This window comes from Pseudophryne corroboree, unplaced genomic scaffold (genome assembly GCF_028390025.1).
Source record: "Pseudophryne corroboree isolate aPseCor3 unplaced genomic scaffold, aPseCor3.hap2 scaffold_722, whole genome shotgun sequence".
Taxonomy (NCBI): domain Eukaryota; kingdom Metazoa; phylum Chordata; class Amphibia; order Anura; family Myobatrachidae; genus Pseudophryne; species Pseudophryne corroboree.
This window is the reverse complement of record NW_026970303.1, coordinates 112985-185073: the sequence shown is the minus strand read 5'-3', so window position 1 is coordinate 185073 and position 72089 is coordinate 112985. Positions and strand designations below refer to the sequence as shown.

At 48.1% G+C, this 72089-nt stretch overlaps 1 non-coding gene and 1 pseudogene across 1 annotated transcript; both read left to right on the top strand.

Annotated features, from left to right (window-relative positions):
• Nucleotides 1–44329: 44329 nt before the first annotated feature.
• On the top strand, nucleotides 44330–44493 carry LOC135040008 (U1 spliceosomal RNA). The gene has a single exon (XR_010233973.1). It is a non-coding gene; the product is annotated as a U1 spliceosomal RNA (small nuclear RNA).
• A 151-nt stretch (nucleotides 44494–44644) lies between these two features.
• LOC135040009 (U1 spliceosomal RNA) lies at nucleotides 44645–44799 on the top strand (annotated as a pseudogene).
• Nucleotides 44800–72089: the final 27290 nt, after the last annotated feature.

Sequence of the window (72089 nt, the reverse complement as noted above, 5' to 3'; positions counted from 1 at the left end):
AAACTCCTTGGATGAGAGTTGGTCGTAATAAACTAGGATAGAAAAGAATAAAGTAGAAAATAAGATTTTAAACCTACCGGTAAATCTTTTTCTCGTAGTCCGTAGAGGATGCTGGGGACTCCGTAAGGACCATGGGGATAGACGGGCTCCACAGGAGACATGGGCACTTTAAGAAAGACTTTAGTTCTGGGTGTGCACTGGCTCCTCCCTCTATGCCACAGTTAGAGAAACTGTGCCCAGAGGAGACGGACAGTATGAGGAAAGGAATTTGTTAATCCAGGGCAAGATTCATACCAGCCACACCAATCACACCGTATAACTTGTGATAAACTACCCAGTTATCAGTATGAAAAAACAACATAGCATCAGTGCAGGACCGATGCAACTATAACATAACCCTTATTGAAGCAATAACTATATACAAGTATTGCAGAAGTAGTCCGCACTTGGGACGGGCGCCCAGCATCATCTACGGACTACGAGAAAAAGATTTACCAGTAGGTTTAAAATCTTATTTTCTCTAACGTCCTAGAGGATGCTGGGGACTCCGTAAGGACCATGGGGATTATACCAATGCTCCAAAACGGGCGGGAGAGTGCGGATGACTCTGCAGCACCGATTGAGCAAACATGAGTTCCTCCTCAGCCAGGGTATCAAACTTATAGTATTTTGCAAAGGTGTGTGACTGTGAACCCGACCAAGTAGCAGCTTGACACAGCTGTAGTGCCAAGACCCCTCGGGCAGCCGCCCAAGAAGAGCCCACTTTCCTCGTGGAATAGGCCTTGACCGATTTCAGTAACTGCAATCCAGCCATAGAATGCGCTTGCTGAATCGTGTTACAAATCCGGCGAGCAATAGCCTGCTTTGAAGCAGGGGCACCAATCTTGTTGGTTGCATACAGGACAAACAGCGCTTCAGTTTTCCTGACTCTAGCCGTCCTGGCCACGTAAATTTTCAAAGCCCTAACCACATCAAGTAACTCGGAATCCTCCAAGTCACGCGTAGCCACAGGCACCACAATAGGTTGGTTCATATGAAAAGATGAGACCACTTTTGGTAGGAATTGAGGACGGGTCTGCAATTCCGCTCTATCCACATGGAATACCAAATATGGGCTTTTATGTGACAAAGCCGCTAATTCCGACACTCGCCTAGCCGAAGCCAAGGCTAATAACATGACCACCTTCCATGTGAGATATTTTAACTCCACTGTTTTAAGTGGTTCAAACCAGTGTAATTTTAGAAAACTTAACACCACGTTAAGGTCCCAAGGTGCCACCGGAGGCACAAAAGGAGGCTGAATATGCAGCACTCCTTTTACAAAAGTCTGAACTTCTGGAAGAGAAGCCAATTCTTTTTGAAAGAAAATGGATAAGGCTGAAATCTGGACCTTAATAGAGCCTAATTTTAGGCCCAAATTCACTCCAGTTTGTAGGAAGTGAAGGAAACGGCCCAGATGGAATTCTTCCGTAGGAGCATTCCTGGCCTCACACCAAGAAACATAATTTCGCCATATACGGTGTAATGTTTTAACGTTACATCCTTCCTAGCCTTTATCAGCGTAGGGATGACCTCAACCGGAATGCTAGGATCCGGCATTCAACCGCCATGCCGTCAAATGCAGCCGCGGTAAGTCTTGGAACAGACAGGGCCCCTGATGCAACAGGTCCTGTCTTAGAGGGAGAGGCCACAGATCTTCTGTGAGCATTTCCTGCAGATCCGGATACCAGGTCCTCCGTGGCCAATCTGGAACAATGAGGATTGTTCTCACTCCTCTTTGTCTTATTATCCTCAACACCTTGGGTATGAGAGGAAGAGGAGGAAATACATAGACCGACCGGAACACCCACGGTGTCACTAGGGCGTCTACAGCTACTGCCTGAGGGTCTCTTGACCTTGCGCAAAACCTCTGTAGCTTTTTGTTGAGCCAGGACGGCATCATGTCTATCTGTGGCAGTTCCCACCGACTTGTAATCTGTGCAAAGGCTTCCTGATGAAGTCCCCACTCTCCCGGATGTAGGTCGTGTCTGCTGAGGATGTCTGCTTCCCAGTTGTCCACTCCCGGAATGAACACTGCTGACAGTGCGCTTGCGTGATTCTCCACCCAGCGAAGAATTCTGGTGGCTTGTGCCATCGCCACTCTGCTTCTTGTGCCGCCTTGGCGGTTTACATGAGCCACTGCGGTGACGTTGTCTGACTGGATCAGAACCGGTTGGTCGCAAAGTAAGGTCTCCGCTTGACGTAGGGCATTGTATATGGCCCTTAGTTCCAGGATGTTGATGTGAAGACAAGTCTCTTGACTTGACCAAAGACCTTGGAAATTTCTTCCCTGTGTGACTGCTCCCCAACCTTGGAGGCTTGCGTCTGTGGTCACCAGGATCCAGCCCTGAATGCTGAATCTGCGTCCCTCGAGAAGGTGAGCACTCTGCAGCCACCACAAGAGTGATACCCTGACCCTGGGGGACAGGGTGATCAACCAATGCATCTGTAAATGTGACCCGGACCACTTGTCCAGTAGGTCCCATTGGAAAGTCCTCGCATGGAACCTGCCGAATGGAATGGCCTCGTATGATGCCACCATCTTTCCCAGGACTCGAGTGCAGTGATGCACTGACACCTGTTTTGGTTTCAATAGGTTCCTGACAAGAGTCATGAGTTCCTGGGCCTTTTCTATCAGGAGATAAACCCTCTTCTGGTCTGTGTCCAGAATCATGCCCAAGAAAGACAGACGAGTAGTAGGAATCAACTGCGACTTCGGGATATTGAGAATCCAGCCGTGTTGCTGTAACACTTTCAGTGAAAGTGATACGCTGTTCAGCAACTGCTCTCTTGATCTCGCTTTTATGAGATCGCCCAAGTACGGGATAATTGTGACACCTTGCTTGCACAGGAGCACCATCATTTCCGCCATTACGTTGGTGAAAATTCTCAGGGCCATGGAGAGACCAAACAGCAACGTCTGAAATTGGCAATGACAGTCCTGTACCGCAAATCTGAGTTACGCCTGATGAGGTGGATAAATGGGGACATGAAGGTATGCATCCTGTACACAAATGCGGACAACAGGTGTCAAGCCGTGTGTTGCCTTTGTCAAGCTGTAATAAGTAGGGATAAGGACGTTAACCACCTCGGAACATCCTCCCTTATACGTCACCTGCAGCGCATTCATCATAAGTCAGTGACAAGTTCAAAAACTTTTGATGACAGCGGAAGCAGTCCACTAACCACTAAATCCCTTCCTCTTGTAACCAAGCTCCTGCAAACCACACCACCAACTCCCTCAGTGTCAATTTCCTCCTTAGACAGGAGAGCCAATAGTCCTGCAGGCCATGTCACTGGCAAGTCTGACGAGTCCTCTCCTGCCTGGGATTCCTCCGATGCATCCTTGAGTGTAACGCCTACTGCTGCTGGCGCTGCTGTTGTTGCTGCTGGGAGTCGATCGTCATCCCAGAGGGGAAGTCGGAAGACCACTTGTACTTCTTCCAGTAAGCAATTGACTGTCCAACAGTCCTTTGCGAGGAAGATGAAATATCACAGCAGTCATCCTGCTGCAAAGCGGATAACTCAGGTCTGGGTGGTGAGAAACGTGGTTCCGGTATCCATCGTTAATTTAGAGGCAACTAGAGACTTGATTGAGGTACTGTGTCCCCGGTACCAAATACCCTCTAGGTTCCATTTCTCTAGGCAGGCGATACCGAAAATGTACACAGACCTCAGAAAAAGAGTCACCAGTGTCCTAAAAAATGCAGTTGTACCCAATGTCCACTTGTCTGTGGTTAAGTGGAACAGGGCAGACTCAGGACTATATGACTGTGACAGCCCACTGGGTAGATGTATTGCCTCCCGCAGCAAGAACAGCAGCGGCGGCACCAGTAGCAGCATCTCGCAATTGCCAACTCGTTCCTAGGCAGGCTACGCTTTGTATCACCGCTTTCCATAAGAGGCACACAGCTGACAACCACTTACGGAAACTGAGGAACATCATCGCAGAATGGCTTACCCCAATTGAACTCTCCTGGGGATTTGTGACATCGGACAACGCCACCAATATTGTGCGTGCATTACATCTGGGCAAATTCCAGCACGTCCCATGTTTTGCACATACATTGAACTTGGTGGTGCAGAATTATTTAAAAAACGACAGGGGCGTGCAAGAGATGCTGTCGGTGGCACGAAGAATTGCGGGCCACTTTATGCCTTCAGCCACCGCATGCCGAAGACTGGAGCACCACCAAACATTCCTGAACCTGCCCTGCCATCATCTGAAGCAAGAGGTGGTAACGAGGTGGAATTCAACCCTCTATATGCTTCAGAGGATGGAGGAGCAGCAAAAGGCCATTCAAGCCTATACATCTGCCCACGATATAGGCAAAGGAGGGGGAATGCACCTGACTCAAGCGCAGTGGAGAATGATTTCAACGTTGTGCAAGGTTCTGCAACCCTTTGAACTTTCCACACGTGAAGTCAGTTCAGACACTGCCAGCCTGAGTCAGGTCATTCCCCTCATCAGGCTTTTGCAGAAGAAGCTGGAGACATTGAAGGAGGAGCTAAAACAGAGCGATTCAACTAGGCATGTGGGACTTGTGGATGGAGCCCTTAATTTGCTTAACCAGGATTCAATCTGTTGAAATCAGAGCACTACATTTTGGCCGCCGTGCTCGATCCTAGATTTAAAACCTACATTGTATCTCTCTTTCCGGCAGACACAAGTCTGCAGAGGTTCAAAGACCTGCTGGTGAGAAAATTGTCAAGTCAAGCGGAACGTGACCCGTCAACAGCTCCTCCTTCACATTCTCCCGCAACTGGGGGTGCGAGGAAAAGGCTAAGAATTCCGAGCCCACCCGTTGGCGGTGATGCAGGACAGTCTGGAGTGAGTGCTGACATCTGGTCCAGACTGAAGGACCTGGCAACGATTACTGACATGTCGTCTACTGTCACTGCATATGATTCTGTCACCTTTGAAAGAATGGTGGAGAAAAAGAGGCAATTTGGAGGCCCTTGCACAAACTGGCTTTATTCTACCTAAGTTGCCCTCCCTCCAGTGTGTACTCCGAAAGAGTGTTTAGTGCGGCCGCTCACCTTGTCAGCAATCGGCGTACAAGGTTACTTCCAGAAAATGTGGAGAAGATGATGATCATCAAAATTAATTATAATCAATTCCTCCGTGGAGACATTCACCAGCAATTGCCTCCAGAAAGTACACAGGGATCTGAGATGGTGGATTCCAGTGGGGACGAATTAATAATCTGTGAGGAGGGGGATGTACACAGTGAAAGGGGTGAGGAATCGGAGGATGATGAGGTGGACATCTTGCCTCTGTAGAGCCAGTTTGTGCAAGGAGAGATTGATTGATTCTTTTTTGGTGGGGGCCCAAACCAACCAGTCATTTCAGTCAGTCGTGTGGCAGACCCTGTCGCTGAAATGATGGGTTCGTCAATGTTTTTCTTTTCAATCTAAACCCCTGCAGTTTTCTGTAAGCATCTGCTTCGCAATGATGATCAACAAGTCACAAGGGAAAACACTCAGGGCTGGAGGCGTAGATCTTAGGACCAGCTGCTACAAGCATGGCAGAGGTGTCACTATCACTGGTGACACCCAGAGAGGCGGCGAGGGAGATTGTAATGCAGTGCGCGCAGATAAGCAGCGCAATGGTAAAAAGGAGGCATGGTCTCATAGGTAGGGGCGTGACCTGAATCACCATTTTGTTGCTGCGGGTATCCCGGGGGTTGGGGGCTGTACCCGGGGACTAGTGTGTGGGTGGTGCTGGCTCCTGCACAGTGACAGAAACTGGGTGTTGCACGTAATGTCACAGTAAAACACCCATATTCTGTCACTGAAGAAGAGCCGGCACTTTGGTGTCACCCCACTTGGCGGGTGACACTCGGGTGTGTGCCGCAACCCCGTTGTGATGCCACTGACCGATGGGAAGCTTTACGTGGCTTACCCATGTGTTAGTAGCCCCAAGCATCTTTTGTGTTAGTCCCTGAAGAAAAACTTCAAATATTGTTTACAATTTTGTAATCAATGGCCTAATTCAGTAAGGATTGCAAATTCTGCTAAGTAACAGAATTTGCAATCCTTTGGTTCGCATGCTGGGGCCACCCATCACAGGGCATGGCCACCCAGCATGCCGCCTCCCTTCTTGACCACGCTGAAATTGCAGTCTCAGTGCAGTTCAGCGTGATCATAAAAAATGGGTTAGCCTCCTGTTGGTGCAGACTGTACGTGTGCGCAGGAAGCCGCCACCATTTTTGTGATCGCAACGGCTGCATGTGATGTCATGCAGCCGCTCAGACCACGCCTCCTGTTTCTCCGTTGAAGCCCTGCCCCCGCACCGCTCCATCTCCGACTTTGAAATGGAGTGTTGCTGACCCCCCCCCCCCCCCCGCACCGATTGACAGTCACAGAAAATGCAGGCGCATGCGTATGCTCTTAGCAATTTTTGCAGTTGGATTGCTTATTGTGATTGCAATCCAACCTGAATCAGGCTCTATTACCTATCACAATGCACTGCAGGTAGTACAAAATGGGGTTAATATAGGAGAAAACCCCCCAGAGCTGTGCTCCTTAACTGTCCCTGGTGGCTAGTGGAGCGGCTGCCCAGTAATCAGTGTCCACGCCAGTGCGCACACGGCCCGCCCCCTACAGCCATGCTGGATCACGGTATAGTGTGGGCACAGAAGCCCCTTACCTCCCTTTCATCAGCGGCCTCGTGATCCCGGAGGGCGGTGTGTGTGTGACTGACCTTAGGAAGAAACCGGAGCCTCCGCTGCAGTGACCCAGCAACCAGGGCACGGGAGTATACTGCGCCGCTGGGAGTGATGGAGCTGCAGTAAAGATGTCTATTAGACCTAGCCTGCTGCAGCCCTTGTACATTCTTATAAAAAAAGTTCTTCTTTTCTTGTCAAAATTAATAGCTAAGTATAGGCTGCCTGAGGCAGCCCCCTGTTAAGTGTCCTGCTACTGAAGGCACCAACTACAAACTGAGCTCCCTGTTCATGGAAGCGAGGTTATAGAGCAGGGGGCGCTGAGCATCTTGGGAACAGTCAAAAGCTTTGAGCCTGTTGGTGCCTCAGATCAAGATCCTACTCTACACCACAATGTGAATCCTTGTGGAGTCCAGTGTACCCCACAGAAGAAATGAATGTGTCACACCCATTGGCAGCAACATTAGAATAGCTGCTGATGGGCACAATTGAGAAAGGAAGGGGGGAAACATTTGAATCCAGCACATATATGTAATTTGAATATGTAATTTGTACCTTCCTACTTTAAAATGTAATGGATGAACCTCACCCTGTGAGAACTATCTTCATGATCAAGAGATCTCATATGCAAGATAAGTATGTGTTGGCAGAGGCGCTCACTGGGCAGAGATGCTGATCGCATCTCTGGCATGTGCCGGTGCACTGCGGCACCAGCACACACACACACACACTTCAGACCTGATCTCCTGTTGTGTGAATATGCACAGCAGAGATCAGGTCTGAATACAGCTGTCAGTAAGGCAGGGATCTGCTGCTGCCAGTGAGGCAGGGATGTGCTGCTGTCAGTGAAGCAGTGATCTGCTGCTGCCAGTGAAGCAGTGATCTGCTGCTGCCAGTGAGGCAGGGATCTGCTGCTGCCAGTGAGGCAGGGATGTGCTGCTATAAGTGAGGCAGGTATGTGCTGCTGTCAATGAGGCAGGGATGTGCTGCTGTCAGTGAAGCAGGGATGTGCTGCTGTCAGCGAGGCAGTGATCTGCTGCCCACTATCTCCCTATCACCCCTGCCTGAGTCACACACTTTCCCTGTCACCCCTGCCCCAGTTACCCACTATCTCCCAGTCACCGCTGCCTCAGTTAACCACTATACCTGCGACCCCTGCCTCAGTCACCCACTATACCAGTCACCCCTGCTTTAGTCACCCACTATCTCTGTCACCCCTGCCTCAGTCAACCACTATCTCCATATCACCCCTACCTCAGTCACCCACTATCCCTGTCACCTCTGCCTCAGTCACCCACTGTCACCCTATCACCCCTGCCTCAGTCACCCACTATCCCTGTCACCCCTGCCTCAGTCTCCTACTGTCCCTGTCACCCCTGCCACAGTCATCCACTATATCCCTATCACCCCTGCCTTAGTCACTGACTATCTCCCAGTCACCCCGGCCTCAGTCACCCACTATCTCCCAGTCATACATGCTTCAGTCACCCACTATCTCCCAGTCATCCCTGCCTCAGTCACCTACTGACACCAGTGCAGACATTTCTGCTGCGGCCTCTCCACTCTCCAGCGTTAACGTACTGACGACTGAGGAAATCCGCTTCCCAGTTGAGGACTCCGGGAATGAACACTGCCGATATTGCTGGCAGATGACGTTCTACCCAACTGAGGATTTTTGATACTTCCAGCTTTGCCATGCAATTTCGAGTGCCGCCTTGATGATTTGTGTACACTACCGTGGTGTCGTTGTCCGATTGTACTTGAACAGGCCTGTTCTGTACTAGAGGCAGGGCCAGTGTCAATGAATTGAACACTGCCCGCAATTCCAGAATGTTTATCGGGAGGAGAGATTCCTCCCTGGTCCACCGATGGTGAAGGGTCGTCATCACGGCCATGACCTTGGTGAATTTCCGAGGTGCCGTGGCCAAACCAGAAGGCAGGACCTGAGATCCAAAAACTAACCAGGCACAACACTGCTTAGCTTCCAACATCAGATGAGATTGGACATATCCAGTGTGATGCGGCTGTAGATGATTTTTGCTGTTTCTAACTTCTACTTCTAACTACTGGTACATCAATGAATAAGTTTCAAAATATAATGCATCAAGAGAACGGTGTTGGTAGTATAAAACTACCTACAGCACCTGGTATTCCCAGGTGGTCTCACATCCAAGAACAAACCAGGCCTAAAATCAGGTGATATTGGGCATATACAGTGTGGTGTGGCTGTAGATGAGCTTAGTGGTTTCTGTTAGAGTTCTTCTACTTCTAACTACTCGTACATAAATGAGTAAGCAGCCGATTTATTAAACCTGGTGAAATGATAATTTGCATGGTGATAAAGTACCAGCCAATCAGCTCCTAATTGCCATGTCACAGGCTGGGTTTGAAAAATGACAGTTAGGAGCTGACTGGCTGGTACTTTATCACCTTGCACTTTATCAGTTCACCAGGCTTAATAGATCTGCCCCAATGTTTCAAAATGGAATGCATCAAGAGAACGGTGTTAGTATTGTAAAAATACACACAGCTCCTGGTATTTCCTTGTGGTCTCCCATCCAAGTACTAAAACCAGGACCAACACTGCTCAGCTTCCATGATCAGGAGAGATTGGGCAAATCCAGTGTGCTGTGGCTGTAGATGAGCTGGTGGTTTCTGTTACAGCTCTTCTACTTCTAACTTCTGGTACATAAAAGAATACATGTAAAAATTAAATGTACCAAGAAAATGGTGTTGGTAGTTTAAAAACACCTAAAGAATCTGATACTACCAAGCAGTCTCCCATCCATGTATTAACAAAGTCCAATACTGCTTTGCTTCAAAAATCAAATGAGATTGGGCATATCCAGTGTGGTGTGGCTTTAGATAAGCTTTGTGGTTTCTGTTAGAGCTCTTCTACTTCTAACTACTGGTACATTAATGAATATGTATAAGGTTGTAGTTTATCCAATAGGCCTTTACTACCTTACCTTTCAACCCCCCCTCCCTCCCCTCTTCTCCTTATAGCTTCCTTAGTTCTCTCCTCCTCGTGTGTGCGTTATTTGTTTTCTCATACGTCCTAGAGGATGCTGGGGTCACATTAAGAACCATGGGGTATAGACGGGATCTGCAGGAGACATGGGCACTTTAAGACTTTCAAAGGGTGTGAACTGTCTCCTCCCTCTATGCCCCTCCTCCAGACTCCAGTTTTAGTATTGTGCGCAGTGATACTGGATGCACTACAGGGGAGCTCTACTGAGTTTCTCTGAAAAGACTTGTTAGTTTTTTTTATTTTCAGGGAGGCTGCTGGCAACAGTCTCCCTGCTTCGTGGGACTTAGGGGAGAGAAGTATGACCAACTTCTAGTGAGTTCAATGGCTCTGCTTCAGGCTGACAGGACACCATTAGCTCCTGAGGGTGCTGATCGCTGGGTACGCCTAGATGCACACTCCCGCAGCCTGCCGTCACCCCCTTACAGAGCCAGAAGACAGGTGAGTAGCAGAAGAACAGAAGACTTCTTCTTCAGTGACGGCATTCTGAGGTACCGAGCAGCGAGCGGAACGCTGCGCGCCATGCTTACACACAAACACAGGCACTGCAGGGTGCAGGGCACGGGGGGGGGGGGGGGCACCCTGGGCAGCATAAATTCCTCACAAAAGGCTGGAAAAAGTGGACATTAGTGCCTGGGCACTGTCCTTACCCCACTAGCGTAATTAATTATTTCTGAGCGGGACAGATACGCGCCATTACAGCGGCGGGGCTTCTTCCTCACCTCACCAGAACATCTTTAGAGCATTACAAGTCTATCACTATAGAGTTTATTATTTCCCAGACTGTGTACTTTTGGCGCTGGATTGTGAGCTGAAAAATCCTCTGTGTCCCTCTGACAGATTTACTGACGGTCTGTCCCCCATAAGCCGGTGTGTCTGTGGGTACTTGGTATATGTGTGTCAACATGTCGGTGGCTGAATGTTTTTCCCAAGAGGAAACTATATTAGGAATGCAGACATATGATGGTGGCCCTGTTGGCACCACCAATAACTGACTGGGTAAATGTTTCAGTAATATCAGAGTAAGGTTGGATAAATCTGTGTCCCAGACACAGACGTAGAGAATAGATGTGATATTCATGGCTATGTTTCTTTTCCCTCAGGCCCCGCTGGGTCGCAAAAATGTTATTTTGCCCAGTTACTACACACTGATACTGACACGGATACTGATACTTATGTCGACCATAATGTTTCCTGATTAGATCCAATATTGGCAAGGAGCATTCAGTACATGATTGTGGATATTAAGGACATATTAAAATCACTGAAGACCCTGCTGTTCCTGACAAAGGGGTCTATATGTATGTATATATAGATATATAATGAAAGCTGATGTAACGTTCCTCCATCTCTGTTTGAGAAAGTCTGGGCCAGCTCGACAAGATGGTTTCAAATCCCCAAAAGGATTCTGGTTGTTTATTCATTTCCCGCCGCGGACAGAATAAAGTGGGAGTCGCCCCCTGTTCTGCACGGGGCCCTGTCACAAATCCAGCGAATTGTATGCAGGAAGCTACATTATTTCTAGTTATGTAACCACGGGTACATTACTTAGACCTGCCATTACATGTGCATGGGTGAGTAGTAGTATTCAAGAATTGGTCGAATACCTTGTCATCCGATATAGATATCCTGGAGAGATGGGATACTCCTTACGTTGTATCATATCAAGGACACTGCAGCATACTTACGTGAGTCTGCAAGGGATATAGGACTCTTGAGTTCACGGGCCAATTTCATGGCAGTGTCGGATAGGAGGGCATTGTGGATTCACCAAGAGAATGCTGATGCTGACTCCAAGAAGAAAGGGAGTCTCTTCCCTATGAAGGTGAAGCCTTGTTTGGTGACTGCCTAGTTAATTTGATCTCGGCAGCTCCCGCAGGTAAGTCAACCTTCTTGCCCTATGTTCCCTCCCAACGGATGAAGACGCATCATTATCTGATGCAGTCATTTCGGCCCAATAGATATGCAAGAAGTTAAGATTCCCCTTTCTTTGCAGGTAGAGGAAGGAGAAGAGAGAAGAGGTCTGCATCCTCTTCAAGATCGCAGGAGCAGAGATCATCCTCTGCTTCTGCCAAATCCACTGCATGACGCTGGGGCTCTCTTGCAGGAGCCCGCACCAGTGGGGGCACGTCTAAAACTCTTCAGTCAGTTCTGGATTCATTCGGACATGGACTCGTGTGTTTTACAAATAGTGTCCCAAGGGTACAAACTGGGGTTTCAAGATGTTCCCCCTCACCGATTGTTCAAACATTAAGTTACTGTGCTATTCCTGGGTTATATAGCGCTGGGGTATGTGCTGGCATACTCTCTCTCTGTCTCTCCAAAGGGCCTTGTGGGGGAAATGTCTTCAGTAAAAGTATTCCCTGTGTGTGTGGTGTGTCAGTACGCGTGTGTCGACATGTCTGAGGAAGAAGGCTATATTAGAGAGGAGCGGGAGCAAATGAACGTGGTGTCTCCGCCGACACCTGATTGGATGGATATGTGGAATGTTTTAAATGCTAGTGTAAACTCATTGCACAAAAGATTAGACAAGGCAGAAGCTTTGGGACAGTCAGGGTCTCAACCAATGCCTAATCCTATGTCGCAGGGACTGTCAGGGTCTCATAAGCGCCCACTATCCAGATTGTTGACACAGATACCGACACGGATTCTGACTCCAGTGTCGATTACGATGATGCAAAGTTACAGCCAAAATTGGCAAAATACATTTGATATATGATTATGGCAATAAAAGATGTTTTGCACATCACAGAGGAGCCCCCTGTCCCTGACAAGAGGGTACATATGTACAAGGGAAAGAAGCCTGAGGTAACCTTTCCCCCCTCACACGAGCTGAACGAGTTATGTGAAAAAGCTTGGGAATCTCCTGCAGATTTCCAAAAGGATTCCCCTTTCCCATCAACGGATAGGTTACGATGGGAATCCTCCCCTTGGGTGGACAAAGCATTAACACGCTTATCCAAGAAGGTAGCCCTCCCGTCCCAGGATACGGCTACCCTCAAAGAGTCTGCTGACCGCAAACAGGAGATTACCCTGAAGTCCATTTATACACATTCAGGTACCTTACTCAGACCGGCAATTGCGTCGGCCTTGGTGTGTAGTGCTGTAGCGGCATGGACGGATACCCTAGATAAGGCTACTATTTTATTGCCCCTGGGGCATATAAGAGATGCTGTCCTATATATGTGTGTATGCAAACTACAGGTGGTGCTGCAGGGCTCACACCCTTTTACTTGTCTTGTAGAGCAACTCTGGAGCTGTTACTGGGTCCAGCTGCTGCAAGAAATCAGCTTGAATGCTTCAGGGGCTTGGGCATGGCCAACATGAGCCCCACACTGATGGGGGTGTATAAAGCGATCTAGGGGTCATCCAAGCGCAACCCCACAAAGGCCGCCATGCCCTGCGTGACCATTTTCTCTTTTCATATGCAGACGAGGGTTGCAGCCAACTATGCCCATTGCTTGGATGACATCACTGTATGCAAATCCGTCTGCTGCAGACCTTTCCCCAGGAATGCTTGTACTAGTTGTTGCATATGGTTTGATGTTTGAGGGTGCTTCAGTATTAGGCAGCCTTCCGCCCTCTCATGTTCATCTGAAAATATGTGGTCTTCCTGCAGTTCCCTTGTGCTTCCTCAGTTGAATCTCCTTAACTTGACGGGTGTGTGCCCGAGCAGCCGCCCTCCACAGCCCTATCCCAGCACATGCTTTTCTTGCGTATGAGATCTCTTGATCATGAAGATAGTTCTCACAGGGTGAGGTTCATCCATTACATTTTAAAGTAGGAAGGTACAAATTACATATTCAAATTACATATATGTGCTGGATTCAAATGTTTTCCCCCCTTCCTTTCTCAATTGTGCCCATCAGCAGCTATTCTAATGTTGCTGCCAATGGGTGTGACACATTCATTTCTTCTGTGGGGTACACTGGACTCCACAAGGATTCACATTGGGGTGTAGAGTAGGATCTTGATCTGAGGCACCAACAGGCTCAAAGCTTTTGACTGTTCCCAAGATGCTCAGCGCCCCCTCCTCTATAACCTCGCTTCCATGAACAGGGAGCTCAGTTTGTAGTTGGTGCCTTCAGTAGCAGGCCACTTAAGAGGGGGCTGCCTCAGGCAGCCTATTCTTAGCTATTAATTTTGACAAGAAAAGAAGAACTTTTTTTTATAAGAATCTACAAGGGCTGCAGCAGGCTAGGTCTAATAGACATCTTTACTGCAGCTCCATCACTCCCAGCGGCGCAGTATACTCCCGCGCCCTGGTTGCTGGGTCACTGCAGCGGAGGCTCCGGTTTCTTCCTAAGGTCAGTCACACACACACCGCCCTCCGGGATCACGAGGCCGCTGATGAAAGGGAGGTAAGGGACTTCTGTGCCCACACTATACCGTGATCCAGCGTGGCTGTAGGGGGCGGGCCATGTGCGCACTGGCGTGGACACTGATTACTGGGCAGCCGCTCCACTAGCCACCAGGGACAGTTAAGGAGCACAGCTCTGGGGGGTTTTCTCTTATATTAACCCCATTTTGTACTACCCGCAGTGCATTGTGATAGGTAATAGAGCCTGATTCAGGTTGGATTGCAATCGCAATAAGCAGTCCAACTGCAAAAATTGCTAAGAGCATACGCATGCGCCTGCATTTTCTGCGGCACCCCGCAGTTAATGCGATCGCCTCTGACTGTCAATCGGTGCTGGGGGGGGGGGTCAGCAACACTCCATTTCCAAGTCGGAGATGGAGCGGTGCGTGGGCAGGGCTTCAAAATGGGGTCGGCAACGGAGAAACAGGAGGCGTGGTCAGAGCGGTTGCATGACATCACATGCAGCAGCTGCGATCACAAAAATGGTGGCGGCTTCCTGCGCACACATACAGTCTGCACCAACAGGAGGCTAACCCATTTTTTATGATCACGCTGAACTGCACTGCGACTGCAATTTCAGCGTGGTCAAGAAGGGAGGCGGCATGCTGGGTGGCCCCAGCATGCGAACCAAAGGATTGCAAATTCTGTTACTTAGCAGAATTTGCAATCCTTACTGAGTTAGGCCCATTGATTACAAAATTTATTTGTAAATATTTGAAGTTTTTCTTCAGGGACTAACACAAAAGATGCTTGGGGCTACTAACACATGGGTAAGCCACGTAAAGCTTCCCATGGGTCAGTGGCATCACAACGGGGTTGCGGCCCACACCCGAGTGTCACCCGCCAAGGGGGGTGACACCAAAGTGCCGGCTCCTCTTCAGTGACAGAATATGGGTGTTTCACTGTGACATTACGTGCAACACCCAGTTTCTGTCACTGTGCAGGAGCCAGCACCACTCACACACTAGTCCCCGGGTGCAGCACTCAACCCCCGGGATACCCGGAGCAACAAAATGGAGATTCAGGCCAACAGGCCACACCCCTACCTATGAGACCATTCCTCCATTTTACCATTGCGCTGCTTATCTGCGCGCACTGCATTACAATCTCCCTCGCTGCCTTTCTGGGTGTCACCAATGATAGTGACACCTTTGCCATGCTTGTAGCAGCTGGTCCTAAGATCTACGCCTCCAGCCCTGAGTGTTTGCCCTTGTGACTTGTTGATCATCATAGCGAAGCAGATTCTTACAAAAAACTGCAGGGGCTTAGATTGAAAAGAAAAACATTGACGAACCCATCATTTCAGCAACAGGGTCTGCCACACGGCTGACTGAAATGACTGGTTGGTTTGGACCCCCACCAAAAAAGAAGCAATCAATCTCTCCTTGCACAAACTGGCTCTACAGAGGCAAGATGTTCACCTCATCATCCTCCGATTCCTCACCCCTTTCACTGTGTACATCGCCCTCCTCACAGATTATTAATTCGTCCCCACTGGAATCCACCATCTCAGATCCCTGTGTACTTTCTGGAGGCAATTGCTGGTGAATGTCTCCACGGAGGAATTGATTATAATTCATTTTGATGATCATCATCTTCTCCACATTTTCTGGAAGTAACCTCGTACGCCGATTGCTGACAAGGTGAGCGGCTGCACTAAACACTCTTTTGGAGTACACACTGGAGGGAGGGCAACTTAGGTAGAATAAAGCCAGTTTGTGCAAGGGCCTCCAAATTGCCTCTTTTTCCTGCCAGTATACATACGGACTGTCTGACGTGCCTACCTGGATGCGGTCACTCATATAATCCTCCACCATTCTTTCAAAGGTGACAGAATCATATGCAGTGACAGTAGACGACATGTCAGTAATCGTTGCCAGGTCCTTCAGTCCGGACCAGATGTCAGCACTCACTCCAGACTGCCCTGCATCACCGCCAGCGGGTGGGCTCGGAATTCTTAGCCTTTTCCTCGCACCCCCAGTTGCGGGAGAATGTGAAGGAGGAGCTGTTGACGGGTCACGTTCCGCTTGACTTGACAATTTTCTCACCAGCAGGTCTTTGAACCTCTGCAGACTTGTGTCTGCAGGAAAGAGAGATACAATGTAGGTTTTAAATCTAGGATCGAGCACGGTGGCCAAAATTTATTGCTCTGATTTCAACAGATTGAATCCTGGTTAAGCGAATTAAGGGCTCCATCCACAAGTCCCACATGCCTAGCGGAATCGCTCTGTTTTAGCTCCTCCTTCAATGTCTCCAGCTTCTTCTGCAAAAGCCTGATGAGGGGAATGACCTGACTCAGGCTGGCAGTGTCTGAACTGACTTCACGTGTGGCAAGTTCAAAGGATTGCAGAACCTTGCACAACGTTGAAATCATTCTCCACTGCGCTTGAGTCAGGTGCATTCCCCCTCCTTTGCCTATATCGTGGGTAGATGTATAGGCTTGAATGGCCTTTTGCTGCTCCTCCATCCTCTGAAGCATATAGAGGGTTGAATTCCACCTCGTTACCACCTCTTGCTTCAGAGGATGGCAGGGCAGGTTCAGGAATGTTTGGTGGTGCTCCAGTCTTCGGCACGCGGTGGCTGAATGCAGAAAGTGGCCCGCAATTCTTCGGGCCACCGACAGCATCTCTTGCACGCCCCTGTCGTTTTTTAAATAATTCTGCACCACCAAATTCAATGTATGTGCAAAACATGGGACGTGCTGGAATTTGCCCAGATGTAATGCACGCACAATATTGGTGGCGTTGTCCGATGTCACAAATCCCCAGGAGAGTCAAATTGGGGTAAGCCATTCTGCGATGATGTTCCTCAGTTTCCGTAAGAGGTTGTCAGCTGTGTGCCTCTTATGGAAAGCGGTGATACAAAGCGTAGCCTGCCTAGGAACGAGTTGGCATTTGCGAGATGCTGCTACTGGTGCCGCCGCTGCTGTTCTTGCTGCGGGAGGCAATACATCTACCCAGTGGGCTGTCACAGTCATATAGTCCTGAGTCTGCCCTGCTCCACTTAACCACGGACATGTGGACTAGTGGACATTGGGTACAACTGCATTTTTTAGGACACTGGTGACTCTTTTTCTGAGGTCTGTGTACATTTTCGGTATCGCCTGCCTAGAGAAATGGAACCTAGATGGCATTTGGTACCGGGGACACAGTACCTCAATCAAGTCTCTAGTTGCCTCTGAATTAACGATGGATACCGGAACCACGTTTCTCACCACCCAGGCTGACAAGACCTGAGTTATCCGCTTTGCAGCAGGATGACTGCTGTGATATTTCATCTTCCTCGCAAAGGACTGTTGGACAGTCAATTGCCTACTGGAAGTAGTACAAGTGGTCTTCCGACTTCCGCTCTGGGATGACGATCGACTCCCAGCAGCAACAACAGCAGCGCCAGCAGCAGTAGGCGTTACACTCAAGGATGCATCGGAGGAATCCCAGGCAGGAGAGGACTCGTCAGACTTGCCAGTGACATGGCCTGCAGGACTATTGGCTCTCCTGTCTAAGGAGGAAATTGACACTGAGGGAGTTGGTGGTGTGGTTTGCAGGAGATTGGTTACAAGAGGAAGGGATTTAGTGGTCAGTGGACTGCTTCCGCTGTCATCCAAAGTTTTTGAACTTGTCACTGACTTATGATTAATGCGCTGCAGGTGACGTATAAGGGAGGATGTTCTGAGGTGGTTAACGTCCTTACCCCTACTTATTACAGCTTGACAAAGGCAACACACGGCTTGACACCTGTTGTCCGCATTTGTGTACAGGATGCATACCTTCATGTCCAAATTTATCCATCTCATCAGTCGTACCTCAGATTTGCGGTACAGGACTGTCATTGCCAATTTCAGACGTTGCTGTTTGGTCTCTCCACGGCCCAGAGAATTTTCACCAAGGTAATGGTGGAAATGATGGTTTTCCTGCGCAAGCAAGGTGTCACAATTATCCCGTACTTGAGCGATCTCATAAAAGCGAGATCAAGAGAGCAGTTGCTGAACAGCGTATCACTTTCACTGAAAGTGTTACAGCAACACGGCTGGATTTTCAATATCCCAAAGTCGCAGTTGGTTCCTACGACTCGTCTGTCTTTCTTGGGCATGATTCTGGACACAGACCAGAAGAGGGTTTATCTCCCGATAGAAAAGGCCCAGGAACTCATGACTCTGGTCAGGAACCTATTGAAACCAAAACTTGTGTCAGTGCATCACTGCACTCGAGTCCTGGGAAAGATGGTGGCATCATACAAAGCCATTCCATTCGGCAGGTTCCATGCGAATACTTTCCAATGGGACCTACTGGACAAGTGGTCTGGGTCACATTTACAGATGCATTGGTTGATAACCCTGTCCCCCAGGGTCAGGGTATCACTCCTGTGGTGGCTGCAGAGTGCTCACCTCCTCGAGTGACGCAGATTCGGCATTCAGTACTGGATCCTGGTGACCACAGATGCAAGCCTCCAAGGTTGGGGAGCAGTCACACAGGGAAGAAATTTCCAAGGGCTTTGGTCAAGTCAAGAGACTTGTCTTCACATCAACATCCTGAAACTAGGGGCCATATACAATGCCCTACGTCAAGCGGAGACCTTACTTTGCGACCAACCGGTTCTGATCCAGTCAGACAACGTCACCGCAGTGGCTCATGTAAACCGTCAAGGCGGCACAAGGAGCAGAGTGGCGATGGCACAAGCTACCTTTGCATTTTTCTCCCAAACGAAGGACACTAGAATGAAAATTTTAAAGCCTCCTGTTAGTGCTTCATCTACACGGTATAGCCCTGAATTTTCCAATGCGTAGCTCTTTGCAAAAGAGAGATATTGGCAAGGAAAAGCTGTCTTGTACCTTTGCATTTTTCTCCCAAACGAAGGACACTAGAAAGAAAATTTTAAAGCCTCCTGTTAGGCCATCATCTACACGGCATAGCCCTGAATTTTCCAATGCGTAGCTCTTTGCAAAAGAGAGATATTGGCAAGGAAAAGCTGTCTTGTACCTTTGCATTTTTCTCCCAAACGAAGGACACTAGAAAGAAAATTTTAAAGCCTCCTGTTAGGCCATCATCTACATGGCATAGCCCTGAATTTTCCAATGTGCAGCTCTTTGCAAAAGAGAGATATTGGCAAGGAAAAGCTGTCTTGTACCTTTGCATTTTTCTCCCAAACGAAGGACACTAGAAAGAAAATTTTAAAGCCTCCTGTTAGGCCATCATCTACATGGCATAGCCCTGAATTTTCCAATGTGCAGCTCTTTGCAAAAGAGAGATATTGGCAAGGAAAAGCTGTCTTGTACCTTTGCATTTTTCTCCCAAACGAAGGAAACTAGAATGAAAATTTTAAAGCCCCCTGTTAGTGCTTCATCTACACGGTATAGCCCTGAATTTTCCAATGCGTAGCTCTTTGCAAAAGAGAGATATTGGCAAGTAAAAGCTGTCTTTCAACTCTTCCACAACTGAAAAACAGATAGTGTTCCCAAGCCTTCCATCCTGTAATATCTTCAGTCTCTCGTCAATGAAGAAAACAATCCCTCCAGCAGACTCTTCAACCACGATACAAGATCACAGCCAAAAGGGCGAGAAGCAACTACACTTGCGTTTAACCAAAATGGCTAAAACTTAGCGGAGGAAAGTGCAGTGCACCAAAACATAAGCTGACACAATCATGGAGAATGAGCCAGCATATATGCTCTTCTATCTTTATTTTGCAAACCTGCTCTTGTCCCCTCCAGCTGCTCCATGTAGATTTGACGCCTGGCAAGGTGCATAACCCACTGACAAGCAGGCACACTCCTGCATGAGTTTTCACTCTCACTAGCAGGATGATACACATTCATTTGCATGTGCTCCACCTCTGACACACCGCCCACCCAACCACCCAGTCACCAGAGCCACCCACAAGCCAACTGGCTCCGTGATTTAATTTGCACAGTGCAGTCATCCAGGCAGCATGTCCTTCTCAATGGAATAATCTCTGGTTCCATGGAATCTTCCGCATTGGAATTCTGCGGAACAAAAAGGATTTAAACATTCAGCTTGCTAGCATTCAATGTACCTGCGGCTTGGCTCTAGCACATGGGTCTTCATCCTGTGGCCCTCCAGCTGCTGTGAAACTACACATCCCAGCATGCCCTGCCACAGTTTTGCTATTAAGGTATGCTAAAACTGAGGCAGGGCATGCTGGTATATGTAGTTCCACAGCAGCTGGAGGGTCGCAGGTTGAAGACCCATATTCTAGCATGCCTGTTCTATGATGCATGTTCCGTGATGTCACAATCAGCTTGGAATGGGGTGTCTAGCATGCATTTGCTGACAGCCACTTGAGGGAGACACACATCAGGAGATGCAGCATATCGGAGGTCTTCGATGCCTTTCCAGCAAATGCACACCACCAGCTGCTGGTCTGGACACAAAACAATACCCACAATTGAAGGCTCAAAATGCCCAACTACAGGATTAATGTAAGTAGTGAATTTAGGAATGAATTTAGAAGTAGGAAATTAAGTTAGTTCACAAGTACATTCAAATTCCGATCTAAAGTCTAGGTAGGCCTCACGTCCTGGCAGCCCCCAGCATTTAAAAATGCCTTGATTAGAGGTAGGGAATTAAATGTAGATAAGAAGTAGACACAAAATAACACTCCACAGAGCAATTATCAGGTGTCTTTATCAATTGTTGCATTTAAAAAATCAAGCAATTAGGGAACACAATGTTGCGACAATGTAACCCTATTTGCAAAATAGTACTAAATAAGTTTGTCGATGTAAGACATTTGCAAAGGCGCAAACAAAACACGCTGGAAAATGCAACTGAATCTGTTTTTGGAGGTTAGAATAGATGCAGGATCAAGTAGCTCAATGGGTAGGGTGTTTGATTAGAATTCAACAGGTTATAGATTTGAATCCTGGGTATGATAGTTTGAGGTGTTATTTAATAAAGTATGTTTATATATTAGTCACACATGGCTTACTTGTACAAATGGCATGTCACCAGTTAGTGCTGACTGCTGATATGCCATTTGCACAAACACGCCATGTGTGACTGTATATGCATTTAAGGAGGGCACCCCGGCAATACCACAAACCATTGAGTGTCAAGTATACTAGATATATCTTCATATCTCATGTGCTTTCTCTGAGACCAATCTTGTTATGCCCCTTCCCCACAAGGCATGCGCCTTTTGTCCATATTGCAAAAATGGGGAGGGGAGGGGGGGGCATATAATTCTCTGTCACAGGGCACCAAAAAGTCTAGTTATGGCTCTGGTATGCATTATGTAATCTGGCAGACCATATCTCCAACACTGGCTGGTTGGAATAGAAATCCGGTTATCTATGTGAGCAAATGACAATCAACGATTTACTCTCAAACACTAGAAAATGGACAAACATGGTCCCCTAAACAAATTGGTTAAATTTTGGGTTTAACCAATTTGTGTAATGACCATTTTTGACCACTTTTCTAGTGTTTGGGAGCAAATGGTTAATTGACATTTGCTACTATACATTACCAGATTTTCATTCCATCCATCCAGACTGGATAGATAGCCTGACAGATAATTGTGTAGTGTACGCCCAGGATAACTGTCAGTTGTGCTTTCTTTTATGACGGCACATAAATGGGTGGGCAGATCCAGAGCAAGCACTGCCCACTCATGCATAGTTGTCAACTGATGTGAAGTTCCAGGGGGCAATCTCAGTTATAAAGAAAAGTATCTGGAAATTGTCCCTAGTTTAAAAAAAAAATAAAAAAAAAATTGATCAACTCGATTTATTTAGTATGATATCCCAGCAGTCAGAACAACATACTTTATTAAATAACACATCTCAAACTACCATACCCAGGATTCAAACCTATAACCTGCTGAATTCTAATCAAACACCCTACCTATTGAGCTATTTGATCCTGCATAAAAATTGTGAACATTATATGAAGCTATTGGTACTTTGCAAAAAAAAAGTATCAGCATTACAACGCAGCAGATCCATGCAGTTTGCAGCCACACACTACATGTATCTGCTCAGCCACAATGCTGATTATTTCTTCACAAAGTACAAGGTGAGCTCCAAACAGAATTCTCTAGCTTAGAATTATACCTTTCTATGCCAAACCTAAAAGTCGGGCCCCCCACCCTGGGATCCCCCAGAGGGAGGCCTGCACCGTCATGCGGCAGGCTTGTCCGTTTTGGAAGCAGGCTGATGGGCAGCCCAGGCTTGCTTCAGTCTGGGCTTGGCAGGTCTGGAAGCATGAGCTTGCTTTGGGTATGCCTGACCTTGGGTACGCTTTACCTGAGGGATGAAAGGGCCAAGGGAAAGTACTTTTAGCCTTCTGCGTGGTAGGAGTCATACGAGGTAGGCAAGCTGTTTTAGCAGTAGCCAGATCAGCTACAATCTTATTGAGGTCTTCTCCAAAGAGAGTGTCTCCCTTGAAAGGAAGCACCTCCAGGGTTTTCTTGGAATCCATATCCACCGACCAGGATCTCAACCAGCTGTATAAAGTATTACCTTGGAACTGGCTCTCCACTCCCCATTATCTGGTTATCATGGCTTCCTCCGCCAGTGTCCAGACTCGCTTGCTGAAGCTCGGCCACTTCTTCCTAGCAGCAGGCTACTGGATCACTGGGCAGCAGAGGTGCTTGGGAGCCGGAAGGGGGCGGAGCAATCAGGCAGGCAGTTGCAGTGCTGCCCAGCTATCTGTGGTGTGAGAAGAAGCAGGGGCACCCCACCGCTGGCAGTGCTGCAGCTAGCGGTGGTGGCAGCGGCGAGGCTGCTGGGCTGGGTCTTGAAAAAGGTGGAAAGAAGGGTGTTACGGCATGGAATGTACAAACTGCGAGACCCTGCTGGTAGCGCCTTTGTCTATTTAGTAGGAAGGGCACGTAACAGCCGGGGGGCAATGGAGGAAGCTCCTTTAGGGCTGGAGCCCCTTCAGGGCTGGAGCCCGGCGGCAACTGACTCCGTTGTCTCTGGCAGTTCTGCCCCTGGACTAGAGGAATGGTCAAGAACATGGCAACATTTAATGCCAAAAAATGCAAAATCATACACGTCTCAAAAATGCAAAGGCTAACTATAATATTAAGGGCATTATAATGGCAAGAGGAAAGCTATCTAAGTATTACTATTTCAGGTGAGCAATGTAACAAAGCAATAGGAAAGGCAAGTCAGATGCTTGTTTGCATAGGTTAAAGAACCAGTAGCAGAAAAAAGTAATACAGGTTGAGTATCCCATATGCAAATATTCCGAAATACGGAATATTCCGAAATACGGACTTTTTTGAGTGAGACTGAGATAGTGAAACCTTTGTTTTTTGATGGCTCAGTGTACACAAACTTTGTTTAATACTCAAAGTTATTAAAAATATTGTATTAAATGAACTTCAGACTGTGTGTATAAGGTGTATATGACACATGAATGAATTCTGTGAATGTACACACACTTTATTTAATGCACAAAGTTATAAAAAATATTGGCTAAAATGACCTTCAGGCTGTGTGTATAAGGTGTATATGAAACATAAATGCATTCTGTGCTTAGATTTAGGTCCCATCACCATAATATCTCGTTATGGTATGCAATTATTCCAAAATACAGAAAAATCCGATATCCAAAATGCTTGGGACCAGAGGAATTTTGGATAAGGGATACTCAACCTGTAATGCCACTGTATAGGTCCTTGGTACAGCCACATTTAGAATCCTGTGTTCAGTTCCAGAAGCCATATCTCCAGAAGGCTGTAAATACATTAGGGCAACTAAAATTGTGCATGGCCTACATCACAAAACTTACCTGGAAATACTAAAAGATTATGTGTATAGTTTGGAGAAGGGAAGAGGGAACATACAGTAATAGAAACATTTAAATATATAGGGAGGAATGTAATAGGGTGTGAGAATCAGAAAGTGAGAGATTTTGTGTTTTTTCCTGTTGTTGTTTTTTTTTTTTTATTGTTTGTTTTTTAAAGTGGCAATCCTTTACATGGCAAAACCAGGTTGATATTTGCCATGTAAAGGATTGCCACCGTGGGCATGTGTAGAAGGGGCACTGCTACTGTTGGCATTATGTGTGTAAGCTGCACTGATATGGTGGTTATGTGTATAAAGGGCACTGCGACTGTGGGTATTATTATTATTATTATTATTATTATTATTATTACATGCGGTGTAATGACAATAAGATAGTGCTACTGTGTGGCGTATTTTGATTTGGGGTGCTATTGTGTGGCCATGCCCCTTCCTTGTGATACCACACCTTCTTTTTTTAAGGAGCGCACTGTCCCTTTATTAAGTATTGGAGAGAGGGCCCAAATTAATAGTTTGCAGGGAGGCGCCAAACACCCTAGCACTGGCCCTTTGGTAGGGGACAGGATTTGCTTCTGCTTGTGCACATCTGTTATGATTGCCAGCCAACAGCACTGGTTTTGCCTATAACACTAACTATAAATATTTTGAATTGGTCCTGGACCACCAATCCAAGGCACCCCTGCAAGTGTCCTGAGGCACCCCAGGGTGCAGTTTGAGAACCACTGGTCTAGTGAGTACCCAGGATAATTATTGTAGCTGGTCTGCGGGTAACAGCTCTCAGATCCACTTCTAGAAAAAATGCAGCAATGTAATTTGAGTGACAAACTGCAGAGATGAACCCTTTCTGTGACTGCTGCACAGGGATCACACAAACTCTATTCATAGGGCTGACTTCACTTAGGGGAGATGTTCTCACCCCGCAAAGAAGTGCGAGTATATACCGCACTTACGGTACCATTGGATTTACAGATATTTTCTTGCAATACACTATGGGGGTCATTCTGAGTTGATTGCTCGCTAGCAGTTTTTAGCAGCCATGCAAACGCATTGTCGCTGCCCACTGGAGAGTGTATATTCACTTTGGAGAAGTGCGAACACTTGAGCAGCAGAGCGCCTGCAAAATCGTTTCAAAATAAGACCAGCACTGTAGTTACACTTCGTGTGCGTTGATTCTAACAACCGAGGGACGGCTTTTGATGTCACACACCCATCCAGCGAATGCCCAGCCACGTCTGCATTTCTTCTGCCACTCCTGCATTTTTCCAAGCACTCCCTGAAAACGGTCAGTTGACACCCAGAAACGCCCTCTTTCTGTCAATCTCCTTGTGGCCTGTTCTGTGATTGGAATAATCGCTAGAACTAGTGCAAAACCACAATGGACTTTGTACCCGTACGATGCGCATGCACATTACGGAGCATGCGCATGCACAGATTAGCCATTTTTTTTCAACTGATTGCTACGCAGCGAACAACGGCAGCAAGCGATCAACTCGGAATGACCCCCTATATACATAGAAACATGGATTTTTACTGCAGGAATTATGGTTAGTTTAGGGGTATCGGTTAGGGTCAACAGAGGTGTAGCTAGGGGTCCAAGCGCCCCTGGCAAAGTAAGGGACTGGCGCCCCCCCTTTCGATAAAGCATTGCAGTCCATTGGCGGTTACCATGTTGGAGCCACAGCAACTGACCCCCTCCCCCACACGCTGCCCTACATCATCGGCTGGGATTCACTGTTGGTGTGAAGCCACTGGGAACATTCTGGTAGCATTAGCAGCAGTCTGTGTCATAGATAGGGAAGGCAGAAGGTTAACTAGCTAATAGCAGTCTGTTGGTAGCAGAGGCTGGGTGGGGGGCTGAGAATGAGCCAACGCTGATCAGTGTCCAGTCTGCTCAGACAAAAATATTTTGTGATCAGGGCTGGTTCTAGACCAAAGGAGCCAATAGCAAAAATTTCCTTTGGCACCCCCCCCACACACACACACACACACACACACACACACACACACACATACACACACACACACACACACACACACACACACACACACACACACACACACACACACACACACCAAAAAAGAACATATCCCAGTTTAACATAACGCTATGTGGTGCAAGGTGTGGAGCTGGTCACTGGTATCAGACCTCTGACATTTGCCTTTTCACCCATATTGCATACTTTTTCTTGCAGGTTGTGTCTTAATTCAAGAAGTGTTCTAAGTACTTCAGCTTAGTATCTTTACTGACCCCTCTTTACCCCACACTACATAACTGACCCCTCTATACCCTACACTACATCACTGACCTTTCTATAACCATCACTGCATTACTGACCCCTCTATACAGTACACTGACCTCTATATACCTGCTAGTACATCCCTGATGCCTATATTCTCTAAGCTAAATCCCTGATGCCTCTATTCCCTACGCTACATCCCTGACGCCTCTATTCCCTATGCTACATCCCTGACGCCTCTATACCCTACGCTACATCCCTGATGCCTCTATTCCCTACGCTACATTCCTGATGCCTCTATAACCTACGCTACATCCCTGACGCCTCTATACCCTACGCTACATCCCTGACGCCTCTATACAGTACAATGCATTACTGATCCCTCTAGACCATACATCCTCATTACATCAGAGAGATAGTGAAACACTGGAAAAAATAAGGATAAAGTGGACTACAGAAACTGATGCTCTAAACAAAGGAGAGAGAGAGAAAAGCACAAGGGAAAGTGGGCAATCGGAACACCATAGAGAGAGGAGAGATAGAAATGCCTGAAAAAGTAAAGGGGGTTGGGTATGGCATCCGGCGCTCGGGATTCCAGCAGTCACATGATACCTAATCCTAATCCTAACCCTCTGGGGGGGTGGCGGATAGGGCTAACCCTCAGGGGGTGGCAGCTAGGACTAACCCCCCCCCCCCTCCTAGTGCCTTCCCTAACACCCCCTCCCCCGGTCCTAACCCTCCCTCCAATACTCGCCTTCGGGATGTTGGCTGTCTGTGTGCCGGCACCAGTCTCCCAAGTGGTGTCAGGATTCCAACATCGGTCAAATGACCGCCGGTATACCGTCTGCCGGGATGGTAAATGTATCCTGAGGACAGGTAGTGAGTGTGGAGGGATAGGTGGTTCAGTAAAATGTAACAGCTCAAACTGCGATCATTCACTGATAAATTGATTTATAGCTCTCCCTTTTTAACCATTGCAGTCATAAAAGCAATGTTTTTTAAACTTTTAAATAAAGCTTGTTAGCATCCCCAGCACACTGTATATGCTGGGAGATGTAGTTCTCAATATGAAAACATTTAATTACTGTATGAACTCTAATTCCCCAACTGAAACCTCTCACAAACACACACTCCTAAATCTAGTACACACACACACACACACACACACACACACACACACACACACACACACACACATTTCCCCAGTACTGACAACTCTCATCACTTCCACACACTGACAACTCCCTCCTGCTCCTCTCCCCACTGACACTGACAGCTCCCTCACAGTCACACACATCCTCCACCCCCCCACCCCCCCCACACACACACTGATAGCACACATGCACAAATCCCCCCCTCCTCGACACTAACTGTCACGGACTGCTTGGGCAGCAGGGGGCAGGCTCTGACTTGAAGTGCTGAAATTCAACAGCTCTCTCGAACTTGCAAGGCATGGCTGTGCAGCTGTCTCCAGCCATCTCCTTGCCCACTGTGTAATTTGTGGCGTTCTCTGATGTTCCCCGCTCTGCCTCTACAACCGGCACATAATGTACAGCAGTGGTGACTCCTGAGTATGGGCCTGGAGAACTCCGCCTACCGGGGGGTAGGGATTAATAATTTCAAAGGGGCAGAGCTAGGAGTGAAGCAGTGGACAGCAGTTGAGGGGCGTTTCAAACTGTAACAGGGTTGGGACAATTTCAGTATCCTTCCCTCACCGTCTAATTGGTCAGTCCCACGCTGATTGCCATAGCGCCCTTTTCGAGACTGCAGAACTCTATCCCTTAGCCACGGTTGGCACAGCTGGATGGTGCCCCTGGCAAGTGCCATCCTGGCCAAGGGGTAGATACGCCCCTGAGGGTCAGGGCCAGCAACAGAAATCTTGGGGCCAAGTACACTGATATCTCTGGGGCCCCCTCAACCCCCCCTTAACTTGGCAGAGGGATCTTTAAAAAAAAATGGAGCCTTTGACTCGGACCGTCAGTGAGGCCGGCAGGTGGTTTTCATACTGGGCTATCCAGCTCTTCGGTGGCGGTGGCATGGACATTCAGAAAAGGGCCAGCACAGCAACATGCATAATAATGGCAATACAGTATGGACCACAGGGACTGGACAAAGTGATGGGGTAAAAGGAGGGGGGAGGGTTTAGTTGGCCTGTTAATTGTTTTCCTGCTTAAATTGAGCAGTTGGTGGATACACTTTAAAAAGCAATATTGGCACTGTGGCCCCATTATTTCTGTTCTTAATACTTGGAGCCCTGAACAAGTGTCCCCTTTGTCCCCCCTGTCACCGGGCCTGTTCAGGCGTTACCTATGGAGAAGCTGCGACATGACATCCTAGGACACGATACTGCACCATGCATCACCATTATATTTCAGTGTGCCTTGTCAATATTTAAATCTTGTTCTGTGTGACGTGAGTTGTAAATGGTTGAAAATCTCTGTGCTACAGTATCGTCACCATGTAGTTATAACAACACCGCAAAACCACCAAAAGACGTGTTTTGGTAGAGGGACTGCTGGAGGGGCCCATTGGGGCCCCCAGTTTGCTACCCCACCCCAGTATACCTGTGCTGTAGCCAGTGGAAGGGGCACTATCTTCCCGGTGATCTCTTCGGGAAGATGGTGCCGCACATAGAAAGCAAAGACTCTGGCTGCACTCTCCTGCCCTCGCTCTAAGCAAGGTGATCGGGCCACAAAAGGACCCCTGTCGGACCCCTGCCGGACCCCGGCCTGTGGGCCACAAAAGGATGCATTGGGGGCGGCATGCGGCCCATGGGTTTGACACCCCTGCCCTAGAGTATCAAAATTTGTTTCACGGCACCCCTAGGCCAAAGTTTTTTTTATTGATAAATTCAGAAAAAAATATAAAATTAAGTAAATTGTGTTTATAGCATGTCATCCTCAGGTTCAGTTATGTTGTGAGGGAATGGTTTTGCCAATTTAATAAAGTATAAATAATTTTAATTGGTCCTGGACCACCAAACTATGCTACCAGTGCAAGAACCCCAGTTTGGAAACTACTGCCATAAAATAAACCTTTTTTGTTTTTTTTAAACTACATGTAATACACCTTAGAGCTCAGTTCCTAAAAGGTTTTAAACCCTTGCATACAGTAAACTACACATATTTAAAAATCCTACACCGGGCACAAGTGCTCACGGGCCAATTTCATGGCAGTCTCGGATAGGAGGGCATTGTGGATTCACCAAGGGAATGCTGATGCTGACTCCAAGAAGAAAGGGAGTCTCTTCCCTATGAAGGTGAAGCCTTGTTTGGCGACGGCCTAGTTAATTTGATCTCGGCAGCTCCCGCAGGTAAGTCATCCTTCTTGCCCTATGTTCCCTCTCAACGGATGAAGACGCATCATTATCTGACGCAGTCATTTCGGCCCAATAGATATGCAAGAAGTTAAGATTCCCCTTTCTTTGCAGGTAGAGAAAGGAAAAGAGGGAAGAGGTCTGTAGCCTCTTCAAGATCGCAGGAGCAGAGATCGTCCTCTGCTTCTGCCAAATCCACTGCATGACGCTGGGGCTCTCTTGCAGGAGCCCGCACCAGTGGGGGGCACGTCTAAAACTCTTCAGTCAGTTCTGGATTCATTCGGACCTGGACTCGTGGGTTTTACAAATAGTGTCCCAAGGGTACAAACTGGGGTTTCAAGACGTTCCCCCTCACCGATTGTTCAAATCAGCCTTAGTCAGCAGGGAGAAGGTTTTTATTCAAGCCTCTTCGTGGTCCCGAAGCCGGACGGCTCAGTCAGACCAATCTTAAATCTGAAATCCCTTAATTTCTACCTAAAGAAATTCAATTTCAAGATGGAATCTCTCAGGGTAGTGATCTCCAGTCCGGGGGATAAAGGAGATTTCATGGTTTTGGTAGACATAAAGGATGCCTACTTATATGTTCCCATTTAGCCACTGCATCAAGCTACCTGAGGTTTGCAATTCAGGATTGTCATTACCAATTTCAGACGTTGCCGTTTGGTCTGTCCACGGCTCCGAGGATTTTCACCAGCGTGATGGCGGAAATGATGGTTCTCCTTCGCAAGCAAGGAGTCACAATTATCCCGTACTTGGATGATCTCCTGATTAAGGCGAGATCCAGGGACCAGTTGGTGCAAAACATCTACTCTCCCTGACAGTTCTTCAACAACATGGTTGGCTCCTAAACTTGCCAAAATCGCAGTTGGTCCCAATGACGCGGTTGTTGTTTTTGGGAGTGATACTGGACACAGAAGAGGTTTTCTTCTAGTGGAAAGGCTCTGGAGATCCAGAGTCTGGTCAAACAAATTCTGAAACCAGCAAGAGTGTTAATCCATCAATGCATTCAGTTGCTGGGGAAGATGGTTGCGGCCTACGAGGCCATTCAGTTTGGCAGGTTCCATGCCAGAGTGTTCCAGTGGGACCTGTTGGACAAGTGGTCCGGATCCCACCTACACATGCACCGGAGGATAATCCTGTCTTCCAAGACCAGAATCTCACTCCATTGGTGGCTGCACAGTTCTCACCACCTAGAGGGGCGATGGTTCGGGATCCAGGACGGGATCCTAGGGACCACGGATGCAACCCTCCGAGGCTGGAGAGCAGTCACACAGGGGGAAAACATCCAAGGAAGATGGTCAAGTCTTCCTTGGATGTTTTCATCTCCACATAAATGTTCTGGAGTTAAGGGCCATTTAATAACTGCAGACACAGTACGCACTGGGACGGGTGCCCATCATCCTCTACGGACTAAGAGAAAAGGATTTACCGGTAGGTATTAAAATCCTATTTTCTCTAACGTCCTAGAGAATGCTGTGGACTCCGTAAGGACCATGGGGATAGACGGGCTCCGCAGGAGACATGGGCACTTTAAGAAAGACTTTAGTTCTGGGTGTGCACTGGCTCCTCCCTCTATGCCCCTCCTCCAGAACTCAGTTTGATACTGTACCCAGTGGAGACTGGGTGCTTTTCAGGAGCTCTCCTGAGCTTTCTGACAGAAAGTATTTTGTTAGGTTTTTAATTTTCAGGGAGCACTGCTGGCAACAGACTCCCTCATCGAGGGACTGAGGGGAGAGAAGCAGCCCTACTCTCTGAGTTGCAAGGTCCTGCTTCTTAGGCTACTGGACACCATTAGCTCCAGTGGGATTGGTACGCAGGATCTCACCCTCGCCATCCGTCCCAGAGCCGCGCCGCCGTCCCCCTCGCAGAGCCGGAAGATAGAAGCCGGGTGAGTATGAGAAGAAAAGAAGACTTCAGAGGCGGCAGAAGACTTCATGATCTTCACTGAGGTAACGCATAGCACTGTGCGCCTTTGCTCCCATACACCTCACATACTCCGGTCACTGTAAGGGTGCAGGGCGCAGGGGGGGCGCCCTGGGCAGCAATATAAACCTCTTTCGCAAAAATATAACATATATACAGCTGGGCACTTTATATATGTATAAGCCCCCACCAATTTTACAGTTTAAGCGGGACAGAAGCCCGCCTCCGAGGGGGCAGGGCTTCTCCCTCAGCACTCACCAGCGCCATTTTTTCTCCACAGCACAGCTGAGAGGAAGCTCCCCGGACTCTACCCTGCTTATACCACGTTAGACAAGAGGGTTGAAAAGAGGGGTGGGGGGGGCACATAATTCGCAAATTACATACAGCAGCACTACTGGGCAAACATTAAGTTACTGTTTTATTCCTGGGTTATATAGCGCTGGGGGGGGTGCTGGCATACTCTCTCTCTGTCTCTCCAAAGGGCCTTGTGGGGAAACTGTCTTCAGAAAAAGCATTCCCTGTGTGTAGTGTGTCGGTACACGTGTGTCGACATGTCTGAGGAAGAAGGCTATATTAGAGAGGAGCGGGAGCAAATGAATGTGGTGTCTCCGCCGACAGCTGATTGGATGGATATGTGGAATGTTTTAAATGCTAGTGTAAACTCATTGCACAAAAGATTAGACAAGGCAGAAGCTTTGGGACAGTCAGGGTTTCAACCCATGCCTGATCCTATGTTGCAGGGACTGTCAGGGTCTCATAAGCGCCCACTATCCCAGATTGTTGACACAGATACCGACACGGATTCTGACTCCAGTGTCGATTACGATGATGCAAAGTTACAGCCAAAATTGGCAAAATCCATTCGATTTATGATTATGGCAATAAAAGATGTTTTGCACATCACAGAGGAACCCCCTGTCGCTGACAAGAGGGTACATATGTACAAGGGAAAGAAGCCTGAGGTAACCTTTCCCCCCTCACACGAGCTGAACGAGTTATGTGAAAAAGCTTGGGAGTCTCCAGATAAAAGACTGCAGATTTCCAAAAGGATTCTTATGGCGTATCCTTTCCCATCAACGGATAGGTTACGATGGGAATGCTCCCCTAGGGTGGACAAAGCATTAACACGCTTATCCAAGAAGGTAGCCCTCCCGTCCCAGGATACGGCTACCTTCAAAGAGTGTGCTGACCGCAAACAGGAGATTACCCTGAAGTCCATTTATACACATTCAGGTACCTTACTCAGACCGGCAATTGCGTCGGCCTGGGTGTGTAGTGCTGTAGCGGCATGGACAAATACCTTATCTGAGGGGATGGATAGCCTAGACAAGGATACTATTTTATTGACCCTGGGGCATATAAGAGATGCTGTCCTATATATGTGTGTATGCAAACTACAGGTGGTGCTGCAGGGCCCACACCCTTTTACTTGTCTTGTAGAGCAGCTCTGAAGCTGTTACAGTGCCCAGCTGCTGCAAGAAATCAGCTTGAATGCTTCAGGGGCTTGGGCATGGCCAACATGAGCCCCACACCGAAAGAGGGTGGGGGTGTTTAATGCAAACTTGGGGTTATACAAGCGCCGCAAAAGGCCGCCATGCCCTGCATGCCCCTTTTCTCTTTTCATATACAGATGAGGGTTCCAGCCAACTTTGGCCCACTGCTTGGATGACATCACCGTATGCAAATCCGTCTGCTGCAGACCTTCCCCCAGGAATGCTTGCAATAGTTGTTGCATATGGTTTAATGTCTGAGGGTGCTTCAGTATTAGGCAGCCTTCCGCCCTCCCATGTTCATCTGAAAAGATGTGGTCTCCCTGCAGTTGTTGTCCCCAGACGAGAGTTCCCTTGTGCTTCCTCAGTTAAATCTCCTTAACTTGACGGGGGTGTGCCCGAGCAGCCGCCCTCCCCAGCCCTATCCCAACACATACTTATCTTGCATATGAGATCTCTTGATCATGAAGATAGTTCTCACAGGTTGAGGTTCATCCTGGCCCCGCTCCCCGCTGGAGAGCGCTGATGGGGACAGCAGCGGGGCTTCAGCAGAAGGGTGAGTATGTGTGGCCAGAGACCTCCCTTCCCATGTGCAGGCCTGCAGAGTCTGCCACGCAGGATTGGGCATGTGGCACTCTCCCTCCCAGGGGCTCTTCCAGATGTAGCTCCTCAGCAGTATTTTTCCCGGGCTGCGCGGCGCTCTCCCCGACTGGCATCCGCCCTGGAACACTGCCTTCCTCAACGCAACATCAGCAGGGGGCCCTGGCCTCATCAACATCCCAGGTCTTTCTCATGTATGTATCATGTATGTGTGTGTGATATATGTATGAATCATATATGTTTGTGATAGATATATATATATATATATCTGTATGTATCTATCTATCTATCGTATGTGTGTGTATATATATATGTATCTATCATGTATGTATGTATGTATCTATCTTGTATGTATGTGTTCTATCTATCTATCTATCTATCTATCGTGTGTGTGATATATGTATGTATCTATCATGTATGTGTTATATGTATGTATCACACCTTCCTCTATACATATACATACATACATACATACATACATACACACACCTATATCTGTACGTACACTGACATACACACACCAACATCTATAGATTAACACGCTGACCCCTAAACGTACACCAACGTACCCACACCTGCATCTATACCTACACATGCTGACACGTGGACGTACACCGGCTTACCCACATGTGAATCTATACATACATGTGCTGACACCTGGACATACACTGATGTACCCACACCTAACATCTATACATATACATGCTAACACCTGGACGTATACAGACGTACCCACATTTGCATCCATGCATATATAGATGTAGGTGTGTGTACGTCAGTGTACGTCCAGGTGTCAACGCGTGTATGTATAGATGCAGGTGTGGGTACGTCTGTGTATGTCCAGGTGTCAGAATGTGTATGTATAGATGCAGGTGTGGGAACGTCAGTGTAGGTTCAGGTGTCAGCGCGTGTATGTATAGATGCAGGTGCTTGTATGTCCAGATGTCAGTGCATGTATGTATAGATGCAAGTGTGGGTACGTCGGTGTATGTCCATTTGTCAGCGCGTGTATATATAGATGCAGGTGCTTGTATGTTGGTGTATGTCCAGGTGTCAGCATGTGTATGTATAGATGCAGGTGTGGGAATGTTGGTGTATGTCCAGGTGTCAGGGCGTGTATGTATGGATATTAGGTGTGGGTACATCAGTGTATGTCCAGGTGTTAGCGCATGTATGTATAGATGCAGGATAATAATCACACAGCGTGCCCCCCACCAACCACAAACCTCCCCCACCCCCCTGTATGACATAAACACTGCTAATTCCACTTACACACAATAATTTCAGTTTGCGACCAGGAGCCGGCAATGTATGTGCACCCAAATGAAGCCACTGTACATGCCCTGCAGGCTGCTATGTACTGCAACAGGTGCAACAAATGTAAATGCCCTATCTTTAAAATGGGGCATATTTTACTAAATTAAAAAAACCTGTAACTTTCTGTAAAACCTTAACCCCAAAAGGCACTACACTAACATCGGGGTGTAGAGTTGGATCTTGATCCAAGGCACCAACAGGCTAAAGCTTTGACTGTTCCCAGGATGCCTTGCACCGCCTCCTCTACAACCCTGCCCAGTGGCGTAACTAGACCTTTGTGGGCCCCATAGCAAAATTCTGAATGGGCCCACCAGCACTCAACAAGAATGAGTGGCGTTTGGGGTCAGAAAAGTAGAGGGGAAGGGGTCTGACAGAGTAGGGGGCAGGACATGAATGAATAGAAATAGAATACTGAGAAACTGAGGTGTCCATTATATAAAGAAATACAGTATGTGTGTCTGTGTGTATATCACACACACACACACATATAAGGGAAATTCAAATGCCCTCAATTATTGCGCCCATTACACTCTGGTTTAGGTGCACAAAGCACCTAAACCTGAATAAAGTAATGGGCGCGATCATGAAAAGACACCGTTTGGTTGCCCAAATGGGTCTCTTTGCACACATTTCAGCTTGTTTCCCCTGGGGGTAGCGAGCTGAAATAAACATGTCGCACCCGTTGGCAGCAACATTAGAATAGCTGCTGACGGGCAGTAAGATTAGCGACCCTAGTGGCCGACACAAACACCGGGCCCATCTAGGAGTGGCACTGCAGTGTCACGCAGGATGTCCCTTCCAAAAAACCCTCCCCAATCAGCACATGATGCAAAGAAAAAGAAAAGAAAAAAGAGGTGCAAGATGGAATTATCCTTGGGCCCTCCCACCCACCCTTATGTTGTATAAACAAAACAGGACATGCACACTTTAACCAACCCATCATTTCAGTGACAGGGTCTGCCACACGACTGTGACTGATATGACGGGTTGGTTTGGACCCCCCCCAAAAAAGAAGCAATTAATCTCTCCTTGCACAAACTGGCTCTACAGAGGCAAGATGTCCACCTCATCTTCACCCTCCGATATATCACCGTGTACATCCCCCTCCTCACAGATTATCAATTCGTCCCCACTGGAATCCACCATCTCAGCTCCCTGTGTACTTTGTGGAGGCAATTGCTGCTGGTCAATGTCTCCGCGGAGGAATTGATTATAATTCATTTTAATGAACATCATCTTCTCCACATTTACTGGATGTAACCTCGTACGCCGATTGCTGACAAGGTGAGCGGCGGCACTAAACACTCTTTCGGAGTACACACTTGTGGGAGGGCAACTTAGGTAGAATAAAGCCAGTTTGTGCAAGGGCCTCCAAATTGCCTCTTTTTCCTGCCAGTATAAGTACGGACTGTGTGACGTGCCTACTTGGATGCGGTCACTCATATAATCCTCCACCATTCTATCAATGTTGAGAGAATCATATGCAGTGACAGTAGACGACATGTCCGTAATCGTTGTCAGGTCCTTCAGTCCGGACCAGATGTCAGCATCAGCAGTCGCTCCAGACTGCCCTGCATCACCGCCAGCGGGTGGGCTCGGAATTCTGAGCCTTTTCCTCGCACCCCCAGTTGCGGGAGAATGTGAAGGAGGAGATGTTGACAGGTCGCGTTCCGCTTGACTTGACAATTTTGTCACCAGCAGGTCTTTCAACCCCAGCAGACCTGTGTCTGCCGGAAAGAGAGATCCAAGGTAGGCTTTAAATCTAGGATCGAGCACGGTGGCCAAAATGTAGTGCTCTGATTTCAACAGATTGACCACCCGTGAATCCTTGTTAAGCGAATTAAGGGCTGCATCCACAAGTCCCACATGCCTAGCGGAATCGCTCCGTGTTAGCTCCTTCTTCAATGCCTCCAGCTTCTTCTGCAAAAGCCTGATGAGGGGAATGACCTGACTCAGGCTGGCAGTGTCTGAACTGACTTCACGTGTGGCAAGTTCAAAGGGCATCAGAACCTTGCACAACGTTGAAATCATTCTCCACTGCACTTGAGACAGGTGCATTCCATCTCCTATATCGTGCTCAATTGTATAGGCTTGAATGGCCTTTTGCTGCTCCTCCAACCTCTGAAGCATATAGAGGGTTGAATACCACCTCGTTACCACTTCTTGCTTCAGATGATGGCAGGGCAGGTTCAGTAGTTTTTGGTGGTGCTCCAGTCTTCTGTACGTGGTGCCTGTACGCCGAAAGTGTCCCGCAATTTTTCTGGCCACCGACAGCATCTCTTGCACGCCCCTGTCGTTTTTTAAAAAATTCTGCACCACCAAATTCAAGGTATGTGCAAAACATGGGACGTGCTGGAATTTGCCCATATTTAATGCACACACAATATTGCTGGCGTTGTCCGATGCCACAAATCCACAGGAGAGTCCAATTGGGGTAAGCCATTCCGCGATGATCTTCCTCAGTTGCCGTAAGAGGTTTTCAGCTGTGTGCGTATTCTGGAAAGCGGTGATACAAAGCGTAGCCTGCCTAGGAAAGAGTTGGCGTTTGCGAGATGCTGCTACTGGTGCCGCCGCTGCTGTTCTTGCAGCGGGAGTCCATACATCTACCCAGTGGGCTGTCACAGTCATATAGTCCTGACCCTGCCCTGCTCCACTTGTCCACATGTCCGTGGTTAAGTGGACATTGGGTACAACTGCATTTTTTAGGACACTGGTGAGTCTTTTTCTGACGTCCGTGTACATTCTCGGTATCGCCTGCCTAGAGAAGTGGAACCTAGATGGTATTTGGTAACGGGGGCACACTGCCTCAATAAATTGTCTAGTTCCCTGTGAACTAACGGCGGATACCGGACGCACGTCTAACACCAACATAGTTGTCAAGGACTCAGTTATCCGCTTTGCAGTAGGATGACTGCTGTGATATTTCATCTTCCTCGCAAAGGACTGTTGAACAGTCAATTGCTTACTGGAAGTAGTACAAGTGGGCTTACGACTTCCCCTCTGGGATGACCATCGACTCCCAGCGGCAACAACAGCAGCGCCTGCAGCAGTAGGCGTTACACGCAAGGATGCATCGGAGGAATCCCAGGCAGGAGAGGACTCGTCAGACTTGCCAGTGACATGGCCTGCAGGACTATTGGCATTCCTGGGGAAGGAGGAAATTGACACTGAGGGAGTTGGTGGGGTGGTTTGCGTGAGCTTGGTTACAAGAGGAAGGGATTTACTGGTCAGTGGACTGCTTCCGCTGTCACCCAAAGTTTTTGAACTTGTCACTGACTTATTATGAATGCGCTGCAGGTGACGTATAAGGGAGGATGTTCCGAGGTGGTTAACGTCCTTACCCCTACTTATTACAGCTTGACAAAGGGAACACACGGCTTGACACCTGTTGTCCGCATTTCTGGTGAAATACCTCCACACCGAAGAGCTGATTTTTTTGGTATTTTCACCTGGCATGTCAACGGCCATATTCCTCCCACGGACAACAGGTGTCTCCCCGGGTGCCTGACTTAAACAAACCACCTCACCATCAGAATCCTTCTGGTCAATTTCCTCCCCAGCGCCAGCAACACCCATATCCTCCTCATCCTGGTGTACTTCAACACTGACATCTTCAATCTGACTATCAGGAACTAGAGATGAGCGCCTGAAATTTTTCGGGTTTTGTGTTTTGGTTTTGGGTTCGGTTCCGCGGCCGTGTTTTGGGTTCGACCGCGTTTTGGCAAAACCTCACCGAATTTTATTTGTCGGATTCGGGTGTGTTTTGGATTCGGGTGGTTTTTTCAAAAAACCCTAAAAAACATCTTAAAACATTGAATTTGGGGGTCATTTTGATCCCATAGTATTATTAACCTCAATAACCATAATTAACACTCATTTTCAGTCTATTCTGAACACCTTACACCTCACAATATTATTTTTAGTCCTAAAATTTGCACCGAGGTCGCTGGATGACTAAGCTCAGCGACCCTAGTGGCCGACACAAACACCGGGCCCATCTAGGAGTGGCACTGCAGTGTCACGCAGGATGTCCCTTCCAAAAAACCCTCCCCAAACAGCACATGACGCAAAGAAAAAAAGAGGCGCAATGAGGTAGCTGTGTGAGTAAGATTAGCGATCCTAGTGGCCGACACAAACACCGGGCCCATCTAGGAGTGGCACTGCAGTGTCACGCAGGATGTCCCTTCCAAAAAACCCTCCCCAAACAGCACATGACGCAAAGAAAAAAAGAGGCGCAATGAGGTAGCTGTGTGAGTAAGATTAGCGACCCTAGTGGCCGACACAAACACCTGGCCCATCTAGGAGTGGCACTGCAGTGTCACGCAGGATGTCCCTTCCAAAAAACCCTCCCCAAACAGCACATGACGCAAAGAAAAAAAGAGGCGCAATGAGGTAGCTGACTGTGTGAGAAAGATAAGCGACCCTAGTGGCCGACACAAACACCGGGCCCATCTAGGAGTGGCACTGCAGTGTCACGCAGGATGTCCCTTCCAAAAAACCCTCCCCAAACAGCACATGACGCAAAGAAAAATAAAAGAAAAAAGAGGTGCAAGATGGAATTGTCCTTGGGCCCTTCCCACCCACCCTTATGTTGTATAAACAAAACAGGACATGCACACTTTAACCAACCCATCATTTCAGTGACAGGGTCTGCCACACGACTGTGACTGAAATGACGGGTTGGTTTGGACCCCCACCAAAAAAGAAGCAATTAATCTCTCCTTGCACAAACTGGCTCTACAGAGGCAAGATGTCCACCTCATCATCATCCTCCGATATATCACCGTGTACATCCCCCTCCTCACAGATTATCAATTCGTCCCCACTGGAATCCACCATGTCAGCTCCCTGTGTACTTTGTGGAGGCAATTGCTGCTGGTCAATGTCTCCGCGGAGGAATTGATTATAATTCATTTTAATGAACATCATCTTCTCCACATTTTCTGGATGTAACCTCGTACGCCGATTGCTGACAAGGTGAGCGGCGGCACTAAACACTCTTTCGGAGTACACACTTGTGGGAGGGCAACTTAGGTAGAATAAAGCCAGTTTGTGCAAGGGCCTCCAAATTGCCTCTTTTTCCTGCCAGTATAAGTACGGACTGTGTGACGTGCCTACTTGGATGCGGTCACTCATATAATCCTCCACCATTCTATCAATGGTGAGAGAATCATATGCAGTGACAGTAGACGACATGTCCGTAATGGTTGTCAGGTCCTTCAGTCCGGACCAGATGTCAGCATCAGCAGTCGCTCCAGACTGCCCTGCATCACCGCCAGCGGGTGGGCTCGGAATTCGGATTTGGGATTTCGAAGAATGCACAGTTCTTTGCTGTGCTGCTTTTGCCAGCTTGAGTCTTTTCATTTTTCTAGCGAGAGGCTGAGTGCTTCCATCCTCATGTGAAGCTGAACCACTAGCCATGAACATAGGCCAGGGCCTCAGCCGTTCCTTGCCACTCCGTGTGGTAAATGGCATATTGGCAAGTTTACGCTTCTCCTCCGACAATTTTATTTTAGGTTTTGGAGTCCTTTTTTTTCTGATATTTGGTGTTTTGGATTTGACATGCTCTGTACTATGACATTGGGCATCGGCCTTGGCAGACGACGTTGCTGGCATTTCATCGTCTCGGCCATGACTAGTGGCAGCAGCTTCAGCACGAGGTGGAAGTGGATCTTGATCTTTCCCTAATTTTGGAACCTCAACTTTTTTGTTCTCCATATTTTATAGGCAGAACTAAAAGGCACCTCAGGTAAACAATGGAGATGGATGGATTGGATACTAGTATACAATTATGGACGGACTGCCACGGTTAGGTGGTATAAAAAAACCACGGTTAGGTGGTATATAATACAATTATGGATGGACGGACTGCCTGCCGAGTTCCGACACAGAGGTAGCCACAGCCGTGAACTACCGCACTGTACACTGGTTGATAAAGAGATAGTAGTATACTCGTAACAACTAGTATGACACTATGACGACGGTATAAAGAATGAAAAAAAAACCACGGTTAGGTGGTATATATTATAATAATAATACAATTATGGATGGACGGACTGCCTGCCGACTGCCGACACAGAGGTAGCCACAGCCGTGAACTACCGCACTGTACACTGGTTGATAAAGAGATAGTAGTATACTCGTAACAACTTGTATGACACTATGACGACGGTATAAAGAAAGAAAAAAAAATACCACGGTTAGGTGGTATATATTGTAATACAATTATGGATGGACGGACTGCCTGCCGAGTTCCGACTGCCGACACAGAGGTAGCCACAGCCGTGAACTACCGCACTGTACTGTGTCTGCTGCTAATATAGACTGGTTGATAAAGAGATAGTATACAATACATACAACAATATACTACTATACTGGTGGTCAGGCACTGGTCACCACTAGTCACACTGGCAGTGGCACTCCTGCAGCAAAAGTGTGCACTGTTTAATTTTAAATTAATATAATATTATGTACTCCTGGGGGCTCCTGCTATAACAACCTGCAGTGCTCCCCAGTCTCCCCCACAATTATTATAAGCTTTGCCTTTTATACATTGATGTGCAGCACACTGGGCTGAGCTGAGTGCACACAGACTGAGTCACACTGTGTGACTGGCTGCTGCTGTGTATCGTTTTTTTTCAGGCAGAGAACGGATATAGCAGAGAACGGATATATTATATTAAAATAAATAAAAGTTAACTAACAACAACTGCACTGGTCACTGTGGTAAACTCTGTCTGACTCTGCACAATCTCTCTCTCTCTTCTAATCTAATTTCTAATGGAGAGGACGCCAGCCACGTCCTCTCCCTATCAATCTCAATGCACGTGTGAAAATGGCGGCGACGCGCGGCTCCTTATATAGAATCCGAGTCTCGCGAGAATCCGACAGCGTCATGATGACGTTCGGGCGCGCTCGGGTTAACCGAGCAAGGCGGGAGGATCCGAGTCTGCTCGGACCCGTGAAAAAAACATGAAGTTCGTGCGGGTTCGGTTTCAGAGAAACCGAACCCGCTCATCTCTATCAGGAACTGGACTGCGGGTGCTCCTTCCAGCACTTGCAGGGGGCGTGCAAATGGTGGAAGGCGCATGCTCTTCACGTCCAGTGTTGGGAAGGTCAGGCATCGCAACCGACACAATTGGACTCTCCTTGTGGATTTGGGATTTCAAAGAACGCACAGTTCTTTGCGGTGCTTTTGCCAGCTTGAGTCTTTTCAGTTTTCTAGCGAGAGGCTGAGTGCTTCCATCCTCATGTGAAGCTGAACCACTAGCCATGAACATAGGCCAGGGCCTCAGCCGTTCCTTGCCACTCCGTGTGGTAAATGGCATATTGGCAAGTTTACGCTTCTCCTCCGACAATTTTATTTTAGGTTTTGGAGTCCTTTTTTTTCTGATATTTGGTGTTTTGGATTTGACATGCTCTGTACTATGACATTGGGCATCGGCCTTGGCAGACGACGTTGCTGGCATTTCATCGTCTCGGCCATGACTAGTGGCAGCAGCTTCAGCACGAGGTGGAAGTGGATCTTGATCTTTCCCTAATTTTGGAACCTCAACTTTTTTGTTCTCCATATTTTATAGGCAGAACTAAAAGGCACCTCAGGTAAACAATGGAGATGGATGGATTGGATACTAGTATACAATTATGGACGGACTGCCACGGTTAGGTGGTATAAAAAAACCACGGTTAGGTGGTATATATTGTAATACAATTATGGATGGACGGACTGCCTGCCGAGTGCCGACACAGAGGTAGCCACAGCCGTGAACTACCGCACTGTACACTGGTTGATAAAGAGATAGTAGTATACTCGTAACAACTAGTATGACTGACTATGACGGTATAAAGAATGAAAAAAAAACCACGGTTAGGTGGTATATATTGTAATACAATTATGGATGGACGGACTGCCTGCCGAGTTCCGACACAGAGGTAGCCACAGCCGTGAACTACCGCACTGTACACTGGTTGATAAAGAGATAGTAGTATACTCGTAACAACTAGTATGACTGACTATGACGGTATAAAGAATGAAAAAAAAACCACGGTTAGGTGGTATATATTATAATACAATTATGGATGGACGGACTGCCTGCCGACTGCCGACACAGAGGTAGCCACAGCCGTGAACTACCGCACTGTACACTGGTTGATAAAGAGATAGTAGTATACTCGTAACAACTAGTATGACACTATGACGGTATAAAGAATGAAAAAAAAACCACGGTTAGGTGGTATATATTATAATAATACAATTATGGATGGACGGACTGCCTGCCGAGTTCCGACACAGAGGTAGCCACAGCCGTGAACTACCGCACTGTACACTGGTTGATAAAGAAATAGTAGTATACTCGTAACAACTAGTATGACTGACTATGACGGTATAAAGAATGAAAAAAAAACCACGGTTAGGTGGTATATATTGTAATACAATTATGGATGGACGGACTGCCTGCCGAGTTCCGACACAGAGGTAGCCACAGCCGTGAACTACCGCACTGTACACTGGTTGATAAAGAGATAGTAGTATACTCGTAACAACTAGTATGACTGACTATGACGGTATAAAGAATGAAAAAAAACCACGGTTAGGTGGTATATATTATAATACAATTATGGATGGACGGACTGCCTGCCGACTGCCGACACAGAGGTAGCCACAGCCGTGAACTACCGCACTGTACACTGGTTGATAAAGAGATAGTAGTATACTCGTAACAACTAGTATGACACTATGACGGTATAAAGAATGAAAAAAAAACCACGGTTAGGTGGTATATATTATAATAATACAATTATGGATGGACGGACTGCCTGCCGAGTTCCGACACAGAGGTAGCCACAGCCGTGAACTACCGCACTGTACACTGGTTGATAAAGAGATAGTAGTATACTCGTAACAACTAGTATGACTGACTATGACGGTATAAAGAATGAAAAAAAAACCACGGTTAGGTGGTATATATTGTAATACAATTATGGATGGACGGACTGCCTGCCGAGTTCCGACACAGAGGTAGCCACAGCCGTGAACTACCGCACTGTACACTGGTTGATAAAGAGATAGTAGTATACTCGTAACAACTAGTATGACTGACTATGACGGTATAAAGAATGAAAAAAAAACCACGGTTAGGTGGTATATATTGTAATACAATTATGGATGGACGGACTGCCTGCCGAGTTCCGACACAGAGGTAGCCACAGCCGTGAACTACCGCACTGTACACTGGTTGATAAAGAGATAGTAGTATACTCGTAACAACTAGTATGACTGACTATGACGGTATAAAGAATGAAAAAAAAACCACGGTTAGGTGGTATATATTATAATACAATTATGGATGGACGGACTGCCTGCCGACTGCCGACACAGAGGTAGCCACAGCCGTGAACTACCGCACTGTACACTGGTTGATAAAGAGATAGTAGTATACTCGTAACAACTAGTATGACACTATGACGGTATAAAGAATGAAAAAAAAACCACGGTTAGGTTGTGCTGCCTCAGTTGAATCTCCTTTACTTGACAGAGATGTGCCTGAGCAGCGGCCCTCCCCAGCCCTATCCCAAATCATACTTATTTTGCATAGGAGATACCATGGTCATGAAGATTGTTCTCCCAGGGTGAGGTTCATTTATTGCATTCTGGGTATGCTGACCCCTGTGATTTCCCCAAATGTGGGAAACTCGACTGCATTATTTGTGGTAGTGGGGGACTGTGTTTGTGCTTTCCTCTGGTCAGCTCTGGTAAAAGCCAGATTTCTGTGTCTCAGATCTTCCTCTACCTTGTTCTTCTTTCGAGAGTTCTCTTGTGCTGCCTCAGTTGGATCTCCTTCACTTGACAGGGGGGTGCCCGAGCAGCGACCCTCCTCAGCTCTTGCCCAACTCCTACTTACCTGCCAGGTATGATCAGGAAGGTGCTTCTCCCAGGGCAAGGCTCACCCATTGCACTCTGGGTGTGCTGCATCTGCGATTTCCCCAAATGTGGGACACTTGACTGCATAATTTGTGTTTCCTCTGGTCGGCTCTCATATAATTCAGATCTCTTTGTCTCAGGTCTCTAATGCTAATGGCTGATTAGAATAAATGCCGTGCAGCTGCCTTGCTGCACGGCCAGAGAGCAGGTGAATATCTTAATTTCCTAAAGCCTAGCAACGGGGAATGCGGTCCGCCAGTGGCGTCCCCGTTGCTAGGGTCCGTGCGGCTCAGCGCGCCCGGCGTCTAGCGTTGCTAGGGAGCCGGCGGCTGTACGTGCACGGCATCTCTAGTTGCTAGGCGCCGGGCCGCGCAGACCATCAAGCGGACCCCGGCGCCAAACAGTACCCCCCCCTTGAGGAGGGGTCAAGGAACCCCTAAAGCCAGGTTTCTGAGGAAATTCCCGAAAAAATGCCCTCTTGAGCCTCGGGGCATGAAGATCCTTATCCAGGACCCAAGACCTTTCCTCCGGACCATAGCCTTTCCAGTGAACCAGAAAATACAGCCGATCCCGGGACAATTTGGAATCGAGAACCTTCTCTACCAAGAACTCCTGTTGTCCCTGTACATCTACTGGAGATCTACCCTGAGAGATCTTCCGAGGAAATCTACTGGAAGAAACGTATTGTTTCAACAGGGAACAATGAAACGTATTTCCAATCCGGAGAGATCTTGGTAAACGTAACCGAAAGGCAACTGGGTTGACTCTTTTAATAATAAGAAATGGCCCAATAAATTTGGGTCCCAGTCTAGCTGAGGATTGTCGAAGCCTGATGTTGCGAGTCGACAACCACACCCTATCTCCCACCTTAAAAGTGCAAGGACGTCGGAGCCTGTCAGAAAATTTCTTCTCTCGAAAGGCCGCTTTTCTGAGAGCAAGGTGCACCTTTTTCCAAATGGCTCTGAGATGGGAGGTTAAGGTAAGCGAGGAGACTGAGGAATGATGAAAAAAAGAATTAGCTCTGGGGTGAAAACCAAAAACTGAAAAGAATGGAGACTCTTTAGTGGAGGAATGACAAGAATTATTGTAAGCAAATTCAGCCAACGGAAGAAACTCGGACCAATCATTCTGGAGTTTGGCTGAATACAAGCGCAAATATTGTTTCAATGATTGGTTAACTCGTTCGGTTTGCCCGTTGGATTGTGGGTGGTAACCGGATGTTAACGACAATTTCATCTTCAATGAGGCACAAAAACATTTCCAGAATTGTGCGATGAATTGTGGACCCCGATCAGAAACAATATCAGTAGGCAACCCATGAAGCCTGAATACATGGCGGAGAAACAAAACTGCCAACCCTTGGGCAGAAGGCAATCGGGGAAGAGCAATAAAATGAGCCATTTTACTAAAACGGTCCACTACCACCCATATGACTCGGAATCCGGCTGAAAGGGGAAGGTCAACCACAAAATCCATAGAAATATGAGACCATGGCCTGAGAGGAACATTTAAGGGCATAAGTTGCCCGATGGGCAAGGAACGGGGAACCTTATGCTGTGCACAAACCTGACATGAATAAACAAATTCCTTGACGTCTTTAGAAAGACCAGGCCACCATACTGAGCGAGAGACTAACTCCAATGTCTTAGAGACTCCTGGATGCCCTGAAACTTTGTTATCATGGAATTCCGTTAAAACAGTAACTCTCAAAAACTCAGGGACGTAAAGACGACCAGCAGGAGTAATTCTAGGAGCTTGGTGTTGAAGCTGTTTTAACTGGGTAAATAAATCTTGTGTGAGGCCCGCCCAGATGACCGAAGATGGAAGTATGGGGGTAACAGGATTGTTATTGTGAACCGGAAGAAAGCTATGTGACAGGGCATCAGCCTTAGTATTCTTGGAACCAGGCCTGAAAGTGATTATAAATTTGAAACGCGTAAAAAATAATGCCCAACGTGCCTGCCGGGCATTAAGCCGCTTAGCCGATTCAATGTATTGCAGGTTCTTATGGTCAGTCAATACCGAAATAGTATGTTTTGCTCCCTCCAGCCAATGCCTCCACTCCTCGAAAGCCCATTTTACCGCCAGTAACTCCCGATTACCAACGTCATAGTTGGATTCAGCGGAGGAGAATTTCCTGGACATAAAGGCACAAGGATGTAACTCCAGAGACTCCGGATCCTTTTGAGAAAGGATAGCCCCCACTCCAACCTCCAAGGCATCAACCTCCACCACAAAGGGCAATTCCGGATTAGGATGTCTGAGGACTGGAGCCGAGACAAAGGCTTGTTTCAAGGCCCGGAAGGACAACTCAGCTTCATGCGACCAGTTGGTAGGATCCGCTCCTTTCTTTGTCAGAGCTACAATGGGAGCAACCAGGTCAGAAAAAGAATGAATGAACCTCCTATAATAATTCGCAAACCCTAAAAAACGCTTAATTGCTTTTAAATTGGTGGGTTGCGCCCAACTAAGGATGGCCTGGAGTTTCTTTGGTTCCATGGAAAATCCCTGAGGGGAAATTATGTACCCTAAAAAAGATACTTCCGTGACATGAAACTCACACTTCTCCAGCTTGGCATATAAATGATTCTCACATAACTTTTGAAGAACCAGACGCACCTGGGTAACATGTTGTTCCATTGATTTAGAAAAAATCAGGATGTCGTCTAAGTAAACGACCACGAATTTCCCTAGGAAGTCACGGAGCACATCGTTAATGAGGTCTTGAAAAACTGCCGGAGCATTGGACAGGCCGAACGGCATCACCAGGTATTCGTAGTGACCCGACTGAGTACTGAAGGCCGTTTTCCACTCATCTCCAGATTTAATTCGGATGAGGTTGTACGCTCCTCTAAGGTCAATTTTAGAAAAAATCACAGCAGAACGTAACTGATCAAAGAGTACAGAAATCAACGGCAAAGGATAGGTGTTTTTAACTGAGATCTTATTCAGGGCTCTAAAATCAATGCAAGGTCTAAGCGAGCCATCCTTTTTCTCCACAAAGAAGAAGCCTGCACTTAAAGGAGATTTTGATGGTCTAATAAATCCTTTCTCAAGGCTCTCCTTTACATAATCATTCATAGCCGCAGTTTCTGGCCCGGATAATGCATATAATCTTCCCTTTGGCAATGCGGCACCAGGAATTAACTCAATAGCACAATCATAAGGCCGATGGGGAGGCAGAATGTCCGCATTGCCTTTGGAGAAAACATCAGCAAACTCCTGGTATTCCACCGGAATGAGTTCTGGAATGATAGCTGCTACTCTGACTGGAAACGTGATACATTCCTTATCACAAAAAGTACCCCAATGTGAAATCTCCCCCGACCGCCAATCAATGGTGGGATTATGAAAGGCCAGCCAAGGGTGACCCAGAACAACTGGAACTGCTGGGCAATATGTAAGAAAGAACTCGATTTTCTCGGAATGTAGAGCTCCTACTGTAAGTAGTGCAGGGGGTGTACGGAGAGAAATAATCCCATTAGACAGCGGACTCCCATCTAAGCCATGCATGGTGACACACCTACCCAAAGGTAACTGAGGAATGCCTAAGGCCTTAGCCCAAGTTAAATCCATAAAGTTTCCTGCAGCTCCACTGTCAACAAAAGCCGACACCGAAGAACTGAGGCTGCCAAAGGAAACTTTAACTGGGACTAAAAGGGAGTTATTCGAGGAGATAAGCTGCAGACCTAGGTGAACCCCCTCACAATTCACCTGGTCAAAGCGTTTCCCGACTTGTTCGGACAATTACGAGCAAAATGTCCCTTACCCCCACAGTACAGACAAAGACCAGAATTTTGCCTTCTGGCTCTTTCTTCAGGAGACAGCCGGGAGAGACCCATCTGCATGGTCTCCTCTACGTCTTCAGGAATGGAATTTACACACGGACTTGACCTTACAGGTGCTCCTTTTTCAGCCCTCCGCTCTCTGAGACGACGATCAATCTTAATAGAAAGCTCCATGAGTTTATCGAGAGTCTCAGGAGCGGGGTACTGAAGGAGACTGTCTTTTATAGACTCTGATAAGCCGAGGCGAAACTGACTGCGCAGGGCTGGGTCATTCCAGCCACAGTCGTTCGACCAACGGCGAAACTCCGTACAATAAACCTCTGCAGGATTTCTACCCTGTCTGAGAGCGCGCAACTGACTTTCAGCGGACGCCTCTCTATCAGGGTCATCATACAAGAGCCCTAAAGACTCAAAAAAAGCGTCAACTGACAACAATGCCGGATCCTCTGCTCTTAAACCAAATGCCCAGGTCTGAGGATCCCCCTGGAGCAAAGAAATAATAAACCCGACCCGCTGAGATTCAGTACCCGAGGAAGTCGGTCTTAAACGAAAATAAAGTTTACAGGATTCTTTAAAATTAAAAAACTCTTTTCTATCACCAGAAAAACGGTCAGGCAAATGCATCTTTGGTTCAGGGACTACCCTTGGGGAAGCTCGCAAAAGATCTTCCTGCGACTTCACCCGAAGAGAAAGATCCTGAACCATCTGAGTAAGTTCTTGAATCTGGCTGACTAAGAGCTGACCAGGATTTGGCACTAAACCTGTTGGATTCATGAGGCCGATAAACTCTCACAAAACTGAATGAGAAAAAATTAAACCCCGTTTAATTTTAAGTTTTGGTATGGCCGGTAATAATGTTATGATTCCAGCACTCTGGTCAGAGAAGATCTTATGGCAAGGACTGGAGCACTGGAACGGAATGCTGGGGAAGGGAGCAGGACAGGAAAATAGCCCCTGGCGCCCTAACTCTGTTGTCTCACCCGTGTTGTCAGAAATCCCCTGCGAGACTATGGTTTCTTGAGCCCTTGGCAGCCGCGTTTGAAGGGCGGATTATGTCTGCCCAACTTCGATGCCCCCCGGTCTTAATGAGAGACAAAGGGAAACCCGAGACAGGGTGATAACAAGAGGCCCTCTAACTAAACAACCAGGCCAGGGGCTAAGCAAACTCAAAACTATAATATGTGCGGAGAAACCGCCAGGAAAAAGGACAACCAAAATATCCACTTGTCCAATTCTCCTACCCGGCACCGCCAAGTACCAGAGAGGACTTGTGGAAGCGGAACCCTCCGCAAATGCTCCAAACACAAAATATAAAAGGTAAAGCGGCTGAGCCGCAACACACGGCAGAGCCGCAACTCACGAACACCACTTGATATAAAACGGTGATCAGTCAGGACTCCAGGGAACCAAACGACCTCTTGGGATGAGATGACAACTCCCGAATACCGGACTTCTGCGGACTGGAATGACCGGATACAGCAGGACTGGAAACAGACTCTCAGCAAACAAAGGCAGCATGCAGGAAGCTATTACCGGCGTCTGTGAGAAGCCCTGGGAGTGTATTTAACAAGGAGTCCTCCAATCAGCTGCTAAAGGCTGATTAGAATAAATGCCGTGCAGCTGCCTTGCTGCACGGCCAGAGAGCAGGTGAATATCTTAATTTCCTAAAGCCTAGCAACGGGGAACGCGGTCCGCCAGTGGCGTCCCCGTTGCTAGGGTCCGTGCGGCTCAGCGCGCCCGGCGTCTAGCGTTGCTAGGGAGCCGGCGGCTGTACGTGCACGGCGTCTCTAGTTGCTAGGCGCCGGGCCGCGCAGACCATCAAGCGGACCCCGGCGCCTAACAGTATGACTCCCAAAAACAACAACCGCGTCATTGGGACCAACTGCGATTTTGTCAAGTTTAGGAGCCAACCATGTTGTTGAAGAACTGTCAGGGAGAGTAGATGTTTTGCACCAACTGGTCCCTGGATCTCGCCTTTATCAGGAGATCATCCAAGTACGGCATAATTGTGACTCCTTGCTTGCGAAGGAGAACCATCATTTCCGCCATCACCCTGGTGAAAATCCTCGGAGCCGTGGACAGACCAAACGGCAACGTCTGAAATTGGTAATGACAATCCTGAATTGCAAACCTCAGGTAGCTTGATGCAGTGGCTAAACGGGAACATGTAATTAGGCATCCTTATGTCTACCAAAACCATGAAATCTCCTTCCTCCGGACTGGAGATCCCTACCCTGAGAGATTCCATCTTGAAATTGAATTTCTTTAGGTAGAAATTGAGGGATTTCAGATTTAAGATTGGTCTGACTGAGCCGTCCGGCTTCGGGAGCACGAAGAGGCTTGAATAAAAACCTTCTCCCTGCTGACTAAGGCCGATTTGAACAATCGGTGAGGGGGAACGTCTTGAAACCCCAGTTTGTACCCTTGTGACACTATTTGTAAAACCCACGAGTCCAGGTCCAAATTAATCCAGAACTGACTGAAGTGTTTTAGACGTGCCCCCACTGGTGTGGGCTCCTGCAAGAGAGCCCCAGCGTCATGCAGTGGATTTGGCAGAAGCAGAGGACGATCTCTGCTCCTGCGATCTTGAAGAGGCTACAGACCTCTTCCCTCTTCTCCTTCCTCTACCTGCAAAGAAAGGGGAATCTTAACTTCTTGCATATCTATTGGGACAAAATGACTGCGTTAGACAATGATGCGTCTTCATCCGTTGAGAGGGAACATAGGGCAAGAAGGTTGACTTACCTGCGGGAGCTGCCGAGATCAAATTAACTAGGCAGTCACCAAACAAGGCTTCACCTTCATAGGGAAGAGACTCCCTTTCTTCTTGGAGTCAGCATCAGCATTCCCTTGGTGAATCCACAATGCCCTCCTATCCGAGACTGCCATGAAATTGGCCCGTGAACTCAAGAGTCCTATATCCCTTGCAGTCGTAAGTATGCTGCAGTGTCCTTGATATGATCCAACGTAAGGAGTATCCCATCTCTCCAAGATATCTATATCGGAAGACAAGGTATTCGACCAATTCTTGAATACTACTACTCACCCATGCGCATGTAATGGCAGGTCTAAGTAATGTACCCGTGGTTACATAACTAGAAATAATGTAGCTTCCTGCATACGATCCGCTGGATTTGTGACAGGGCCCCGTGCAGAACAGGGGGTGACTCCCACTTTATTCTGTCCGCAGCAGGAAATGAATAAACAATCGGAAACCTTTTGGGGATTTGAAGCCATCTTGTCGAGCTGGCCCAGACTTTCTCAAACAGAGATGGAGAAACGTTACATCAGCTTTCATTATATATCTATATATACATACATATAGACCCCTTTGTCAGGAACAGCAGGGTCCTCAGTGATGTTAATATGTCCTTAATATCCACAATCATGTACTGAATGCTCCTTGCCAATATTGGATCTAATCAGGAAATATTATGGTCGACATAGGAATCAGTATCCGAGTCAGTATCAGTGTGTAGTAACATTTTTGCGGGCCTGAGGGAAAAGAAGCATAGCCATGAACATCACATCTATTCTCTACGTCTGTGTCTGGGACACAGATTTATCCAACCTCACTCTGATATTATTGAAACTTTCACCCAGTCAGTTATTGGTGGTGCCAACAGGGCCACCATCATATGTCTGCATTCCTAATATAGTTTCCTCTTGGGAAAAACATTCAGCCACCGACATGTTGACACACATGTACCAAGTACCCACAGACACATCGGCTTATGGGGGATAGACCTACAGTAAATCTGTCAGAGGGACAGAGAGGATTTTTCAGCTCACAACCCAGCGCCAAAAGTACACAGTCTGGGAAATAATAAACTCTATAGTGATAGACTTGTAACGCTCTATAGATGTGCTGGTGAGGTGAGGAAGAAGCCCCGCCGCTGTAATGGCACGCTTCTGTCCCGCTCAGAAACAAATAATTAATTACGCTGGCGGGGTAAGGACAGTGCCCAGGCACTAATGTCCACTTTTGCCAGCCTTTTGTGAGGAATTTATGCTGCCCAGGGTGCCCCCCCCCACCCACCCACATGCCCTGCACCCTGCAGTGCCTGTGTTTGTGTGGAAGCATGGCGCACAGCATTCCGCTCGCTGCGTGGTACCTCAGAATGCCATCACTGGAGAAGAAGTCTTCTGTTCTTCTGCTACTCGCCTGTCTTCTGACTTCTGGCTCTGTAAGGGGGTGATGGCAGGCTACGGGAGTGGGCATCTAGGCGTACCCAGCGATCAGCACCCTCAGGAGCTAATGGTGTCCTGTCAGCCAGAAGCAGAGCCATTGAACTCACTAGAAGTTGGTCATACTTCTCTCCCCTAAGTTCCACGAAGCAGGGAGACTGTTGCCAGCAGCCTCCCTGAAAATAAGAAAAACTAACATAAGTCTTTTCAGAGAAACTCAGTAGAGCTCCCCTGTAGTGCATCCAGTCTCACTGGGCACAATTCTAAAACTGGAGTCTGGAGGAGGGGTATAGAGGGAGGAGACAGTTCACACCCTTTGAAAGTCTTAAAGTGCCCATGTCTCCTGCGGATCCCGTCTATACCCCATGGTTCTTAATGTGATCCCAGCATCCTCTAGGACGTATGAGAAAACAAATAACGCACATACGAGGAGGAGAGAACAAAGGAAGCTATAAGGAGGGGAGGGGAGGGGAGGGGAGGGGGGGGGGAGGTAAGGTAGTAAAGGGATATTGGATAAACTACAACCTTATACATATTCATTAATGTACCAGTAGTTAGAAGTAGAAGAGCTCTAACAGAAACCACAAAGCTTATCTAAAGCCACACCACACTGGATATGCCCAATCTCATTTGATCTTTGAAGCAAAGCAGTATTGGACTTTGTTACTACCAAGCAGTCTCCCATCCATGTATTATCAGATTCTTTAGGTGTTTTTAAACTACCAACACCCTTTTCTTGGTACTGTACATTTAATTTTTACACATATTCTTTTATGTACCAGAAGTTAGAAGTAGAAGAGCTCTAACAGAAACCACGAGCTCATCTACAGCCACAGCACACTGGATTTGCCCAATCTCTCCTGATCATGGAAGCTGAGCAGTGTTGGTCCTGGTTTTAGTACTTGGATGGGAGACCACCAGGAAATACCAGGAGCTGTGTGTATTTTTACAAAACCAACACCGTTCTCTTGATGCATTCCATTTTGAAACATTGGGGCAGATCTATTAAGCCTGGGGAACTGATAAAGTGCAAGGTGATAAAGTACCAGCCAGTCAGCTCCTAACTGTCATTTTTCAAACCCAGCCTGTGACATGGCAATTAGGAGCTGATTGGCTGGTACTTTATCACCATGCAAATTATCATTTCACCAGGTTTAATAAATCGTCCGCTTATTCATTTATGTACGAGTAGTTAGAAGTAGAACTCTAACAGAAACCACTAAGCTCATCTACAGCCACACCACACTGTATATGCCCAATATCACCTGATCTTAGGCCTGGTTTGTTCTTGGATGTGAGACCACCTGGGAATACCAGGTGCTGTAGGTAGTTTTATACTACCAACACCGTTCTCTTGATGCATTCTATTTTGAAACTTATTCATTGATGTAGAAGTTAGAAACAGCAAAAATCATCTACAGCCGCATCACACTGGATATGTCCAATCCAGTGGCGTAACTAGAAATTTTTCTCCCCCAAGCCAAAAAATTCTTCGGCGCCCCCCCCCCCCCCCTTCATGCTCCATAATTGGGAGCAAGAAAGGGATAAATATGCGTGCGCCTAAGGCGCGCGCGTCAAAAAAGGGGCGTGGTTTTGTTGGAGTGGGCGTGGTTTCGCATAAAGGGGCGTGGCATTGCAGGAAAAGACTACCTTATACCCCAGTTTTGCAACCTGCACGCCCATACGTTTGCCACCACAGGAAAGAAAAATAATCCTGATTCATGCCCCTTACATTATTTGTCATTTTTCCTCCTTATAGTAATGCCCAGTATACATTATGCCACATACTGCAATGGCCCTTAGACATTATGCCGCACACAATAATGCACGACACAATATGCACACACTGTAATGCCCCCGACACATTATGCCACACACCGTAATGTCTGTGACACATTATGCCACACACCGTAATGCCTGTGACACATTATGACAGGAATCGCAATGCCCGTTATACATTATGCTTCACACTGCAATGCCCCTGATACATTATAGCACATACAATGTCTGTGACACATTATGACACACACCGCAATGTCCGTGATACATTATGCCACACACTGCAATGCCCAATACATTATAGCACATACAATGCCTGTGACACATTATGCCACACACTGCAATGACCTTGAGACATTATACCACAATGCCCGTGATATAGTATACCATACACCGTAATGCCTGTGACACATACCGCAATGCCCTGCCCGTTATACCCTATGCCACACATCGCAATGCCCGTTATGTATTATGCCACACTGCAATGACCCTGAGACATTATACCACATACCACAATGCCCGTGATATAGTATACCACACACCGTAATGCCTGACACATTATGACACACACCGCAATGTCCGTGATACATTATGCCACACACTGCAATGACCCTGAGACATTATACCACATATCACAATGCCCGCGATATAGTATACCATACACCGTAATGCCTGCGACACATTATGACACACACCGCAATGTCCGTGATACATTATGCCACACACCGTAATGCCCATTACACATTAAGTCCTACAGTAAGGCTTCTAATTACTTTTCAATTACCTGCTCGTTGTCAGGGGTTTCATGCACTGGGTGTCATGCTCGTTGCCAGGGGTTTCATGCTCTTGGTTCCATGCACGGTGCCAGGGGTTTTCATGCTCAGGGTGTCATGCTCGTTGCCAGGGGTTTCATGCACTGGGTGTCATGCTCGTTGCCAGGTGTTTCATGCACTGGGTGTCATGCTCGTTGCCAGATGTTTCATGCACTGGGTGTCATGCTCGTTGCTAGGAGGTAGTCCTTGTTGCTAGGGCTGTGCTCCCAGTGCCACATATGTCCCCAGTGCCAGATATTCCCCCACGGTGCCAGGTACTTACATGCCCCAGTGCCAAATATAGTCGTCCCCCCCATGTGCCAGGTACACATATGCCCCCAGTGCCAGATATTCCCCCCCAGTGCCATATATGCCCCCAGTGCCATATATTCCCCCCGTGCCATATATGCCCCCAGTGCCAGATACCCCCCCCAGTGCCATATATGCCCCCAGTGCCAGATATTCCCCCCCAGTGCCATATATGCCCCAGTGCCAGATATCCCCCCCAGTGCCAGATATGCCCCCAGTGCCAGATATTCCCCCTAGTGCCAGAAATGCCCCAGTGCCAGATATTCCTCCCTCCCCCCCCCCGTGCCATATATGCCCCCAGTGCCAGATATTTACCCCCCCCCCCCCGCCGTCGCTTTTTGGAGGGACACGGAGAGCACAGCTCGTCTCTCCTGTGTCCCTCCTGCTGCATCATCTCCGGCGGCCGCGGGTCTAATAGGGGGAAGTGCTGGTTCGTGAGCCAATTAGAGCTCACGGACGGCACTTCCCCCTATTAGACCCGCGGCCGCCGGAGATGATGCAGCAGGAGGGACACAGGGAGGCGCGCTGTGTGCCCTCCGTGTCCCTCCAAAAAGCGGCGGAGGGAAGGAGACTGCAGACTGACATGCGGACGCTCGTCCGCATGTCAGTTTGCTGTAAATCAGTGGCGCCCCCGCAGCCCCTCGCCCCCAAGCCACCGCGAGGACTGCGGGGGCAGTAGTTACGCCACTGGTCCAATCTCATCTGATGATGGAAGCTAAGCAGTGTTGTGCCTGGTTTGTTTTTGGATTTCAAGTCCTGCCTTCTGGTTTGGCCACGGCACCTCGGATATTCACCAAGGTCATGGCCGTGATGACGACCCTTCACCATCAGAGAATCAGGATCCTGCCAAATCTGGACGACTTGCTGATCCTGGTGAACTCCCAAGAGGTTCTCCACAGTTATCTGGAACTGGCGGTCCAATTCCTAAAAGTCCACGGGTGGCTCATCAACTGAAAAAAGTCCTCGCTGGTCCCTGCTCGGAACATTGTGCACCTAGGGGCACTGCTGGACACACACAGCCAACAATTGTTTCTGTCTCCAGAGAAAGTCCTGAAAATTCAGGACAGTATCGTCCTCTCTCGCCCAAGAGTGTTGATACACATGGCGATGCAAGTACTAGACCTCATGGTGTCGGCTTTCGATATGGTAGAGTACGCTCAATTTCATTACCGCCCTCTGCAGAGGTTAATCCTCTCCAAGTGGGACGGCCTGCCTCATCGGATGATGTCTCAAATGATCTCCTTGACTCCGGAGGTTCGTCTGACACTGAGCTGGAGGCTACAGGTCCAACAGTTGAGCAGGGACCATCCCTTCTGGATCTCCAACTGTGTCCTCCTGACAATGGATGCCAGTCTTTTGGGCTGGGCCATGGTGTTGGAGCAACACTTTCTCCAGGGTCAGTGGACCAGGGAGGAATCTCTCCTCCTGATATACATTCTGGAATTGCAGGCAGTGTTCAATTAATTGACACTGGCCCTGCCTCTAGTACAGAACAGGCCTGTTCAAGTACAATCTGACAACGCCACCACGGTAGTGTACACAAATCATCAAGGCGGCACTCGAAACTGCATGGCAAAGCTGGAAGTATCAAAAATCCTCCGTTGGGTAGAAAGTCATCTGACAGCAATATCGGCAGTGTTCATTTCCGGAGTCCTCAACTAGGAAGCGGATTTCCTCAGTCGTCAGGACGTTCACGCTGGAGAGTGGAGAGGCCGCAGCAGAAATGTCTGCACTGGTGTCAGTAGGTGACTGAGGCAGGGATGACTGGGAGATAGTGGGTGACAGGGAGATAGTGGGTTACTGAGGGAGGGGTGATAGGAAGGGGTTGGGTAAGTATGGGAAGAAAGTGGGTGACAGGTATAATAAATGACTAAGGCAGGGGTGATAGGGAGATAGTGGATGACTGTGGCAGGGGTGACAGGGACAGTAAGAGACTGAGGCAGGGGTGACAGGGATAGTGGCTGACTGAGGCAGGGGTGACTGGGAGATAGTGGGTGACTGAGGCAGGGTTGACAGGGATAGTGGGTGACTGAAGCAGGGGTGATAGGGTGACAGTGGGTGACTAAAGCAGGGGTGACTGGTATAGTGGGTGACTGAGGCAGGGATCGCAGATATAGTGGTTGACTGAGGCAGCGGTGACTGGGAGATAGTGGGTAACTGAGGCAGGGGTGACAGGGAAAGTGTGTGACTCAGGCAGGGGTGATAGGGAGATAGTGGGCTGCATATCTCTGCCTCACTGCAGCAGCACATTCCTGCTTCAATGACAGCAGCACATTGCTACCTCACTTATAGCAGCACATCCCTGCCTCGCTGACAGCAGCACATCCCTGCCTCGCTGACAGCAGCACATCCCTGCCTCGCTGACAGCAGCACATCCCTGCTTCGCTGACAGCAGCACATCCCTGCTTCGCTGACAGCAGCACATCCCTGCCTCGCTGACAGCAGCACATCCCTGTCTCGCTGACAGCAGCACAGCACTGCTTCGCTGACAGCAGCACATCACTGCTTCACTACCAGCAGCACATCCCTGCCTCACTGGCAGCAGCACATCCCTGCCTTACTGACAGCTGTATATTCAGACCTGATCCCTGCTGTGCATATTCACACAACAGGAGATCAGGTCTGAAGTGCGTGTGTGCTGGTGCCGCAGTGCACCGGCACATGCCAGAGATGCGATCAGCATCTCTGCCCAGTGAGCGCCTCTGCCTGATTGACAGGCAGAGGCGGTCACTAGGCAGGAGGAGTCGGGCCAGCGGCGTTGTGCCGCCATTTTGGGGGCACAGTCAGGACAACGCAGACATGACCGGACCGTATGGGGGCGGGCCGTGACGGCTGCGTGACCCGGACAGCAACGGGCCTGATTTACTAAAATCTCAGATAAATTTTATGGCATTTATGTGCAGTCTAGTTTGCACAGTTGATAGAGTGTTGATCTTGCACTATCAATGTAAGCCTCACATAGGTTTGATACACATGTAAGTTTGGTTTTATTTTACTACATTGTGGTTTGTGGCTCTATACCATGTAATGCATGTCTTTTAACAGTAGTCAAGTCTTCCAATGTGCTTGTTTGTGAAACCCAATAGATAGCTTTATTTTATTTTGTTTCTTCAAATATTGAATGCATATGTCTTATAACTTTTTTTTTTTCAATATACAGGTTGAGTATCTGTATATACATTTTTATTATAAGATTTTCAATGACACAAGTACATCCAAGTTGCAGATTATGGATTGTGAAGGACAAATCAACCATATAAACAATTTAAGCAATTTAAATTGCATGCAGGTAGTAGAATATCAAACTCCTTGGATGAGAGTTGGTCGTAATAAACTAGGATAGAAAAGAATAAAGTAGAAAATAAGATTTTGAACCTACCGGTAAATCTTTTTCTCGTAGTCCGTAGAGGATGCTGGGGACTCCGTAAGGACCATGGGGATAGACGGGCTCCACAGGAGACATGGGCACTTTAAGAAAGACTTTAGTTCTGGGTGTGCACTGGCTCCTCCCTCTATGCCACAGTTAGAGAAACTGTGCCCAGAGGAGACGGACAGTATGAGGAAAGGATTTTGTTAATCCAGGGCAAGATTCATACCAGCCACACCAATCACACCGTATAACTTGTGATAAACTACCCAGTTATCAGTATGAAAAAACAACATAGCATCAGTGCAGGACCGATGCAAATATAACATAACCCTTATTGAAGCAATAACTATATACAAGTATTGCAGAAGTAGTCCGCACTTGGGACGGGCGCCCAGCATCCTCTACGGACTACGAGAAAAAGATTTACCAGTAGGTTTAAAATCTTATTTTCTCTAACGTCCTAGAGAATGCTGGGGACTCCGTAAGGACCATGGGGATTATACCAATGCTCCAAAACGGGCGGGAGAGTGCGGATGACTCTGCAGCACCGATTGAGCAAACATGAGTTCCTCCTCAGCCAGGGTATCAAACTTATAGTATTTTGCAAAGGTGTGTGAACCCGACCAAGTAGCAGCTTGACACAGCTGTAGTGCCGAGACCCCTCGGGCAGCCGCCCAAGAAGAGCCCACTTTCCTCGTGGAATGGGCCTTGACCGATTTCAGTAACTGCAATCCAGCCATAGAATGCGCTTGCTGAATCGTGTTACAAATCCGGCGAGCAATAGCCTGCTTTGAAGCAGGGGCACCAATCTTGTTGGTTGCATACAGGACAAACAGCGCTTCAGTTTTCCTGACTCTAGCCGTCCTGGCCACGTAAATTTTCAAAGCCCTAACCACGTCAAGTAACTCGGAATCCTCCAAGTCACGCGTAGCCACAGGCACCACAATAGGTTGGTTCATATGAAAAGATGAGACCACTTTTGGTAGGAATTGAGGACGGGTCTGCAATTCCGCTCTATCCACATGGAATACCAAATATGGGCTTTTATGTGACAAAGCCGCTAATTCCGACACTCGCCTAGCCGAAGCCAAGGCTAATAACATGACCACCTTCCATGTGAGATATTTTAACTCCACTGTTTTAAGTGGTTCAAACCAGTGTAATTTTAGAAAACTTAACACCACGTTAAGGTCCCAAGGTGCCACCGGAGGCACAAAAGGAGGCTGAATATGCAGCACTCCTTTTACAAAAGTCTGATTTTCTGGAAGAGAAGCCAATTCTTTTTGAAAGAAAATGGATAAGGCTGAAATCTGGACCTTAATAGAGCCTAATTTTAGGCCCAAATTCACTCCAGTTTGTAGGAAGTGAAGGAAACGGCCCAGATGGAATTCTTCCGTAGGAGCATTCCTGGCCTCACACCAAGAAACATAATTTCGCCATATACGGTGTAATGTTTTAACGTTACATCCTTCCTAGCCTTTATCAGCGTAGGGATGACCTCAACCGGAATGCTAGGATCCGGCATTCAACCGCCATGCCGTCAAACGCAGCCGCGGAAAGTCTTGGAACAGACAGGGCCCCTGATGCAACAGGTCCTGTCTTAGAGGGAGAGGCCACAGATCTTCTGTGAGCATTTCCTGCAGATCCGGATACCAGGTCCTCCGTGGCCAATCTGGAACAATGAGGATTGTTCTCACTCCTCTTTGTCTTATTATCCTCAACACCTTGGGTATGAGAGGAAGAGGAGGAAATACATAGACCGACCGGAACACCCACGGTGTCACTAGGGCGTCTACAGCTACTGCCTGAGGGTCTCTTGACCTTGCGCAATACCTCTGTAGCTTTTTGTTGAGCCGGGACGGCATCATGTCTATCTGTGGCAGTTCCCACCGACTTGTAATCTGTGCAAAGACTTCCTGATGAAATCCCCACTCTCCCGGATGTAGGTCGTGTCTGCTGAGGATGTCTGCTTCCCAGTTGTCCACTCCCGGAATGAACACTGCTGACAGTGCGCTTGCGTGATTCTCCACCCAGCGAAGAATTCTGGTGGCTTGTGCCATCGCCACTCTGCTTCTTGTGCCGCCTTGGCGGTTTACATGAGCCACTGCGGTGACGTTGTCTGACTGGATCAGAACCGGTTGGTCGCAAAGTAAGGTCTCCGCTTGACGTAGGGCATTGTATATGGCCCTTAGTTCCAGGATGTTGATGTGAAGACAAGTCTCTTGACTTGACCAAAGACCTTGGAAATTTCTTCCCTGTGTGACTGCTCCCCAACCTTGGAGGCTTGCGTCTGTGGTCACCAGGATCCAGCCCTGAATGCTGAATCTGCGTCCCTCGAGAAGGTGAGCACTCTGCAGCCACCACAAGAGTGATACCCTGACCCTGGGGGACAGGGTGATCAACCAATGCATCTGTAAATGTGACCCGGACCACTTGTCCAGTAGGTCCCATTGGAAAGTCCTTGCATGGAACCTGCCGAATGGAATGGCCTCGTATGATGCCACCATCTTTCCCAGGACTCGAGTGCAGTGATGCACTGACACAAGTTTTGGTTTCAATAGGTTCCTGACAAGAGTCATGAGTTCCTGGGCCTTTTCTATCAGGAGATAAACCCTCTTCTGGTCTGTGTCCAGAATCATGCCCAAGAAAGACAGACGAGTAGTAGGAATCAACTGCGACTTCGGGATATTGAGAATCCAGCCGTGTTGCTGTAACACTTTCAGTGAAAGTGATACGCTGTTCAGCAACTGCTCTCTTGATCTCGCTTTTATGAGATCGCCCAAGTACGGGATAATTGTGACACCTTGCTTGCACAGGAGCACCATCATTTCCGCCATTACCTTGGTGAAAATTCTCAGTGCCATGGAGAGACCAAACAGCAACGTCTGAAATTGGCAATGACAGTCCTGTACCGCAAATCTGAGTTACGCCTGATGAGGTGGATAAATGGGGACATGAAGGTATGCATGCTGTACACAAATGCGGACAACAGGTGTCAAGCCGTGTGTTGCCTTTGTCAAGCTGTAATAAGTAGGGATAAGGATGTTAACCACCTCGGAACATCCTCCCTTATACGTCACCTGCAGCGCATTCATCATAAGTCAGTGACAAGTTCAAAAACTTTGGATGACAGCGGAAGCAGTCCACTAACCACTAAATCCCTTCCTCTTGTAACCAAGCTCCTGCAAACCACACCACCAACTCCCTCAGTGTCAATTTCCTCCTTAGACAGGAGAGCCAATAGTCCTGCAGGCCATGTCACTGGCAAGTCTGACGAGTCCTCTCCTGCCTGGGATTCCTCCGATGCATCCTTGAGTGTAACGCCTACTGCTGCTGGCGCTGCTGTTGTTGCTGCTGGGAGTCGATCGTCATCCCAGAGGGGAAGTCGGAAGACCACTTGTACTTCTTCCAGTAAGCAATTGACTGTCCAACAGTCCTTTGCGAGGAAGATGAAATATCACAGCAGTCATCCTGCTGCAAAGCGGATAACTCAGGTCTGGGTGGTGAGAAACGTGGTTCCGGTATCCATCGTTAATTTATAGGCAACTAGAGACTTGATTGAGGTACTGTGTCCCCGGTACCAAATACCCTCTAGGTTCCATTTCTCTAGGCAGGCGATACCGAAAATGTACACAGACCTCAGAAAAAGAGTCACCAGTGTCCTAAAAAATGCAGTTGTACCCAATGTCCACTTGTCTGTGGTTAAGTGGAGCAGGGCAGACTCAGGACTATATGACTGTGACAGCCCACTGGGTAGATGTATTGCCTCCCGCAGCAAGAACAGCAGCGGCGGCACCAGTAGCAGCATCTCGCAATTGCCAACTCGTTCCTAGGCAGGCTACGCTTTGTATCACCGCTTTCCATAAGAGGCACACAGCTGACAACCTCTTACGGAAACTGAGGAACATCATCGCAGAATGGCTTACCCCAATTGAACTCTCCTGGGGATTTGTGACATCGGACAACGCCACCAATATTGTGCGTGCATTACATCTGGGCAAATTCCAGCACGTCCCATGTTTTGCACATACATTGAACTTGGTGGTGCAGAATTATTTAAAAAACGACAGGGGCGTGCAAGAGATGCTGTCGGTGGCCCGAAGAATTGCGGGCCACTTTCTGCCTTCAGCCACCGCATGCCGAAGACTGGAGCACCACCAAACATTCCTGAACCTGCCCTGCCATCATCTGAAGCAAGAGGTGGTAACGAGGTTGAATTCAACCCTCTATATGCTTCAGAGGATGGAGGAGCAGCAAAAGGCCATTCAAGCCTATACATCTGCCCACGATATAGGCAAAGGAGGGGGAATGCACCTGACTCAAGCGCAGTGGAGAATGATTTCAACATTGTGCAAGGTTCTGCAACCCTTTGAACTTTCCACACGTGAAGTCAGTTCAGACACTGCTAGCCTGAGTCAGGTCATTCCCCTCATCAGGCTTTTGCAGAAGAAGCTGGAGACATTGAAGGAGGAGCTAAAACAGAGCGATTCAACTAGGCATGTGGGACTTGTGGATGGAGCACTTAATTTGCTTAACCAGGATTCAATCTGTTGAAATCAGAGCACTACATTTTGGCCGCCGTGCTCGATCCTAGATTTAAAACCTACATTGTATCTCTCTTTCCGGCAGACACAAGTCTGCAGAGGTTCAAAGACCTGCTGGTGAGAAAATTGTCAAGTCAAGCGGAACGTGACCCGTCAACAGCTCCTCCTTCACATTCTCCCGCAACTGGGGGTGCGAGGAAAAGGCTAAGAATTCCGAGCCCACCCGCTGGCGGTGATGCAGGGCAGTCTGGAGTGAGTGCTGACATCTGGTCCAGACTGAAGGACCTGGCAACGATTACTGACATGTCGTCTACTGTCACTGCATATGATTCTGTCACCTTTGAAAGAATGGTGGAGAAAAAGAGGCAATTTGGAGGCCCTTGCACAAACTGGCTTTATTCTACCTAAATTGCCCTCCCTCCAGTGTGTACTCCGAAAGAGTGTTTAGTGCGGCCGCTCACCTTGTCAGCAATCGGCGTACAAGGTTACTTCCAGAAAATGTGGAGAAGATGATGATCATTAAAATTAATTATAATCAATTCCTCCGTGGAGACATTCACCAGCAATTGCCTCCAGAAAGTAAACAGGGATCTGAGATGGTGGATTCCAGTGGGGACGAATTAATAATCTGTGAGGAGGGGGATGTACACAGTGAAAGGGGTGAGGAATCGGAGGATGATGAGGTGGACATCTTGCCTCTGTAGAGCCAGTTTGTGCAAGGAGAGATTGATTGATTTTTTTTTGGTGGGGGCCCAAACCAACCAGTCATTTCAGTCAGTCGTGTGGCAGACCCTGTCGCTGAAATGATGGGTTCGTCAATGTTTTTCTTTTCAATCTAAGCCCCTGCAGTTTTCTGTAAGCATCTGCTTCGCTATGATGATCAACAAGTCACAAGGGAAAACACTCAGGGCTGGAGGCGTAGATCTTAGAACCAGCTGCTACAAGCATGGCAGAGGTGTCACTATCACTGATGACACCCAGAGAGGCGGCGAGGGAGATTGTAATGCAGTGCGCGCAGATAAGCAGCGCAATGGTAAAAAGGAGGCATGGTCTCATAGGTAGGGGCGTTTCCTGAATCACCATTTTGTTGCTGCGGGTATCCCGGGGGTTGGGGGCTGTACCCGGGGACTAGTGTGTGAGTGGTGCTGGCTCCTACACAGTGACAGAAACTGGGTGTTGCACGTAATGTCACAGTGAAACACCCATATTCTGTCACTGAAGAAGAGCCGGCACTTTGGTATCACCCCACTTGGCGGGTGACACTCGGGTGTGTGCCGCAACCCCGTTGTGATGCCACTGACCCATGGGAAGCTTTACGTGGCTTACCCATGTGTTAGTAGCCCCAAGCATCTTTTGTGTTAGTCCCTGAAGAAAAACTTCAAATATTGTTTACAATTTTGTAATCAATGGCCTAATTCAGTAAGGATTGCAAATTCTGCTAAGTAACAGAATTTGCAATCCTTTGGTTCGCATGCTGGGGCCACCCATCACAGGGCATGGCCACCCAGCATGCCGCCTCCCATCTTGACCACGCTGAAATTGCAGTCTCAGTGCAGTTCAGCGTGATCATAAAAAATGGGTTAGCCTCCTGTTGGTGCAGACTGTACGTGTGCGCAGGAAGCCGCCACCATTTTTGTGATCGCAACGGCTGCATGTGATGTCATGCAGCCGCTCTGACCACGCCTCCTGTTTCTCCGTTGAAGCCCTGCCCCCGCACCGCTCCATCTCCGACTTTGAAATGGAGTGTTGCTGACCCCCCCCGCACCGATTGACAGTCACAGAAAATGCAGGCGCATGCGTATGCTCTTAGCAATTTTAGCAGTTGGATTGCTTATTGTGATTGCAATCCAACCTGAATCAGGCTCTATTACCTATCACAATGCACTGCAGGTAGTACAAAATGGGGTTAATATAGGAGAAAAACCCCCAGAGCTGTGCTCCTTAACTGTCCCTGTTGGCTAGTGGAGCGGCTGCCCAGTAATCAGTGTGCACGCCAGTGCGCACACGGCCCGCCCCCTACTGCCACGCTGGATCACGGTATAGTGTGGGCACAGAAGCCCCTTACCTCCCTTTCATCAGCGGCCTCGTGATCCCGGAGGGCGGTGTGTGTGTGACTGACCTTAGGAAGAAACCGGAGCCTCCGCTGCAGTGACCCAGCAACCAGGGCACGGGAGTATACTGCGCCGCTGGGAGTGATGGAGCTGCAGTAAAGATGTCTATTAGACCTAGCCTGCTGCAGCCCTTGTACATTCTTATAAAAAAAGTTCTTCTTTTCTTGTCAAAATTAATAGCTAAGTATAGGCTGCCTGAGGCAGCCCCCTGTTAAGTGTCCTGCTACTGAAGGCACCAACTACAAACTGAGCTCCCTGTTCATGGAAGCGAGGTTATAGAGCAGGGGGCGCTGAGCATCTTGGGAACAGTCAAAAGCTTTGAGCCTGTTGGTGCCTCAGATCAAGATCCTACTCTACACCCCAATGTGAATCCTTGTGGAGTCCAGTGTACCCCACAGAAGAAATGAATGTGTCACACCCATTGGCAGCAACATTAGAATAGCTGCTGATGGGCACAATTGAGAAAGGAAGGGGGGAAAACATTTGAATCCAGCACATATATGTAATTTGAATATGTAATTTGTACCTTCCTACTTTAAAATGTAATGGATGAACCTCACCCTGTGAGAACTATCTTCATGATCAAGAGATCTCATATGCAAGATAAGTATGTGTTGGCAGAGGCGCTCACTGGGCAGAGATGCTGATCGCATCTCTGGCATGTGCCGGTGCACTGCGGCACCAGCACACACACACACACTTCAGACCTGATCTCCTGTTGTGTGAATATGCACAGCAGAGATCAGGTCTGAATTAGGCCCTATATACAGCTGTCAGTAAGGCAGGGATCTGCTGCTGCCAGTGAGGCAGGGATGTGCTGCTGTCAGTGATGCAGTGATCTGCTGCTGCCAGTGAGGCAGGGATGTGCTGCTATAAGTGAGGCAGGTATGTGCTGCTGTCAATGAGGCAGGGATGTGCTGCTGTCAGTGAAGCAGGGATGTGCTGCTGTCAGCGAGGCAGTGATCTGCTGCCCACTATCTCCCTATCACCCCTGCCTGAGTCACACATGAAGATAGTTCTCACAGGGTGAGGTTCATCCATTACATTTTAAAGTAGGAAGGTACAAATTACATATTCAAATTACATATATGTGCTGGATTCAAATGTTTTCCCCCCTTCCTTTCTCAATTGTGCCCATCAGCAGCTATTCTAATGTTGCTGCCAATGGGTGTGACACATTCATTTCTTCTGTGGGGTACACTGGACTCCACAAGGATTCACATTGTGGTGTAGAGTAGGATCTTGATCTGAGGCACCAACAGGCTCAAAGCTTTTGACTGTTCCCAAGATGCTCAGCGCCCCCTGCTCTATAACCTCGCTTCCATGAACAGGGAGCTCAGTTTGTAGTTGGTGCCTTCAGTAGCAGGACACTTAACAGGGGGCTGCCTCAGGCAGCCTATACTTAGCTATTAATTTTGACAAGAAAAGAAGAACTTTTTTTATAAGAATGTACAAGGGCTGCAGCAGGCTAGGTCTAATAGACATCTTTACTGCAGCTCCATCACTCCCAGCGGCGCAGTATACTCCCGTGCCCTGGTTGCTGGGTCACTGCAGCGGAGGCTCCGGTTTCTTCCTAAGGTCAGTCACACACACACCGCCCTCCGGGATCACGAGGCCGCTGATGAAAGGGAGGTAAGGGGCTTCTGTGCCCACACTATACCGTGATCCAGCATGGCTGTAGGGGGCGGGCCGTGTGCGCACTGGCGTGGACACTGATTACTTGGCAGCCGCTCCACTAGCCACCAGGGACAGTTAAGGAGCACAGCTCTGGGGGGTTTTCTCCTATATTAACCCCATTTTGTACTACCTGCAGTGCATTGTGATAGGTAATAGAGCCTGATTCAGGTTGGATTGCAATCACAATAAGCAATCCAACTGCAAAAATTGCTAAGAGCATACGCATGCGCCTGCATTTTCTGTGACTGTCAATCGGTGCGGGGGGGGGGGGGGGGGGTCAGCAACACTCCATTTCAAAGTCGGAGATGGAGCGGTGCGGGGGCAGGGCTTCAACGGAGAAACAGGAGGCGTGGTCAGAGCGGCTGCATGACATCACATGCAGCCGTTGCGATCACAAAAATGGTGGCGGCTTCCTGCGCACACGTACAGTCTGCACCAACAGGAGGCTAACCCATTTTTTATGATCACGCTGAACTGCACTGAGACTGCAATTTCAGCGTGGTCAAGAAGGGAGGCGGCATGCTGGGTGGCCATGCCCTGTGATGGGTGGCCCCAGCATGCGAACCAAAGGATTGCAAATTCTGTTACTTAGCAGAATTTGCAATCCTTACTGAATTAGGCCATTGATTACAAAATTGTAAACAATATTTGAAGTTTTTCTTCAGGGACTAACACAAAAGATGCTTGGGGCTACTAACACATGGGTAAGCCACGTAAAGCTTCCCATCGGTCAGTGGCATCACAACGGGGTTGCGGCACACACCCGAGTGTCACCCGCCAAGTGGGGTGACACCAAAGTGCCGGCTCTTCTTCAGTGACAGAATATGGGTGTTTTACTGTGACATTACGTGCAACACCCAGTTTCTGTCACTGTGCAGGAGCCAGCACCACCCACACACTAGTCCCCGGGTACAGCCCCCAACCCCCGGGATACCCGCAGCAACAAAATGGTGATTCAGGTCACGCCCCTACCTATGAGACCATGCCTCCTTTTTACCATTGCGCTGCTTATCTGCGCGCACTGCATTACAATCTCCCTCGCCGCCTCTCTGGGTGTCACCAGTGATAGTGACACCTCTGCCATGCTTGTAGCAGCTGGTCCTAAGATCTACGCCTCCAGCCCTGAGTGTTTTCCCTTGTGACTTGTTGATCATCATTGCGAAGCAGATGCTTACAGAAAACTGCAGGGGTTTAGATTGAAAAGAAAAACATTGACGAACCCATCATTTCAGCGACAGGGTCTGCCACACGACTAACTGAAATGACTGGTTGGTTTGGGCCCCCACCAAAAAAGAATCAATCAATCTCTCCTTGCACAAACTGGCTCTACAGAGGCAAGATGTCCACCTCATCATCCTCCGATTCCTCACCCCTTTCACTGTGTACATCCCCCTCCTCACAGATTATTAATTCGTCCCCACTGGAATCCACCATCTCAGATCCCTGTGTACTTTCTGGAGGCAATTGCTGGTGAATGTCTCCACGAAGGAATTGATTATAATTAATTTTGATGATCATCATCTTCTCCACATTTTCTGGAAGTAACCTTGTACGCCGATTGCTGACAAGGTGAGCGGCCGCACTAAACACTCTTTCGGAGTACACACTGGAGGGAGGGCAACTTAGGTAGAATAAAGCCAGTTTGTGCAAGGGCCTCCAAATTGCCTCTTTTTCTCCACCATTCTTTCAAAGGTGACAGAATCATATGCAGTGACAGTAGACGACATGTCAGTAATCGTTGCCAGGTCCTTCAGTCTGGACCAGATGTCAGCACTCACTCCAGACTGTCCTGCATCACCGCCAACGGGTGGGCTCGGAATTCTTAGCCTTTTCCTCGCACCCCCAGTTGCGGGAGAATGTGAAGGAGGAGCTGTTGACGGGTCACGTTCCGCTTGACTTGACAATTTTCTCACCAGCAGGTCTTTGAACCTCTGCAGACTTGTGTCTGCCGGAAAGAGAGATACAATGTAGGTTTTAAATCTAGGATCGAGCACGGCGGCCAAAATGTAGTGCTCTGATTTCAACAGATTGAATCCTGGTTAAGCAAATTAAGGTCTCCATCCACAAGTCCCACATGCCTAGTTGAATCGCTCTGTTTTAGCTCCTCCTTCAATGTCTCCAGCTTCTTCTGCAAAAGCCTGATGAGGGGAATGACCTGACTCAGGCTGGCAGTGTCTGAACTGACTTCACGTGTGGAAAGTTCAAAGGGTTGCAGAACCTTGCACAACGTTGAAATCATTCTCCACTGCGCTTGAGTCAGGTGCATTCCCCCTCCTTTGCCTATATCGTGGGCAGATGTATAGGCTTGAATGGCCTTTTGCTGCTCCTCCATCCTCTGAAGCATATAGAGGGTTGAATTCCACCTCGCTACCACCTCTTGCTTCAGATGATGGCAGGGCAGGTTCAGGAATGTTTGGTGGTGCTCCAGTCTTCGGCATGCGGTGGCTGAAGGCATAAAGTGGCCCGCAATTCTTCGGGCCACCGACAGCATCTCTTGCACGCCCCTGTCGTTTTTTAAATAATTCTGCACCACCAAGTTCAATGTATGTGCAAAACATGGGACGTGCTGGAATTTGCCCAGATGTAATGCACGCACAATATTGGTGGCGTTGTCCGATGTCACAAATCCCCAGGAGAGTTCAATTGGGGTAAGCCATTCTGCGATGATGTTCCTCAGTTTCCGTAAGTGGTTGTCAGCTGTGTGCCTCTTATGGAAAGCGGTGATACAAAGCGTAGCCTGCCTAGGAACGAGTTGGCAATTGCGAGATGCTGCTACTGGTGCCGCCGCTGCTGTTCTTGCTGCGGGAGGCAATACATCTACCCAGTGGGCTGTCACAGTCATATAGTCCTGAGTCTGCCCTGCTCCACTTAACCACAGACAAGTGGACATTGGGTACAACTGCATTTTTTAGGACACTGGTGACTCTTTTTCTGAGGTCTGTGTACATTTTCGGTATCGCCTGCCTAGAGAAATGGAACCTAGAGGGTATTTGGTACCGGGGACACAGTACCTCAATCAAGTCTCTAGTTGCCTCTAAATTAACGATGGATACCGGAACCACGTTTCTCACCACCCAGACCTGAGTTATCCACTTTGCAGCAGGATGACTGCTGTGATATTTCATCTTCCTCGCAAAGGACTGTTGGACAGTCAATTGCTTACTGGAAGAAGTACAAGTGGTCTTCCGACTTCCCCTCTGGGATGACGATCGACTCCCAGCAGCAACAACAGCAGCGCCAGCAGCAGTAGGCGTTACACTCAAGGATGCATCGGAGGAATCCCAGGCAGGAGAGGACTCGTCAGACTTGCCAGTGACATGGCCTGCAGGACTATTGGCTCTCCTGTCTAAGGAGGAAATTGACACTGAGGGAGTTGGTGGTGTGGTTTGCAGGAGCTTGGTTACAAGAGGAAGGGATTTAGTGGTTAGTGGACTGCTTCCGCTGTCATCCAAAGTTTTTGAACTTGTCACTGACTTATGATGAATGCGCTGCAGGTGACGTATAAGGGAGGATGTTCCGAGGTGGTTAACGTCCTTATCCCTACTTATTACAGCTTGACAAAGGCAACACACGGCTTGACACCTGTTGTCCGCATTTGTGTACAGGATGCATACCTTCATGTCCCCATTTATCCACCTCATCAGGCGTAACTCAGATTTGCGGTACAGGACTGTCATTGCCAATTTCAGACGTTGCTGTTTGGTCTCTCCATGGCCCTGAGAATTTTCACCAAGGTAATGGCGGAAATGATGGTGCTCCTGTGCAAGCAAGGTGTCACAATTATCCCGTACTTGGGCGATCTCATAAAAGCGAGATCAAGAGAGCAGTTGCTGAACAGCGTATCACTTTCACTGAAAGTGTTACAGCAACACGGCTGGATTCTCAATATCCCGAAGTCGCAGTTGATTCCTACTACTCGTCTGTCTTTCTTGGGCATGATTCTGGACACAGACCAGAAGAGGGTTTATCTCCTGATAGAAAAGGCCCAGGAACTCATGACTCTTGTCAGGAACCTATTGAAACCAAAACTTGTGTCAGTGCATCACTGCACTCGAGTCCTGGGAAAGATGGTGGCATCATACGAGGCCATTCCATTCGGCAGGTTCCATGCGAGGACTTTCCAATGGGACCTACTGGACAAGTGGTCCGGGTCACATTTACAGATGCATTGGTTGATCACCCTGTCCCCCAGGGTCAGGGTATCACTCTTGTGGTGGCTGCAGAGTGCTCACCTTCTCGAGGGACGCAGATTCAGCATTCAGGGCTGGATCCTGGTGACCACAGACGCAAGCCTCCAAGGTTGGGGAGCAGTCACACAGGGAAGAAATTTCCAAGGTCTTTGGTCAAGTCAAGAGACTTGTCTTCACATCAACATCCTGGAACTAAGGGCCATATACAATGCCCTACGTCAAGCGGAGACCTTACTTTGCGACCAACCGGTTCTGATCCAGTCAGACAACGTCACCGCAGTGGCTCATGTAAACCGCCAAGGCGGCACAAGAAGCAGAGTGGCGATGGCACAAGCCACCAGAATTCTTCGCTGGGTGGAGAATCACGCAAGCGCACTGTCAGCAGTGTTCATTCCGGGAGTGGACAACTGGGAAGCAGACATCCTCAGCAGACACGACCTACATCCGGGAGAGTGGGGACTTCATCAGGAAGTCTTTGCACAGATTACAAGTCGGTGGGAACTGCCACAGATAGACATGATGCCGTCCTGGCTCAACAAAAAGCTACAGAGGTATTGCGCAAGGTCAAGAGACCCTCAGGCAGTAGCTGTAGACGCCCTAGTGACACCGTGGGTGTTCCGGTCGGTCTATGTATTTCCTCCTCTTCCTC